Below are 71,463 nucleotides of genomic sequence, written 5' to 3' on the forward strand. Positions count from 1 at the left end.
GATCACATGAACACTCACAACTCAGCCTCAGGTAAACTGGCAAAACAAGGTCAAACAAAGTATTTTTCCGAAAATCATTGCTATTAACACCATGATCATGTGGAGCCTTAAATAATCTAAAAAAAGAGTGTTGTTTTGACTGCTTGTTTGCATGGCTTGAACTAGGGGTATCTTAATATTCCGGTATTGACAATAACTATGAATATCGACATTGTGTTTATATTACACATTGATAAACCACACAAAAAAAAGTAGTAGAGCGCACTCCCTACACAGAATTCATTAGTCAAAAAAAGAGAAAACACAGAATGTGAGGTTGCGTTTAAGGGATCAGACCTTACATCTTGAGAGGAGTGTAATAAACACAAACACAGATCAAAAAGGAAGGGTGTCAGATAAAAAGGATATACAGAAAACACGAGCTGCGTCACTAACACATGCTGATACATTAGTTGGTAGTGAAGGTAAAGGCAAATATGAGTGAAATACTAAGATTTCTTAAAAAATTGCGATCGGTATATCTCACATTGCAAGTATAATACTGTACTTCACAACATGAAAATTCTTTCGTAAATTTTTCACCCCTGCCATTGAATGTGACTTCCTTTCGAATGAATGTGACTTCCTTTCATCAGTTGAACACAAACAAACATCTTTATAACATAATGCTGTCATGTAATCTTAATTCATCTGTAATTTAATTTGTTCTCACCTGTGTCGTCATATGCACGTTTCTTCACGAGAATTGCAACAATCAAAGAGATTCAAAGATTTTTATTCCTTCACAAGATGAAATCAACTCTGGATATATTTTAAAAACACTATATTTTTGAAGCAGTGATCAACTTTTGCATCATGAAATCTGTTTGATGTCAATGGTAGCATTAACAATTTTAACATTACAAAATATGTATGATTTGACACCTCCAAACTACGTATCATAGAGAGTCTCTACTGGATCTGCAGAAATCTAGCTTTCTGGCTAAAACAGCACATTGTATAAAACTCCACAGGCAACAATTTTTAAAGCTTCAACAATTTTGTTTTAAAACCTGCTTTAAGGATTTTTAGGTGGATTTTTAGGTTTAAGGAAAACAGAGGTCAAGAAAGACTCACTTTTTTGCACAGGAAGACCATCTCATAAACACACAATTCCTCTTTTCATCTACAATGTGAATTATTCACTCATTTAATTTTTCCCAGTCAATTTATTGCATCCCCACTGATCCATCAGTCCCATTCCTCATCGTCTCGGTCAGGATTGTCCTCCCACTGCGGTTCACGAAACTGGATGTTAGCCAACATGTCCCGCATGGCCACCATCAGTCGATTCACTTCCTGGTTTAATTCCCGCCCAGCACGAGCCACTTCCTGTCCATCCTCAGTCCCCTGGAAAAAAATAATTTAGTGATATTACTGTCTACATTGACAGCTTTTCTTGGCGGATAATTCCAAATGGATGGTAACTGTGTGCTTGGACATGTGTGACATCTCACCTGCATGTTGAAGTTGGGCAGCAGTGAACGGAAGAACAGAGATAAAGTGCTTTCATTGGAGGCTCCAGCATTCTGCCTAGTAAACAGACAAACCTTAATGTCAAAAATGTATATTACAATTACAATCAAACCTCAGCAAACGTTTAATTCACCTGTTAGAAAGGTTTACAGAATCATATAACAAGAATTACGCAGGAGGAAAAAGGACAGCAAAGTATTGTTAACTATTGAACTTGACTTTGATTTTAAATTGGTCTCTGCGATTCATACATTTGTGGGTCCAGGTGGAGCAGATACAGTCAACGCAAAGTTATTCCCACAGCTCTTGAGAATATATAGTTAGGACCAAGTGTGAAATGATGACACGCATCAGAAAGCTCCCTCCAGTGTAATCCATAATGACAAATATCCATCATTTCATGTGTGATTTTGCTTCAGCACATACAGGTTATAAAGTTGTCAGTAACTTTTCGTTTCTTGGATGGAATGACTTTTTGGATGGCACCCACAGATTGCCTTTAATGAATAACCATATGAGCACAGTTTCAGCTAAACACGTTTATGGAATCACTATAAAAGTGTTAAGGTTTGGTGTCCTTTGTTGCGACAGCAGTAAATTATATTTTTGAATTATAAACCATTCATGGGGAAAAAATTACATAACTTCATATAAAATAAATACATGTTTAACAACCAAGATATAGCTCTCTTATGCTATTTATATCTTATTTTTGCCTACGTTTTTGCTATGTCACACAACAGACAGACACCTACAACATTTGACTGATACTGAAACATTAGGTGTTCTTGTAGCTCGCTCTGTAGAGCATCACAATAACAGCACAAAGGTCATACAGTATACTACACACATAAGGATTGAATGCACAGTCTTAAGGACTTAAACACTTTTTGCATGTAAATACCTTTCTGGCCTGGTGTAAGACATAATGGAGTCCAGCGGAGGGAGGGGGTCAAAACCCATTCCTGGCTGTGTGGTCACTTCCTGTAGGAGCCACACAAAAAACTGCATCACTAATAACATGATACAAAGGTGGGAGAACAAAATTGTCAAAAAAATTGTTGTATGCTGTAGAATTAAGATATCGGTCTCATTTATGGCAATTAACATGGGAAAATTTCAATTATACACATAAATTAATGTATTCCCACAGGTGCTTGAGCTTCAGCTAATTATCATTAGAGAATATATTTTCTGTTGACATGCGTCTTAAAGTCTGTCTCTCTATTCAACATAGTAAAACACTCATTTGGATTACTTGTTCACAGTATATATTAGTGGTGGGCGTAGATTTTTTTTTAAATCTAGTTTAATCTAGATTAATCTAGATTAAAATGGCTCATTTGAATTCTGACGAAGGCATTCAGAATATGTGTGCTACCCAAATAATGACTAAAAGTAAGTCTTTGAGAACGGATGTTTCAAGCCAGGTGGCGCATAAGACCAGGGGCTCATCTCCTGTTTCCAAAATGCATCGCAAACTGCTTGAGAAAGCTGTTCTACTATGATAATTGGTGATGACAATAAATTATGTTCAATAAGATGTACTTGTGTTTAGTTCCGCATTAGCTAAGGGATGCTTTGCTTTTTTCAACTAAAGCTAGACCACTACCTGCTGAGAGAAAGTTTTTTTTTAAAACCAATTTCGCATTGCACAAGGTGCAAACAACCTCAGTCTTGTCGATGTTTCCATTGGGAAGCTTCTTAAAAATAAATTTTCCCTGAATCAACCCGGCGGCTTCAAAGCTGCATCCATGTTAGCCCGTCACGTTTGATGTGGTAATTTCACAGTAACGTAATGTTGTGTTCAGACCAACGCGAATGGCGCGTCAAGCGCGGGTGATTTACATGTTAAGTCAATGCAAAGACGCGATAGACCTACTAGACGCGATAGACCTACTACTTGCGGCGCGAATCGCGCGAATGAAGCCCTGGTCATGAGATGATGAGGCGGCGCTAAGGACGCGAATGAAGCCCTGGTCATGAGATGATGAGGCGGCGCGAATGACGCGAATTGCGCGAATCACGCGAGTTGAAAAATCTCGTTCTCGCCCGGTACAGTGCAATTCAGCTAGGTATACATCCGCGTTAAAATATCAAGGTGAAAGTCATCATAGCTTGCGTAGTATAGACCCAGCTCCAAACCCAACTTTGAGAATAGATTAACGGCGACATTTTTTTTATCGCGCGATAAGGGTCTCACGTTAACGCAGCATGTTTACGCCGTTAACGGCCCACCACTAATATTCATATATAGGGTTGGGAACCGAGAGCCTGTTCTTTTCCAGAGCCGGGTCTGTCTTTTTACAATAACTGGAACCGTGAGCAATTTATACATATCGGTTCCAAAAACGGTTCTGGTCCGATGTGTGGCCAAGCACTGTGAGCAGCCTTGCGTCCCTGTTTCCCATAAAGGATGTAAACAAACAGTAACGCAGCTCTGCTTCTTTAATTACTGAATACATCGGTTTCAATGACTGTACGCACACTCCCCAGAGTAGACCGTAGCGTCTTTAACTGCCGAACACATCGGTTTCCATGACTGTACGTGTGCTGAGTGTTTACCAACCATCGTTGACTGTGCTGCTCTACACAGACTATATGGAATGTGTGTATACATGGTAACAAGTATGACAGTTAACATTTAAAAACAAAATTGTATATATTTTGTTTAAATCGCTCCCCCTTTGTTTTTGTCACAAGTGACAGCGCTGTATGTGATGCCAGGGCTAAAGTTCGTGGACAACGTGCAACAGAGTCCAATCCTAGGATTCTTGTAGTGGAAATCCCTCAGAAACCATAAGTAAAAACCTGCCTGTTTGCACGAAACACTTCAAACCGGCGTGCTTTTTTAACCTGGGACAGTACAAGCAGGATTAGCTTCAAAGTAGTTCCTCAAAAGGGATCGAGACCGACTGAACAAAACAAAACTGCCGATGTAAGTAATATTTATCAACAGTCTGAATTGACGTAAACGTACCGTATATATAGGAGGATAACGTTAGAATAGGATAACGAAGGTAGCTAAAAAAATAATCACAGGCTAAATGGAACATTCAAAGCCAGTGTTAAACTTACTGTATATATGTGCGGACGGCCACTTGGAGTTTAACTGTATGAATGTTAATAGATTATGTGCGTTAATATGTTTAGCTGCGGCAAGCACTGCGGTTAGTTTAGTTTTTAAACGTCTCTAATCATTCGTGCTTAGGCAGAAAAATCATTCACAGCTTACTAGTTATGCTGAGTGTGTAACGTTATAACTTGTCAACGACAAGCGCTTAAATCTACATTATTCTGCTGAGATCGGCAGGTGTCCGTGAAATTTTTGGCAAACATAAACACACAACGTGAGCGCTGTTTGCGGAGACGGAATTTACAGAGACGTTAAAGACGAAATTCAGGACATATAATTTAGCTAAACCATTGCCATGGCAGTACTACGCGTGTGTTGACAAGCCAGTCGGAAGGGTGGTGGGTCGCGCTGTGCTGCAACTCATTATCATTTAAAGAGACATGTCAAAAACAGCTTTGCTCACAGCAGCCCGTTTTAGTGTGAGGCAAGAAGGGTTTTGTTTACACAGCCATTGAGAGTGTTTAAGCAAAATATGTTCCAGACATTTCATGTAGACCCTAATAAATCATACCAACTTGTTGAGTGCTCATATGAGGAAGCCTTTAAGCCAGAGATTTCAGCTCACTGGAACCATCCAGGGCGTGATTTAAGAGTTCAGAGGTCCCATGTCTTACTTTGAGTGCCATTCCAGACATTTATTTCTAGCTTTGAGGTGGGAATTTCCGAAGTCCCAGTTGTCTGGAACGTAGCATAAGCAGCCCCTCTCATAGTGCGATGTTATCACTATTAATCTCCCATTCAATGACGCTTTGACTGACTGATAAAGTACCGGTTACATGCGAGAAGTGCCAGTGCGCAAAAAAAGTGAAGGTACGCTAAAGATTCAAATAGACAAGAGCCGGTACTGTATGATGAGTGTAATGGACTTTCTGGGTCGCGGATGGTGTGCTCTTCCTCTTCCTCGTGGATATTTGCTCGGTGGCTTTTGGTTGGGGTCACTGAGTGCAGCGATGACACGTCAGAGGGGATCTGGCCCTCCCGGCTGAGCCTGGTTTCTCCCGAGTTCTTTTTTTTTCCTCCATTAATCAATCATTGGAGTTTGGGTTCCTCACCACAGCAGGGCAGTGTTGGCTTGCTCACCGAGACTGCATTTATTTATTTATTAGAATGATCTTGCTTGTTCTATAAACACCATGCACTGTGCTGTGTTTAACTTTTCTGTTTTTCCTGTTTGCTCCTGTAAAGCTGCTTTGGAACAATGCACATTGTGAAAAGCACTATATATATATACTTGAATTGAATTAATGGAACATGTCGGCCCACTTCAAACACTAGTTGTGTTATAAATCGGACATCGCTCTGTATACAGTCTTTCTACAAATGGGCCGTTGCAAATGTTCTCTCTCCTCTGGCATCATGAGGGGACACACCCCCTTATGCTGGCTATGAGAGTGTTATGGTGATAAAGTGGATCAGTCCGATCCACTTAGTTTTTCCTCCTAATTACAAAGGCATGGCTAAGTGCATATACACCATTTTTCAACACACACACAATGAAGAGACATCTAGCAAATAATCACAATTCTTTTTTTAGATGTTTGTTGAAATTTTACCACAGTTTCTCGGAAATCCCTTATTGCACCTTTATCCACAATCCCTTTTTTCCCCGCTTTTCACACACTACCCCACGCCTTATCACAATCGACCACGCCCACTTTTGGAACTCTATTCAAATTGTAGGTGTTGAAAAACACTTCATAAGCAAGGGGGTTTCAAGAGACTTTAAGTCTGGTTTGCCCAATTTAGCATCAGGTGTGAGTGAATGCGGTGTGAATGAGGTGCATGTCTCACTAGAGGAAGAGTAGCTGTCGCTTCCTTGATTTCAGATATCATCACATGTCTATGGATGTTTCTGGGAGCACTCTGGTATCTCAGCTTCCTTCTATAAAAAAAACACACCAACAGATGAAAATCAAAATACATCCAGGTTCTGAAATGCACCTAACTATATACTTCTCTATCCACAGGTTCGTACATGACAGTACTGAAGAAACACACGTGACGCGGAACCAGATAGAGCGAGCATGCAATGAACAAACATGCTGTTAAAGATAGCTAAATATTGTGCCACCCCTGGTTTTGGAAGAATACAGTCGCTGCGTAACCTTCCTTCGGATTCCGATATTAGGAAAGCGGGGTTAAAGTTTATTTTTAAAGACGTTCCAGCTCATGTGGAAAAAACATGAACCATTTGTTTGTTTCATTTCTCTGAGGATTCCTTCGTGAACATGGCACAGCTCGACACTGAATTTGTGGAGAGTTTAAAATTAAAAAGCAGTGCTGTACCTTCAATATTGGATCCGATAGGAATTGTGCAGCAATCTTATGTGAGTAAAACATTTTTGTACTATGCTACACTATTGCTTTGTTAGAGATCGTTAGGGCTCATATATAATTTTTCAAAGTTTTATCCACCGTTTGCGAATAATGGAGGCCGTTTTAAAGTGCTTTGGTATTATTTCGGGAGCTGGGTGATATCCATAAGTTACCGGGAGTCTCCCATTTGTTTATTTATTATGGAAACTCTCGTGACATTTGAGACCCGCGATTGCGGTGATCTTTTGTCCGGTCCGGGATCCCTGGTCTCAAATGCTGACAGGTACGGTCATATATCATTAAACACCATACAACTATAGGCTATACAAACTATACGCAAAGCCTTGCCATCACATCCGGGAAATAAGTCAGTAATTCGAGTAAAATCATGCCGTGCGATTGTGTCACATGAAAAACTGATGTTAGGATGTCATTTATAAATCACAGGAGGTCTCCAGATTATGTTAATGCAGCGCGAAAACTGCTAAGGGTGATAAAGTGTAACCTCAAACCAAATTAAAACCGAGCGTCTGCAGAGCTGGCCTCAAAACCTGGGTAGAAAATAGCCTATTACTTATTGATTTTGACGTTTTGGGTGTAAAATCACGGGAACGTCATAAGTAGACCTCAAATAACAGTATAAAACAATGAACAAGCACACTTCATGAGACCTTTAATCAATGAATATGCGCTGTTGCACATATGCATGCCTTTCTCATAGTAACATCAAGCGTCCTGGATATACCTACCTTTTCAGGTTTGACTAATTTGTTGTTGTTTTCTGACCTGTTATTTTGTTTCTCGAATTGTTGTTGTGTTTTAAGATTTGCTATTCTGTTTTAAGATTTGATATCTTGATTTTGCCTTTAGATTTTTTTTAGTTTTGCAACTTATGGTTTGGTTTTGGACTTCTCGGACATGGTAAAAACATGTTATTAACACACAATGTTCATGGAAATAATGTAAATAAAAATAAAAAAGGTAGACTAAAGCACTTTTTTAATGAAAATGTGGCATTTTGTGTGTCTCCGGTTTCCCCAAATAAAACATTTATTCATGATTCTTTTGAAAGGATCAAACCAATGATACCAAACCAATCAAAGGCTTTGAAAAAAGGCACAACAGGACCCCTTTAAAAAAGCTATTTGCTCCCAATTGCATACAAACAATTGTATTTCAGATACAAACATATAATTCAAACTGCAGGTTTCTTCAAAGGTTAGTGTGACCTTTCATTCTATAGAGACGTAATTATCATCAGCGTGCTCACAGTACATGCCTGAGTATAATATCAGGAAGGTACAATCATGCATAAACAAAGACACAACACAGATCGTAAAATAATGCATTTCTTACTTGTTTTGGCATTCCTCCACATAAGGATCTTGTGTGTCGACTCTCTTCAACACCTTCTCCACGTTCTCCTCCAACCAAAGCATCAGTCCAGCATCTTTCCACAGACTGTGACAACGGCCCACATACAGAAACACTAACTCGGACAAAGCGGGCAGCTGCCTGAGAGGAACAGTGAATAAAAAGACAGTTCTGGCTTAATAAAACAAAATCTGTAACACAGAACCTTTCATACCCAGGAAGTAAAAACTGAAAATTACCCTAATTGGCTTTTAGGACCAAAGAACCCATGAGAGGACACGGCAGCGTCAGGCTGAACCGTGCACAAGTCCAAAAGGGGCATCAGTGCTGTGAAACGAAAAACTCAGATTTACATACGTGGTCATTATTCTTCAAACATGCTCATCACTGTATTGAACTGTAATGATGATTGATAGACAAAAGTTAAAAAAGGTTACTTAGATTTTTAGAACTGACTAACGTTAAAGCCAGATTTATACCACATCCTTACCAAACACGACGCAACATGTGATAAGCAATTTGTCTCTCCATACTGACGGACGCGACAATCAATTATAAAACGCTGACAATCAGAACAGTTTTCCTGTTTGATCATCCTATTTTTGTGACTTCATTGATGCCTCACCCGACAAAATGCTATAATTTTGGATTCTAAACATATGTTCATGGTCTCCTCATCCAGGTTTGCTGATTAACATTCATGAGGTGCAGAATTTACATTGGATGAGATTGCTGAGTGGGCGTCAGTCCTTGAGGTCAAAGAAATAGAAATCGTTTCTAAGATAGAACACTGTCGCGTCTGGTTAGGACAAAATCTCTGACTAACATGGAACAGATTCCGTTTTCCTATGTCGCGTTTGGTTAGGACACAGTGTTAGAATAGGATATTTGTGTTTCTTCGCATGGTTTCCATGTAAATACAGAAGGGACTCCTGAAAATGTATAGGGTGTCACTGCTGTAAATAACCATTAAGAACTCAAATACCAGACCGACAACTGTATTCTGGTGGGGTGTGAACATGGCTTTAGTTATTTAGCATATCAGTTGAACAACTGATGTGAAGATGATAGAGCCTAGTTAGTCAGTTTTTATAGTAATTTTGAAAAATCTAGTGACATTCAACAGACTATCAACAGCTAAAAATCAAACATTCTCCAAATTGAATTAAAGGGAGTACAGAAAAAAAAATCTTTAAACAACCATGTTCATCAACATTCCAGATGCTGTGCAACGAGATCAAACCACTGGTTAGTCCAGTCATGCGGCAAAGTCACATGAACGTTTGATGCACATCACTAAATGTGTTTCCATCACAGTTTTTGAGCATTTCCTTTAATCCGATAAAACAAATGTATCTGACTCAACGGTGCACCATTATTGTATGAACATTTCTAGAATTTATGTGCATCTTGACATTTCCATCCAGCTTTTTTAATGCAATATCCCATAAGGTGAATAAAAATAGGTTTACTGAAACATAGCTAATGATAACTTTACTATAAAATATGATGTCATCATGTCAAAATTCATTCTTAATAAGCAGCACTTAATGTGCAGGAAGGAATTAGCTGAAGCGTCACAGTTTGTGTGAAAGGGCCTTCGTTCAAAATACATCTGAACTATTTTACGACAGCTGCCACTAACAAGCTAATGAGAAACAGCACAGCGAATTTTCTATAAACCGTTTCCAGCAACACAGACATTGATGCTTTTTTAAGTCAGTTGAGAAGTATCCTGTCATGTGAATTATCCGTCATGTTATTCTCTCAGTGCCTGATGCCACAATTATTGGCGGTAACAAATAAACCCCAAAAACTCACCTCCGGGAAACATAATAAGAGCATTTTGCAGAAGTACATCAGCTTTCTGTCTCAGCTGTTGGCTCTCCTCAGGTGAAATGTCTTCCTGTTGGCTGAGGTGATAGTGGGAAAGAGCCACGGAAAAGGAAAAGTTTGGCAGCTGGGACAGATTTCGATGGACCTGAATTAACACAAACATATTAATAACTAGGTGAACAAGATTTCAATGCATTTATAATCCTCTTCAGAGGAATTATTATTATATGCCAATTATCAATAGTGGATAGATAAAATGTGGATAGAGTGTAAAAATGGCTCGAAGACGACAATTTTCAAAAATAATTCATTTGTCGTGATCAAGAAACAATGGCAGAGCTCTATATGATGCTTTCTGACAAGTAATCTTTTCATATTGAATAACAAATAGTTTATCTTCTTTGAATATTTTAATTTCTTCTTCGGCTTTTATATTTTTCTTCGGCTATTGTCTTGGTTACACAAGCAACATATAGGAGCAATAATACAATAACTAGTGGTCATTGGCTCTCGACGCGTAATTATAAACAAAACATTATGCGATTTTGAGTAAATTGAGCAAATGTGAGTAAAAAAAGGCAAATCTAAGTAGCTCAAATATTTCTAGTTGAATTAACCAAAAATATAAGTGTATTAAAAATATAGTTCGTTAATTAAATATTTTTTTTAATTAAAAAATCTTAAACTATATATGTACATTTTAGAGTAGTTCATTTTTTTTACACCTTCACATGGGTGTTTAGCCCTTTTGGGGTATTTAAGGATGGACTAGAAGAAGCCGGGCTCATTCTACAGGATTCTCTGCCATAATTGACCCGGTTTTCACTTACTTTTACATTTAGTCATTTAGCACACGCTTTTATCCAAAGCGACTTACAGGTGGGGTAGGCAGTGGAAGTGATTGGAAGAGCATAAGTACAACAAAAGCATAAGTGCAATCACAAAAGAAGACTGGTGTCATATAACCTAACACAGTATAGAGAACCATTCATTTCCCGAGTCTTTGAAAAAATCGTGTCCATGACCTTGCTTAGGTCCAATGTTCAGTCAAGATTATCACGTAATGCGAGGCATTCACAGATCAAATCTACTACACCTCCCAATCTGTTTCGAGAAAAATTGGGGCGGCACCAATCATATCAAATATTTCGGATTTTAAATCGGGGTGAAGAACGTCCTACAAGACATATGTCCGAAAATTGTCATTTGGTCAGAACAAAAGCAGATATATTACTGGATCATATCAAATGTAAATGTTTTAAAATAAATCATATTACTTCACATCTATTAATCATTATTAAATGCCCGGGGTAAGAAAAAAAGACAGATTCGAATGCTGATTGTTTATGTATTTTCTCAATAAATTATTTAGATTTAATACTTGAATAATTAAATTATAACTGATAACTTTGGGAATAGCACAAAGCCAATGAATGTATCGATTTGTTCATCCTACGTTCATAAGCACCAAAAAAATAAAACAAAAAATTAAATGAGTTGAGTAAGGATGTGTCTTTACCTCCCATTCCTCATTGAGTCGGATGAAAGTGGTGTATTCGCGACAGCGCAAACACAGAAAGTCAAAGAGTAGAAGCATACAGAGGGGGTCATTATCTGGATCCAGACTGCAAATACAATTAAAAAACAAAAAATAAACTAACAGAAAATGTGTGACAAATAAAAATTCAAACTATGATAGTAATAAGAAATATTTTGGTTACTTGTGTATCCCTAATATTCCATTTATTTGCAATTATCTACTGCAAGTACTTATTTAAGATTAAGATTCAATCTTAGATTGGATCTTTGGCATTTTTTCTTATTTATAATGCATTAGATGTGGAAGTGTGATACCTCAAGATCAGTTTGCAGTACTCCAGGGCTGTCCGAGGACAACCTCTCTTCTCCAGAAACATCACATGTTTAAAAAGAGCCAAATAAAATGCCCTGCAGATACAGACAAGAAATAGAAAAAATATGCTTTCAGATACATGCTTTTGGAAGGTTATTCAAGGATTGTACCACCATGTACAAAAACCAATGGAAATAACAGTCTAGCTACTTATTTGTCAGGGCTATCAAACAGATCGCGCTTCACAGTTTTTGTAGACATGATAACAATGCTGAGTCTGTTCTAAAACCTTGTGACCTGCCTCCAAATGCACCATTTAATGCACCCTAATGACTTCAAAAAATATAAACAGAAAATTGCAGAGGAAACAAAAAATTGTCATAACTACAAATTCATAATAAACGGTATATAAAATATGTTTATTCTACTAATACTATGTTTTTATTTTGTATCACAGGACTTTTAGTTTGGATTTGGACTAGTTCCATAGTCTTTTGTGGTCTCTTAAACTGTGTCCCAGTTCGAAGACTTTAAAGCGAGGAATCGGTCTTCAACTGAATGCATTTAATAAACTGAATGCATTTAAACATCTAGATATATATAAACATAAATACAGACGCGGTGAAGACAACCTAAATATCCAACCGAGCATCAGAATGGGAAAGAAAGAGGATTTAAAGGTCCAGTGTGAAGTTTTTTGGAGGATCTATTGACAGAAATGCAATATAATATACATCACTATGTGTTCAGAGGTATATGAAGCACTCTCATAATGAAGCCTTATATTTTTAATTACGTTAGAATGAGCTATATTTATCTACATACACCATGGGTCCCCTTAAATGGAATTCACAATGTTGTTTCTACAGTAGCCCTAAACGGACAAACTAATCTACAGAGCGCATTTCGCAAAAAAAGAAAAAACATGACAACATCTTAGTTCTGTGCAGACACCGTAGTGCTTCGAAAGGAGGGGTGGAGTGAGCTGTTGGTTGCAGCTCGCAACATCACCGCTAGATGACGCTAAAATCTCCATGTTGTTCCTTAAAGTGGCTTTGAACATTGCATTTTAGTTGCAGGGATGCAAACAGATAAGGGGTAAAAACATTGCAATGGTCAGGGATATGCTATGCACTATTTTTTATATTAGATATTTGGCTTAACATGCTCATTTGTAGTTACTTTAAGGTGTTATATATATATATATCTATCTGTATTACCTTATATCTCAAAAACTGCAAACTGCACTCTGTATACACACAGAGCTCAACTCTAATGTGTTTTTGGTTCATTCTGGTTCAGATTATTAGTATTTCATTAACAGTCAATAATAAAATAAACACAAATTACAAGCAATAGCACAAATAAATAGAATCAGGGCAGGAATTAAAGGACTGCAGGATCCCAGGACCCCTGGGATTGAATTTATGTTTGGGCCCTACTACACTTGTACAATAGAGAAAAAACCTAGCCTAGTCTAAGTTCAGGTGAGATATTTAATAGTTACATTGATGGATTGGCTCTCTCACTTGAGAGAAGATACAAACCCTGACAAAATGACAGAGCATCAAAACCAGCGATAAACAGTTTTGTCCGATCTGTGTTCTCTTATATTCTTAAACTTAATCAATAGAGGAATTCAATCAATTGATCAATTCAATCATAGGAAAAAGAACCAGTGTGGCTTTATAACCAATCAAATAAAATCAGCTCAACAAAATCCCTCTTTGGATTTACACATCCTGATTAATGCAGATCAGACGTGGCATGAATTGATTTACACAGCAATTATAACAGCATACATTATGGGGATTAATCTTTAAAATATAACTGTTTTAATGTAGAAATATTAACCGATTAATTTTTTTTATAATTGTGTACTATTTAAATAGAAACTCAAACCTCCAGCAGGTGGCGGCAAGTCACTGTATGAATGAGTCTAATTCCACATTCAGCTGATTCCTTCAAAATAATTTATTTAATTTCGCCAACACCATGGGTAGCCCAAGTAAATCTTCAAACAGGCAGATTGTTTGAGATACAAAACATGTTGCTAAGAGATGCAGTGGCTCACCTGGTTATTCCCTTTTTTCTTTGACAGAGAAAAAAAATCTTTTTACTCAGTAAATTATTTATTGAACTATTTATTAAATCAATATCGCATTCGCAACCGTGCATATGTTAAGAAAAATAGCATTCGTGACCACTCCATTACCACACGTTTATTTTAAATCCAACAAACAATATCTCATTAAATTGATTTTTTTTATAATTTTGATGCCCTTTCTGCTCGAAAGTCGGTCAAAACTCTTAAGATCGTATAACTAAGTGGAAAAATAACAGAAAAGATCATACTCTTTAGAGAAATTATGGACGAACATATGACATGCAAAAGAGACTCTAGCGCGTCTCTGTCATGTCATAAATTAAAAATAATTTGAATGCCTAAACTAGCAAGACTTAAATTTCCTGTAGCTCAGTGGTAAGAGCATTGCGTTAACAACGCGGGTTCGATCCCAGGGGATTGCAAATACCTATGTAAAATGTATAGGATAAAGCAATGTAAGTCGCTTTGGATAAAAGCATCTGCCAAATGCCTAAATGTAAATGTAAATGTAAATCAGTCTTGTATATGAGCCCAGCAGACTACAAACATGAGAATGTGGTCGAATTTGATGCTGATTTCTAGATAACAAGAGGCAAATTAACTGAAAAGCACAATGTCTTTCAAAATCTTGACCTGAAATATTGAAGTTGGTTATATGGCATGGGGCACTAGATGGTTGAATTTGCAGCACCCTTTGAATTGTGACCAGCCTTCAATTTTGCTGCTGTGACGCAACTGGTCTTGAGAAGCATCCATGGAAGGACGTAGCCCTCAAATTGAGACACAGCTATTGTTTAATGGTTCCCGATGTTTGTCAGCTCAGCCGTTTCTGGTCTGCTTGTTATCCCTGATTAGTTTGTCTATTTAAACCCCCTGTGTTTATTGTGTTGGTGGTCCAGTATTGTATCGATGTACTGATGTCCTCTATTCATGTTATTGGTCTCCCAGTTGGATTATTGTGCATTTCTTGGACTTAATTAAACATTATGCTGCATTTGGATCCAGCACTCCTTAGAGCATCATTACAGGATACCAGACTTCCCAATGGATCCAGCAGCAGCATGGTCGCCGACAATGTGTCTTCATATGCTCTTATGCTCCACGGAGAATGGCCTCACATTGCCTCCAGCCAGCATGGCCACCACGGCAGTGATCCCAAGTCCGGTGGTCCCAGGTCTATTGGTCCCGGAAGTGCCTATTACAGAGCTTGCAGAGTTGCAACCATTGTTGGTGCTACCTTTGTTGGCTACTGCCTTTTTGTGCATTTGGGCTGCTCCCTTGTTCTCCTGTTCCTCCAGAGATGGCAAAAGCCCAGAAGTCTATTCCAGAGCTTCATACCATGACAACCATGGCCACTCCTGAGTTCCCTGTGCTCCCTTGGCCTCAGCCAAGATAGTTGCTATGGACTTCCCTGTGCACTGGTTTTCATCACCACCAGCTCCTCCCCGGTTTCCAGCTCTACCATGGTTTTAGATAGTATCTACTTTTAAGTTGTGGAAAATCTTCTGATAGGTCTTAGTCACTGCTAACTCCAACACATAGAACCATTTTCTATCAGAGCCTCAACTTTTTTGTAATGGGCACATTGACTGCCAAAGAGTGTTGTCAACAAATATACTAGTTGAATGTCATGGAAAAGACTTCTTCAGCAAAACATTGTGATGAAAATGTATAAAAAGAATGATTGACATAAATGGGTGGCAGTGTCTGCTTTATAGGGTTTTACATTTATTACCAAAGAGTGTCTCTAATGTGACCTGATTGCTGCCTTATCCTATAAACTGAGGAGACTGCTTACTAGGATTAAGAACAGTCCCACTGTCCCACATCCTGCTGGGGATGAATGTAATGTGTTGTCACCTGTTTTCTGGTCTGCGATAGTCTAGTCGACAAATGCCAGACGTCAGGCTGAACACAGGGTGGAATGCACACTCAAAACAATATAAAGCCTTTTCTGCAGAAACAACCAAACAAGCAAAATATTAGTATAACTTTTTGGTCATTGCAGGAAAATAAAACGCAATCAAACAGACACTTAAACCCCCAAAGGAGGACACTTTTTTGCTTTACAACTTAAAATTTGACATTTCATTTGTAGTAATATCTTTTATTAGATACATTTTGCTATGAAAAAAGTTGCACATTTGAAAAGTGAATGATCAGCTTTGATTGGTTAGTAACATCAGATTAAAGCAAGCCGACACTCAAACCAGGGACTTCCCTGCTGTGCGGAGATAATTATGTTGACTTGAGTATTTCACTCCGTGTTGTCTCACCGATGAGGTCTCTGGCAGTCTCCTGATCATCCTGCATGTGACATACATCTGAGAGCTGCAGCAGTGAATCAATATGAAATGGGTTGAGTTGCAAGAGGACCTGAACCAACGAAGACAGAAAAGGTCACATAAAACGTTGTCAATCGTCAATATGCATCAATACAACAAAAAAGTCTGACAATTACCACAATGTTATTTGGGTCCATGGACTCCACCGCATCAAAAAACTTAAACTGGACTTGTTGGTAGTCACGATTATGCTCAAAGGTGAAATGCTGGAGTCCGTCTTTAGACTCCACTAGACTCATAGAAATACCTTGAAAAACAAAGATGTGAGAGAACGCCCCACAAGTAAGTAATGTATTTCACATTTACATAGAACTTCACCAACTCTTGAGGTTTTCGAACCATGTCTCAAAATGTCATATACCTGTAAATACATTATTTTGTTTGTATAAATTAGGAATACTTATCTCAAATGTTTCTTAAGATCTAAGTAAATATTTTGTGGTTTTTAAGGTCCTACTTTGGTTCATGGAGTGTCCAACAACAGGTTTAGGTACAAACACAGTGTAAAAACACCTCCATTTTCAAATAATAGGTTATAATTATCTTCCTTCTTGACTGACTCTAAAATGATTAGTTTGGCGATTCATCTGTCTAATCACCTCCTTTCTGTCAGCCTACTCTGATCTGATTGGTCAGATGGTCAAGTCTGCTGTGATTGGTCTACCGCGTGCAGTGTCGCAAATGGAACGTACAGTTTTACACAGCATTACACAGCATAAACAGCATACAGCATTAAACAGAGTGATGCAAATCCGAAGCCGAACTGATATAAGAATGACAGACGACTCGATCTTGTGATTCAGAGTCGACTGCTTTTTTTCCCCAAGCCAATAAGTTTGTTATTCATTCACTTTGGGCTTTACAACCTGGCAGACTGCTTACATTCACACACAGGAACATTACACACTGCATGAATTGTCATTTTAAGGACATTGTAATAGTTACTATTTAAAACAGTAAAGGCCTTAAATGTTCAAACTTATTTTTGTAAACAAAACATTATGGTGGCAACATATTGCTTCTATGGCATTTATAACTAATTTATTATCTATTCTGTCAAATTATTTTAGTAAAAAAAACTTTTGCATGACTTCGACAGAATGCTAAAGAAAAGCAGTACATAAATGTTGTTTATTCTGTGAATTTTCTTTTGACATCACATATTTATCAAAGTTACATTTGTGGAATTCTATTGTTTTGATGATTTGCCCATTATTCTTAAGTGTGAAAAAATGTATAAGGAATGCAAATTATCCTAAATTTCTAACCGGTAGTGTCCACATATAAAAAACCAGAAATGGTCATTCATGATCAGCTAAACTTCACAAATCAGCACGTGCAGATTCATCCTGTACAATATTAGGAAAATTAGACTTTTCCTTTCTGAGCATGCTACACAAGTCCTAGTCCAAGCTCTTGTTTTTTCCACACTGGACTACTGCAATGCTCTACTGGCTCTACTGGTTCGGCACCCCCATATCTTCACTCGCTAACAGACGTACAGTCAGGTCCATAAATATTGGGACATCGACACAATTCTAACATTGTTGGCTCTATACACCACCACAATAGATTTCAAATGAAACGAACAAGATGTGCTTTAACTGCAGACTATCAGCTTTAATTTGAGGGTATTTACATCAAAATCAGGTGAACGGTGTAGGAATAACAACAGTTTGCATATGTGCCTCCCACTTGTTAAGGGACCAAAAGTAATGGAACAGAATAATAATCATAAATCAAACTTTCACTTTTTAATACTTGGTTGCAAATCCTTTGCAGGCAATAACAGTCTGAAGTCTGGAACGCATAGACATCACCAGACGCTGGGTTTCATCCCTGGTGATGCTCTGCCAGGCATCTACTGCAACCGTCTTCAGTTCCTGCTTGTTCTTGGGGCATTATCCCTTCAGTTTTGTCTTCAGCAAGTGAAATGCATTGGATTCAGGTCAGGTGATTGACTTGGCCATTGCATAACAGTCCACTTCTTTCCCTTCAAAAACTTTTTGGTTGCTTTTGCAGTATGCTTTGGGACATTGTCCATCTGCACTGTGAAGCGCCGTCCAATGAGTTCTGAAGCATTTGGCTGAATATGACCAGATAATATTGCCTGAAACACTTCAGAATTCAGCGTGCTGCTTTTGTCAGCACGATGTCACATCATCAATAAAGTCACATCATCAATAAAGTCACAGTCACATCATCAATAAATACAAGAGAAGCAGTTCCACTGGCACCCATACATGCGCACGTCATGACACTACCACCTCCATGCTTCACTGATGAGGTGGTATGCTTAGGATCATGAGCAGTTCCTTTCCTTCTCCATACTCTTCTCTTCCCATCACTCTGGTACAAGTTGATCTTGGTCTCATCTGTCCATAGGATGTTGTTCCAGAACTGTGAAGGCTTTTTAGATGTCATTTGGCAAACCCTAATCTGGCCTTCCTGTTTTTGAAGCTCACCAATGGTTTACATCTTGTGGTGAACCCTCTGTATTCACTCTGGTGAAATCTTCTCTTGATTGTTGACTTTGACACACATACACCTACCTCCTGGAGAGTGTTCTTGATCTGCCCAACTGTTGTGAAGGGTGTTTTCTTCACCAGGGAAAGAATTCTTCGGGCTTCCAGCACAGTTGTTTTCCGTGGTCTTCCAGGTCTTTTGGTGTTGCTGAGCTCACCGGTACGTTCCTTCTTTTTAAGAATGTTCCAAACTGTTGTTTTGGCCACGCCTAATGTTTTTGCTATCTCTCTGATGGGTTTGTTTTGTTTTTTCAGCCTAATGATGGCTTGATTCACTGATAGTGACACCTCTTTGGATCTCATCTTGACAGTTCACAGCAACAGATTCCAAATGCAAATAGCACACTTGAAATGAACTCTGGACCTTTGATCTGCTCATTGTAATTGGGATTGGGAGGGAATAACACAAACCTGGCCATGGAACAGCTGAGAAGCCAATTGTCCCATTACTTTTGGTCCCTTAACAAGTGGGAGGCACATATGCAAACTGTTGTAATTCCTACACCGTTCAACTGATTTGGATGTAAATACCCTCAAATTAAAGCTGACAGGCTGCAGTTAAAGCACATTCCATAAAGGAAGAAAAAAAAATCACTCTTTCACGTATGTTCTCTGGATCTGTTCCACATCTGCGGAATGATCTGCCCGCTGCTACAAGATCAGCAGATTCTGTAGCAATCTATAAGAATCGGCTGAAAACACATCTCTTCCATCAGCACCTGACCCATTAATATAGACTTCTATTTCTACATCTTTTTCTATCCTTACAAAAAAGGTTCTTAGCTTCCTGTACATTAGTATATGCTATGTTAACTTCTCCACTATCGCAAGTTTGAGCAGTGACGGAGCGTTTTTAATTGGTTAAATGTACTGAATGAATACGCGAGTCAAAATGAGGTTGAATGAACTATACATCTTGTTCAAAGTCTTTGTTCAATATCCTCTGTGTTGCAATGGTCTCTTTGTATAAGCATAATGACGAACATCCAATGTTCTCCTGATGAATTTCAGAGATATGCTGTGACGCGGAGCATGGTGGACACAGGGTCATCCCAACCCTCCTTTGAAAAGATTTGTGACAGGGGTGCATAATAACAGCTTTACTTAAAAAATGCTAATTACCTAAATTCTCACAGCGGAAACCATCTAGACACACATACCCACACACAGCGAAGCACTATTAAAGCCTGAAAGTTTCTTGGAAAATCATGAAAATAGTGTCTGACCTGGTCGACTGAATCGTGGCCATGTGTCTTTAGGAACAGTCATCCAAGTGCAGCGATGAAACTGCCTCTGCCTCTGTTTCACTCTGAATATGCAAATGAACACAAAGAAAAAAGGATTTGCGGTAAAACTTTATACAGTACATTTTTTGATAGACAAAATCACTGGTTAGTTAGTTTTATTTCTTTTTATATACTTCTTCCTTCTCATTTCATCCTTCTTTTTCCTTACCAAAGCAGTGTATGGTCCTGTATTTTCACAAAATTCAAAAGGTTTGAAAAATAATTCCAATAGGTGTGGTGAAAAACAAACAAACGCATAATTATGAAAATGTTAATCTGTGGCCTTTTATAGTTTGATCTGTGTGTGGACTATCTGTTTTGGGATGTGTGGTAGCTTGACAGTTTAGGTAAAGATTACTTCTTTTGCGTCATCAATCATCTATGCCTCAGAATCTTTCTTTAAAACGGACACAAAGCACTACTAAAACACCTACCTCTGGTCTCCCAGCACAGCTCGTGCTCCAAAAAATCTCTTTAGCTCTGTCTCAGGATTGAGATTCCTTTAAAACCCAAGAGAAAAAAGACAATTATGACTTTGTATGAAATATCTGAACCTCAAATGATAACTGCAAGGTCAGACACGTTCATCTCACCTGTGTTCCACATACAGAAGAGGTCTGTGTTCAGAGACGTTGCTGTCCGTGTTCTGATGTGACAGGCCTTTGCTCTTCTCTAGTGTCTCTAATAAAGCGTCAATGTCATCTTCTGCAGCTGCGACCTCCTGGAAATCCAAACAACATATGACAAACCAAGCATATTCTTTTATATTATCTTTTCCTTGAACACACCTACTTAACCGGCACACACTCTTATGTTTATTGTTATTTTGTGCTATCTAGATGATAAAGGTGTTGCATTTTAATTCACACATGTGCATAATGCATAAATCAATGAAAAACTAACATTCAATCAATGTTACATGAGCAAAAGTGCTGAACAAATATGGAAACAGCTGGTTATTTGAACTGTATGACACCAATTTTAATGACACGTGCAGTAGCTTCAGTAAGTAAAACAGAATGCAACCATTCTTGTATTCATGATACTGAATGTAGTTATCTGTAGTATATCATTCATTCCAAAAGTTTTTTGTGACATGGTCATGGTGGCAGCCATTCACTTGCATTGGTTTTGTGTTCATACAATAGAAGACAATGGTTGCCACCACTGTATCAACATTCTTCAAAAACATTATTTTTGTGTTCTGTGGAAGAAAGAAAGTCATACAGGTTCGAAATGACAAGTGGATGAGCAAACGATGACAGAATTTTAATTTTGCGTAAACGAAGCATTTAAGCATTTTCCCATAGAAAACGCTTGTTTTCTGTGGTTTATGGCATTAAATTATAATATCAAATTCCGTCGGCACAAATAGCCTGGTGGTAGGTGTGCCGACATATAGTGCTAGTATGCTGGCAGCGACCCGAGTATGATTCCTGTCTCCTGCGGTCCTTTGCCGATCCTGCTACCTTGTCACCTCTCACCTGTTCTAATGTATCATAATAAAAGGCAAAAAGCCCATATATATATATATATATATATATATATATTCATAAATTCATAAATATATATAAATATATATATACATACATATATATTAGTGGTGGGCATAGATTAATTTTTTTAATCTAGATTAATCTAGATTAAAATGGCTCATTTGAATTCTGCCGAAGGCATTCGGAATATGTGTGCTACCCAAATAATGACTAAAAGTAAGTCTTTGAGAACGGGTTTCTCAAGCCAGGTGGCGCATTAGACCAGGGGCTCATCTCCTGTTTCCAAAATGCATCACAAACTGCTTGAGAAAGCTGTTCTACTATGATAATTGGTGATGAAAATAAATTATGTTCAATAAGATGTACTTGTGTTTACTTCCGCATTAGCTAAGAGATGCTTTGCGTTTAGGTGGTACTTGAGACTGGAAGAGCTCCTACAGTACATTTACATTTAGTCATTTAGCAGACGCTTTTATCCAAAGCGATTTACAAAGAGTGAGGGAGCAACAAGCGATATGTCATACAGGAGCCATAATACATTAGATCTCAATACAAATTTACTGGTTTCAACTTAAGCTAGACCACTACCTGTTGAGAGAAAGTGTTTTTTTTTTAAACCGATTCCACATTGCACAAGGTGCAAACAACCTTAGTCTTGTCGATGTTTCTATTGGGAAGCTTCTTAAAAATTAATATTCCCTGAAGCAAACCCGGCGGCTTCATAGCTGCATCCATGTTAGCACGTCACGTTTGATGCGGTAATTTCACAGTAACGTTATGTTGTGTTCAGACCAAACGCGAATGGCGTCTCAAGCGCGAGTGATTTATATGTTAATGCAAAGAGCCAATAGACCTACTTGCTGCGCGAATCGCGCGAATGAAGCCCTGGTTATGAGATGATGAGTCGGCTTCTGCTTCCGCGAATCACGCGAGTTGAAAAATCTCGTTCTCGCCCTGTACAGTGCAGTTAAGCTGGTATACATCCGCGCTAAAATATCAAGGTGAAAGTCATCATAGCTTGCGTAGTATAGACCCAGCTCCCAACCCAAATTTGAGAATAGATTAACGGCGACATTTTTTTTATCGCGCGATAAGAGTCTCACTGCGTTAACGGCGTCGGCCCACCACTAATATATATATATATATATATATATACATACATACATACATACATATATATATACACATATACATATACACATATACATACATACATATATATACATACATATATACATATATACATATATATATACATACATACATATATATACATACATACATATATATATATATTTACATACATACATACATATATATTTACATACATATATATTTACATACATACATACATATTTACATACATACATACATATATATATATTTACATACATACATACATATACATATATATTTACATACATACATACATATATATATATATTTACATACATACATACATATATATATATATTTACATACATACATACATACATATATATATTTACATACATACATACATATATATATTTACATACATACATACATATATATATTTACATACATACATACATATATATATATATTTACATACATACATACATATATATATATATTTACATACATACATACATATATATATATATATTTACATACATACATACATATATATATATATTTACATACATACATACATACATATATATATATATATATATATTTACATATAGATACATATATACACATATATACATATATATATATAAACATATACATATATACAGTCCAGCCCGAAATTATTCATACCCCTGGCAAATTCTGACTTAAAAAGTTACTTTTATTCAACAAGCAAGTTTTTTTTGGACCGGAAATAACACAGGCTTCTCCCAAAAGATAATAAGACGATGTACAAGAAGCATCATTGTGGAAAAAATATTTCTCAGCTTTTATTTACATTATTATTTACAAAAAGTGGCATGTCCAAAATTATTCATACCCTTTGCAAACTGTCGCAGTATATGGGATAGTCCAAAGTTCCATTCCAAATAGTCAAAGCTGTTCTAAAGCATCCTAATTACCCTGATTCATCTGGAACAGCTGTTTTAATCAACTCAACTGGTGAAAAACAGAAGCTCTCTGCTGTTGGTTTGTGGACAGTCATGGCTAAGACAAAGGAGCTCACTGAGGACCTGCGGCTGTGCATTGTGGCTGCTCACAAATCAGGAAAGGGCTATAAGACCATATCAAAATGTTTTCAAGTTCCAGTGGCTACAGTGCAAAGTATTATTAAAAAATACAAGAGGTTCCGCACTGTGAAAAATCTCGGAGTACGTGGTCGGAAGCCAAAAGTGACACCTGTGCTGGCCAGGAGGATAGTGAGAGAGGTAAAAAAAGAATCCAAGGATCACCACTAAGGCCATCCTGATGAATCTGGTGGCAACATCTCAAGGCAGAAAGTCCAACGGACACTGCACACCGCTGGGTTCTAAGGACGCAGACCAAGGAGGACACCACATCTCCAGATAAGGCACACAAAAGCCCGCTTGGCCTATGCAAATGCTCATCTGGACAAAGAAGAAGACTTCTGGTCTTCTGTTTCATGGTCCGATGAAACAAAGATTGAATTGTTTGGCCACAATGATGTAGCCTTTATTTGGCGTAAAAAAGGAGAAGCCTACAACCCTAAGAACACCATCCCCACTGTCAAACATGGTGGTGGGAATCTAATGTTTTGGGGGTGTTTTTCAGCCGGTGGACCAGGGAACCTAATCACAGTAAACGGCACCATGAAAAAGGAGCAATACATCAGAATTCTCAACAACAACATCAGGCAGTCTGCAGAGAAACTTGGCCTTGGGCACCAGTGGACATTTCAGCACGACAACGACCCAAAACATACGGCAAAAGTGGTGAAGAAATGGTTAGTAGACAAAGACATCAACGTTTTGCAGTGGCCCAGCCAGAGTCCTGACTTAAATCCAATAGAGAATCTATGGAGGGAGCTAAAGATCAGGGTGATGGCAAGGAGACCCTCAACCTGAAAGAGTTGGAGCTCATCGCTAAAGATGAATGGGCAAAAATACCAGTGGAGACATGCAAAAAGCTGGTCAGCAATTATAGGAAGCGTTTGATTGCTGTAATAGTCAATAAAGGCTTTTCTATTGATTATTGAGAAGGGTATGAATAATTTTGGACATGCCACTTTTTGTTAAAATGTAAATAAAAGCTGAGAATTTTTTTTTCCCACAATGATGCTTCTTGTACATTGTCTTATTATCTTTTGGGAGAAGCCTGTGTTATTTCCGGTCCAAAAAACTTGCTGGTTGAATAAAAGTAACTTTAAATCAGAATTTGCCAGGGGTATGAATAATTTCGGGCTGGACTGTATATATATACATACATATATATATATATATATATATATATATATATATATATATTTATGAATTTTATATATATTAATGTATGTATATACATATACATATACATATACATATATATATATATATACATTAATATATATAAAATTCAGATCAAACCTTATAAAAAAAAATTACAGGTTGCAGACCTCTACACACGCAGCGCATACGTATTAAACAAGACCTCACCACATCTCCAATTGTATGCTTGCTTCAAAATTATATCATCAAATCATTACTCAATCCCACCTTTCCATTCTCAGCTGAAGCCTTTTTCTTCTTCTTTTTCTTTTTGTTGGACTTTTCGTTCTGGACAGGAAAGTAAATCTCATTAAAACAGGCAGATTTTTTTTATGGCTTTTTCATGTTGTTCTTCAAACCTTCACATAGTCTTTCTTTAACTGGGCTCCTTCGTGTCCTCTCTCTGCAATCTCCTCATCTGATGTACATCCATCTGCATCTCCGATCTGAAAAACAGAAACAGCACAACAGCTGTCATGATGGCAGTGGGACACTCTAATCTACACAGTGGTGGAAATCAAGTGGCCAAGATTGAGGGGGGCTCTATTTCTAAACCACAGAAGCCAAAAACCCACATTTGTGGTGGACTTCCATTCAAATGGAATTTAATCAAAATATCTTCATGCTAAAACAAGGTTATGTGTCATTAAACCATTCTTTTAAACATTGGCTTATCTTTGGCCAAAAAGCATTCAACAAAGATCACCATGACATTTTTACCATGTGTTTTACCTTGTTTTTTAACGTAACGTTTAACGCATTAAACGTTACGTTTAATGGGTGGGTATTACAACAACCATGGAAATTCCATGATGCAAACCGCAATAGCATAGCTAGTAATCCTACTGTACAGAATCATGTTTCAAGTTACCAGCTCAAATATGTTACTGGTGTTGTTCTTCAGCTTGTGTGCGTCGCTTTTCATGCGCTCTTCGTCTGACAGCTCGAGCTCCTGTAACGCAGCCTGCGCGCGCTGCTCGCCCTTCAACCTTCGCAAAGCGCGACTCGACATGACAGATCCGCTGTCATCAACCGATTAGTGATCAATGTGATCAGAATTAATACACTTCTGGTCTAGAAACTCTTTCATCTACAGCGGAAATGTATGTTCCTGAATGGGCGGAGCTGTCTTTCTTCTTTGTATGTTGATGGCAGTTGGCAAACAAGCTTAATTTGTGCCTTTACCGCCCTCAATTGGATAGGAGTGTCGACTGGGAATCATGAAAAAATAATTTCTATATTCTACCTATCATGTACCTACCTTGTGTGTTGCATTTAAACACTATAATTTTTTTTTTTTTAGCTCTGCCAAATATATTTATTACTGAAAGTTCATTAATTCCTATGTGAATTAGGGAATCGATGAAGGGAATTCAAAGTAAAAAAGCCAAACTCAAAGTCTGCTTTATTGTTAATTATGCCACATGTACAGTACAAACATTTAGAGGATAGAAATGGCTTTACGCTCAGACCCATGATGCATTCAAATAACACTTACACAGAATAAAATATATATAAAAAAGATATAAATATAGATTAAATATATATATATATACATTCAGGACATACAATTCAGGCCCCCTATTTCAGGCCGGAAGTGAGTGGCAATGTTAATGAAACATAAAACATATCTGAGCGTACATGAGTTGTCTTGCAATGTTTCTGCGATTATTTGGTTAACAATTTGTTTATATATTAACTTAACCCGATCCTGTTACCCTTAAATCTGAAAACACCTCCAGGATATGATTTTTTTAACTAAAAGTTTGTTTAGAGTTTCAACAGTTTAGAGAGTTTCAGTACTTTGCATCATACATTCAGGGAACTCTTGATTCACTTAATGAATACGGAAATGCGAACATATAATGTGGGCGTTGTTTAGCATGCCTTTCACTCAAAACGTCTATTACAATTTGACTCAAAGTAAACTGTACATTTGAACAGTGTTGATTGTGTTGATGAAAATGGCTTCATGTTTTGTATCAAAATTCTTTAGTGTTTGTATTTTTGTAGTTTCAAAATATTGCAAATTACTTTGTAAGAAGTCTACGTGATGACATCATAAAAATGCAGCCTCACTGTAAAAAATGATCTGATCAAAAAGTTATGATAACTTATATATGTCATTAACTCAGACATAAAATAATGTGTTATGAAATTTCAACTCAATTGTTTGAGTTTTCAATCTTCCAATTTAGGTTCATAAGTTACTTCAATGAATCACAAATTCCAGGTGTTTGAATGAACTTGCCATTTTAAATTGAGTGGGCTACAAGTCTTTGGCGTGTTGTATTGAGTGGAGGACAGCTCTTTGCGCATGTGCGGGGGACTACAGACTAACAAATTTACGCGCCAACAAGCAAACGAACTTCAATCGGCCTGGTGCCTCATTTTTCCCGTCAGATAAGACGAGTCGTGTTGGCATGAACAAGTTCGCTATTGGTAAGTGTTTGTGTTTTGTAGATATTAAGAATGTGCATTGATGAAACCAATAACGTGGTATGTGCTGTGCTACAACTGTGATGTCATTTAAGCAAGGCACGTTTCAGCGACCGTTAACGTTAGCTAGAAAACTAGCAGTTCAGTCTTTTAGTTCAGTCAGAGACGGTTGATAAAGCGTTATCTGAAATCTACCAGCATTTATCTGAAATCTAAAGCTTTTGTAACATTAAACACTACCGTTCAAAAGTTTGGGTCAGTAAGGATTTTTATTTTATTTTTGGGGAAAGAAATAAAATAAATCAATACTTTTATTCATCAAGAATGAGTTAAAATGATCAGATTGAGTGGAGGACGGCTCTTGGCGCATGTGCGGGGGACTAACGTACCGACGAAGCCAGGCCTCGAGAAGAACAAATTTACGCGCAAGCAAACGAACTTCAATCGGCCGGGTGCCTCATTTTCCCGTTAGATAAGACGAGTCTTGTTGGCATGAACAAGTTCGCCATTGGTAAGTGTTAGTGTTTTGTAGATATTAAGAATGTGCGTTGATGAAACCAATAACTTGATTAACGTTAGCTATCATTACCTTTTGATATGTGCAACAACTGTGATGTCATTTAAGCGAGGCACGTTTCAGCGACCGTTAACGTTAGCTAGAAAACTAGCAGTTTAGTCAGAGACGGTTGATAAAGCGTTATCTGAAATCTTCCAGCATTTATCTGAAATCTAAAGCTTTTGTAACATTAAACACTACCGTTCAAAAGTTTGGTGTCAGTAAGAATTTTTATTTTATTTTTGGGGGAAAGAAATAAGATGTATCATACTTTTATTCATCAAGGATGAGTTAAACAGATCAAAAGTTACAGTAAAGACACTTATATTGTTAGTTCTATTTTATATAAATGCTGTTCTTTTGAACTTTATATTTATTACATAACATCGGTCGCGTTAGCTAGTGCTAAAGAGCAATCCAACAATTCATATATCCAATTTGTTAGTTAGACTTAATTAGAAATGTGCTCTTGTTCATTTTTGCAATTCACATCACTTGGCAGCTAAAACTTTTTTTTCTGTTTTGTGTGTTTCAGGTGTTTTATGATTTACCAGGCTCAGCTACTCATTTGATGAAGTGGACTTGTAAGTTTTGCAATTTTTCCTCATACATTGAAAAGACTATAGTGAATCATTACAAGGACAAGCATGGACGTGGAAGAACAGGTTTTAGTTGTATTTACCCGAATTGTCTTACCGTCTTTCAATCCCATGTGGAACTTTTAAAACATTTGACGGACCACAAACAAGGAACCAGTCCCATTGCTAGACTTCGTTGTGAACTTTGTACTTTTTCAGCGCCAAGCAATATCAAACATTATTTTCTTCATTTAAAGAGACATTTGATAAAAAGAGAGACTGTGAATTGCCCATTTGTGGGGTGCTGTTTTACATCTAGAGTAGCCTCAACTTTTACTGCTCACAGAAGCCGATATCATCAGCCTTCTACATTCAATAATTTCAAACCTGAACTTATTATCCATTGTCAAAGTCAAGCTTCTGTCAATGATGAACAGGATAACTTTGATTTAGAGTCACCAGATGTTTCAGTGACTGAACCTGACTCTCAGCCTACACAGAAGTCAGTTGAGCGCAGAATTGCATCCCTTTTCCTTCGACTGCAAGCCGTCCTTCATGTGTCAAAGTCTGCGATTCAAGAAATTGTGGATGATTTGTTTGATATTGGAAAATGTGCTGGACAAATAACTAGGGAGTCAATTGAGAATGTTTTGGAGAAGCATAATTGCACATCTGAGGAATGTTTGACATCCTTGACCGAATTATTTCAAAGTGCTAACCCACTTAATTTCCTTTCAAGAGAAGGATCTTTAGGCACAGACTACAAAAGACAGTTATATTACAAAAAGAACTTTAGTGTCATTGAACCTGTCGAATATCTTTTGAACAGACAAGAAAAGTTTCATACTGTTATCTATATCCCTATTCTAAAGTTACTTTCAGATCTTCTTAAAAAAGAAGAGGTACTGCAAGCACTGGGGAAAAACAAACCTGTTGAACAGTCTGGCTACTACAAGTCTTTTCTGGATGGTGACTTCTATAAATCGAATGGAATCCTCTCAGGTCAAGAACTAAGTGTAGCTATTACTTTGTATATTGATGACTTTGAAATCTGCAATCCCTTGGGCACATCAAAAAAAAAACATAAAATCTGTGGTGTGTATTGGGTTATTGGCAATTTACCCTCTAGATACAAGTCAACATTGTCGTCAATCTACCTTGCTTTACTGTGCAAGGCTGAGCATGTCAGGATTTATGGTTATGATCGTGTTTTGAAGCCACTGATTGAAGATATTAAATGTCTTGAAACAGTAGGTGTGTTTGTAGAGAAACTAGGGTGTAATGTTAAAGGCACCATCTTGTTCGTTGCTGCTGACAACTTGGCAGCACATTCCTTAGGTGGATTCCAAGAGTCTTTCAATGTTGAGAAGTTCTGTAGGTTTTGTCTAGCTAGTCGTCGAGACATACAAACGTGTGATGTTAGAACTGGGAACTTTGTTTTAAGGTCACCAGAATCATTTGATGAAGCTGTAAATGTCTTGAAGCAGACGGACCTTGCATCTGTTGATGGTGTGAAACGAGACTGCCCTCTCAACAGCCTGACAGGTTTTCACACATGCACAGGCTTTCCACCTGATTTTTTACACGATGTGCTGGAAGGGATTGTGCCTGTAGAACTAAGTCTGTGCCTTGCAGATTTGATTTCAAAGAAGTATTTCACATTAGAAGAGCTTAATAGTGAAATACAGAGCTTCCCTTTTAAATTCTCGGATAAGAGAAATTGTCCTCAGAAAATTCTTTCAACTTTTAAAAAGAGTGGAACTGTAGGTGGTAACGGCCACGAAAATTGGAGTCTTGTGCGTTTCCTTACCCTCATCATCGGCCACCGTGTTCCAGAAGGGAATCAAACATGGGAAGTAATCCTTGAGCTGAAAGACTTGGTTGAGCTCTTAGCGACTCCATATCACACTGAAGACTCGCTGTGTTATTTGCAGTCCAAAATATCGGATCATAGACAGTTGCTACTGACAGTTTTCCCGGATTACAAATTGCGCCCCAAACATCACTTTATTGAACATTATCCTTGCCTTATTCAAAGATTTGGACCCTTAATAGAGTGTTGGACAATCAGGTTTGAGGCTAAGCATTCTTTCTTTAAGAAGGTAGTGCGTGATGCCAATAACTTTAAAAATATTCTGCTTACCCTTGCCTCAAGACACCAATTTATGCTTGCATATTATCTTGAAATGCCCAGCATTTTCAAGCCTGAGATTGAGACAGCAAAAGTGACTGATGTGTGCCTGGGAGTCTTAGATGGTGGTCTTAGACTAGCAATCTTGAATAGATTCAGTGATGTTGACACAGTTGGACTGACCCCTAATGTCTTCTTAAATGGAACGCAGTATTCAAAGGGAATGATACTTTCTGTTGGAAGTACAAGTGGACTACCCAACTTCGGAAGGATTTTGGAAATATGCATTGTGCTGGATGGTCATGTTTGTTTCTTCGTTGAACCTTTTTCAACTTACTATGTGGAGCATTTGAGGAGTTACCATCTTGTGAAGAAAAGTCCTGCTGAGTGTCTCTTGGTGAAACCAGAGGATCTCAATGACTACATGCCACTTGTGTCATACCTTGTCCAGGGTCGCCTGTTAACCACTCCTAGAACATTCTTGCTGAATTAAGGCTGCTGTAAGTTTGTGTATTTCTACCCTGATCCAAAAGAATTAACCCTCTTGAAGTGTTTTCCAAATCGTTTCTGTAGTAACAATTTGTTTGTATGTATACAATGAATTAATCCTTTTTTCTTCTCCAATTTCAGGCCGAAGTGATCCACGATGCTGCTGCGAGTTGTCCTCTCTGATATGGATATCAGGCGCCTTTCCATCGAAATCACCCCCCCTAGTGTTGATGCACTGTGCCAGGTGTTGCGTGCAAACCTTGGCCTGAGAGGTGGATTTATTTTACAATTTGAGGACCCTGCGTTCAAGGATCAGCTGACCAATTTGACCGACATCCGAGACCTTCCTGAGGAGAGAGCAACATTGAAAGTGTTGTTCACAGCTGATGCAGCTTGCTCGGATTCCACATTGGATTCAGCCAGCCTTCCATCTCTCAGTAGTGGGGAATCTGACTCCCAGCACTGGCCTGAGCCCTTCCCGATTCCAGAGTTCTCGCATGATGTTGAACTCACGCTGCAAGAAGCAAATGGAAGATATGCAAAAGATGGATCTGTGCTGGCGATTCCTAAAGGTATGAAAACTGATATCCTGGACACACTTGCAGACAGCATGTCAAAGATTAGTCCTTATCCTGAGAGGCAACACTATGAGAATGTTGCGAAAGCGCTTGTGGAGAAGCATCCCAGTCTAAAAGAGCCAGGGTCTGGAAAGGGTTGGTACGGCTGGTTCCACAGCCTGAAGTTTAAGCTCGGAAACTATCGACAGAAGTTAAGTGCAGCTGGATGCCCAGAGGTGAGGGTCAACAAAAGAAAAGGAGAAGAAGCCAAGGGACCACGTATGAAGAAGTCAAAGAAGGGCGAGGTCCACTTCTGTCCAGATCCCCCTGAAGGACTAAGTGATGAAGACATGGAAGAAAAGCGGATGTTGATGGAGGTACATCATACACACACATGCACATACACATCATACCTGTCTAATATTACTGCATACATACCTGCCTATGTTATACTAACTACCTACACTTTGCTTTTGTGTCTGTGAAGCCTACTATTTTGTCTTATGTGTCCTTTGCGCTTGTGCAATCCAATTCAGGTGGAAGTGCTCAAAAAAGACCCAGATCACCAGCAGATAGATGAGCTGATGTCTGCCACGTTCTCCAAGCGCAGAAAGGAGATCGTAGGGGATCAACCTCTCATTGGGGATGTCATAGCTAGATGGCCGGCCATGTTCTGTGAGAGACAGGTATAACAATAGACAACACTCAGCCTATGATTAAAGAGACTTTGGTATTACTGAGTGGATGAAAGCCTTTGACAACAGACAACCTTAGCTTACTAAATTATGACTCTATGCTTTGAAAATCTTTTCTCTAATTTCTTAACCTTTTTGTCTTCTCAGGTTCGGACAGAGTTCAAAAGAGTCGTAAGCATAGACCTTCTCGAGTCGTTCCTCGATGGACTTGACGACCTGGCACCACGACTGCTGGAAGTGTACGAAGCTGCGACCAAGTCGGCAAAGATGCCTGCACTGAAAGCCATTTTGGACTGTCTGAAGAAAGATGTGAGTAGACGAGCTGAGAATTGTAAAATTGGGCACCAGATGAATCCGTGTATCATTCGTTCTTTTCATATTCAATTGAGATTCCAAAATCGGAAAATTAAAAAACGGTTTGTTATTTCGTTATTCGTTTATAAATGTGATACCAAAAAACAAATAACGGGTCATTTTTCGTACTTTTGATTTAATGCTCAGATCAAAAATGGGAAATGAAACAAAGGGGACACGACAGATTTTGATTTTGAGATTGAATTTGTTCGATTTGGGTAAGCCGGAAGTTATCTTCGTGTGTGTATGTGTTGCAGTTAAAAGAAGCCTGAAAACCCTCAATCTTGCAGTGATTGACTAAGTAATTTTTTTTGTAATTTCGTATCGACACCATGGCCGCACTGGAATCATATGCTGATTTAATTAAAGACTTATTTGAAACTGTCAGGACACATAAAGAGATTTCCACTACGCTGCAGAAGATGGGTATCCAGCGAAGTTCTGAAATGAGACGAGGCTGAATCCAGCTTCTTATTCGCAGTTTCTTATTCACGCTTAGCTTCTTAGGGACCATCTCGCGTTTCTCTTCTTTTACGTTTTTAAAATAAAAACTTTTTTGTGTGTGTGTTTCTGTGTGCGCGCGCGTGTGTGTGTGTCTGTTGGCGTGTTTTTTTTTTTTTTTTTAATTTCGTATCGACACCATGGCCGCACTGGAATCATATGCTGATTTAATTAAAGACTTATTTGAAACTGTCAGGACACATAAAGAGATTTCCACTACGCTGCAGAAGATGGGTATCCAGCGAAGTTCTGAAATGAGACGAGGCTGAATCCAGCTTCTTATTCGCAGTTTCTTATTCACGCTTAGCTTCTTAGGGACCATCTCGCGTTTCTCTTCTTTTACGTTTTTAAAATAAAAACTTTTTTGTGTGTGTGTTTCTGTGTGCGCGCGCGTGTGTGTGTGTCTGTTGGCGTGTGTCTGTGCCTGCCTGCGTGCGTGTGTGAGAGAGAGTGCACAGAGGATGGGCTACTGCTCGCTGTCTAAGTCATGACCTGCTGAATGCCCCTTGAGATGACCGTGAACTTCACGTGGAACCTCCATCACCCACTCCCCTTAACATTCTCTATATTACTTTGATCGAACAGTTTTTTTAGGCAGCCTATGTCCACCATGAATATTAATCGAATCCAAAAGTACCTACATGTTTGAAAGTGCAATATTCTGGTGCAGAACATGCAGTACGGTTTATGCATGAGTAATTTACGTGTATATTTGTAAAAAAAACATAGTATACACCGTTTTGTTATACTTTGCATATCTATAATTAACTGTTTTTATTCTATATATTTATTTTTTCTATTTCCTTTGTTTGTCTATACTGTATTTTTTCATTCTGAGCTCCTGAAACCACAACACGTTGCTTGTCTTTGTGTGCACAATTTGAAAATAAAGCTTATTCTATTTTTTTACTGATCCATTGTTCTTATACAATTTATTATACTCTTGTTGGTCTTAGCCAGTGCATTATACACACATTATATTACTGCTATGTAGTTACATGTATATATATTTAAGTAAACTTTGACACAGAACTGTGTTTTTGTACAAGTATGTCTTTGATGGTGCGTTAAAAGTTCCACCGCTAGGTTACACCTTGTCTTGATGTCTACCGTCATGCAAGAAAACAGTTTTACTGTAGCATTTTTGGGTTATTGGACAATTTGGGGTGCCATATCTCGAGTTCTTTGAGGGTGCGTTAGACGTTCTACATTGGAGTTATACCCAGTATTCATGACTAACATCTAGCCAAAAAGCAGATATTTTTATTGTAGCATTTTGTAGCAGAACTTCGCTGGATACCCATCTTCTGCAGCGTAGTTGACATCTCTTTATGTGTCTTGACAGTTTCAAATAAGTCTTTAATTAAATCAGCATATGATTCCAGTACGGCCATGGTGTCGATACGAAATTACAAAAACAATTACTTAGTCAATCACTGCAAGATTGAGGATTTTCAGGCTTCTTTTAACTTTTTGCAAATGCGGCAAACTTCCAAGTGCAACACATACACACGAAGATAACTTCCGGTTTACCCAAATCGAACAAATTAAATCTCAAAATCAAAATCTGTCGTGTCCCCTTTATTTCATTTCCTATTTTTGATCTGAGCATTAAATCAAAAGTACGAAAAATGACCCGTTATTTGTTTTTTGGTATCACATTTATAAACGAATAACGAAATAACAAACCGTTTTTTAATTTTCCGATTTTGGAATCTCAATTGAATATGAAAAGAACGAATGATACACGGATTCTTAGTCAATCACTGCAAGATTGAGGGTTTTCAGGCTTCTTTTAACTGCAACACATACACACACGAAGATAACTTCCGGCTTACCCAAATCGAACAAATTCAATCTCAAAATCAAAATCTGTCGTGTCCCCTTTGTTTCATTTCCCATTTTTGATCTGAGCATTAAATCAAAAGTACGAAAAATGACCCGTTATTTGTTTTTTGGTATCACATTTATAAACGAATAACGAAATAACAAACCGTTTTTTAATTTTCAGATTTTGGAATCTCAATTGAATATGAAAAGAACGAATGATACACGGATTCAGATGTTTGCAATAAAATCTCAACACTGCTTATTTTTGTCTTGTAGGACACAAACGACAGGAGAAGGATTGCTGCTCTGCTGGGTCTGCCACACTATCTAAGAGAAGAGCCATCAGACATCATCAGGATGTGTGACGTAAGACCTTTTTCTGTCATGCATAACAGCCTATAAATGAACGTACCCACCCACATATACACTTGTGCGCACACACACACACACACACAGACAACCTTTAACAAAGAGATTGCATTAGATACACTCATGGGTGTTGATAAAGTCCTGTGGCAGCAAAATGGTGATGATGCAAGGAGAAGTGAGGGGCAGAATAGTGATGGGGAGGACGAGGGTTGGGTGGAATAGTGGTGATGGGAGGAGGGAGGGGTAGAGCAATGTTGGGGGAGGAGAAAGGAGGGGTAGAATAGTGATGGGGAGAGGACCCAGTGCAACATACACTTTCCCAGATCTGAGAGGACACTGAAGTTTTCACCCTTGCAGTAACGTTCCAATATTGCACCTACAAACATGCACACTCACAACTGAAAGCCCAAGAAGACTATTTTATTAGCCTGAAAACAAGGTTTATGATCACTGAGACTTAAATAGCTTTGCAGAGCATGTACATCTTGACCCAAACATTCACACTATTTTTTTTTTTCTGCTTTTCAAGGCCCATGGTGAGACTCTGGCTGCAGCCATGGAGGGGATGCAACTTGGCCTGTTGATAGGCCATGAAGGTGACAACCAGGATGCCTTTCCACGTGAGGTCTTCAATGTGGCAGTTGTGGTTGAGGAGACTGTTGTGCTTCACAACTTCAAGGATGTGCCATCCAGCTTTGCCATGCTTTTGGGGATCATCTACTGCGTTAACCTTGAGTATCCACGAGCCATGAAGTATTCCTTTGAGTTCCTTCAGAGGGTAGTGATGAAGATCAAACCAGATCAAGCCTCTGCCAGAGTCCACGGCATCCGAAACAAGCTCCTGAGATATAATTTGTAAACCATGCCCCACCTGAGAATAGGATTGGAATTCATTTTTTTCTGTTGACATGCGTTCCAAATTTGAAGGCAAAAGCACTTAAGCAAACAGGAGAGGAGCCCTGATTTTTTTTTTGTTGGACTGAAAACATTTAATTCTGAATATTGTTCAAATAATGGGGTCAAAAGTATACTGTATTCAAGTTTCAAATATTTGTAAACAACCAGCTGCAGTCTGAAGTTTTAGATTTGTTTGTGTTTGGGGTTCAGCACAGCTTTTGGTATAAGTTAGCTTGATCTGTGAGATTAATGTTTTTAAGGTTTTTTAAATGTTTACATTTAAAACCTGTTCAATATTTCAGTGTTGTAAGGAAAAAAGCTAATGCTTTTAAAAGAATTTATTTTCTTTTGGTTTAATATGAATAGTGTTCAGTACAGCTTTGGGTGACCTAATGGGCATATGACAAGCAGAGGGGTGTGCACGTGCATATAGAAGGTGAGATGTTTACTGCAGTAATCATCAGTCAACTTAACCTCATTAGGTCACACAACAATAACAATGATAAACAACTTAGATGACAGGCAGTGATTTTATTTTTTTTGGAGGTGCTGAATATAGATATCTATACTGCTGTATGTGTCTATTGGTCTATCTAGCCTAGATTCAGCATGACCAACTTCTTGGTTGACAACAGGCACTGCAGACAACTGCAGGAAACACTTCCCATCATCCACCTTCTATACACACACTGAGAAATACTTGTGGAGTCTGCTTGGGATACCCCCTCATAGTGTAAGCTCACACGAAACCCTTCTATTTATCTTAGCCTAATTATGTGACCCACACCCAACTGAAGTTTGGTATTGATTACAATTTTGAGATGATTTCATGATTGAAGTGTTTATGTATAGCTTGTATTGGCTTAACATTGGTTTTAATAAAAAAAAACTTTTGTACTCAAATTTGTGTTTTTAGAATTAATTGTTAAGTTAAAACAAGACGTTCTTTTAGATCATCTTAACTTGATACCCTAATTCAAAGACATTACTTAATTTAAATGACTAAGTTGAACCCACTAATGGGGATAAGTGAACAGAATGCTCATTAATGAGTTCACTTTATTTTGAACTTGCATAGCAAAGTTGAAACAACAATAATGGTATAGTCATGTTGACTCACAGAAGGCAATTCACAGTTTAACAACACTTAAAATAATGAGTTAAAACAATTCATTAATCCATTTTGTTTTTACTTGAAATTTTGAGGCAGCTGCTTAACTTATGATTTTAAGTAGAACCAAGTAGATATTTTTTACAGTGCTGATTGGTGCCTACTCGGAAGTTTGCCCGGACCTGGGTTGAAACCAGCAAGATTTCCATCTAACTATTGCAAATATTGCTTTAATTGATTTACTTTGTGTTAAGTTTTGGTCCTTGTGTTAGTAGCCAAGGCTTAATGTATTATACTGAGCAACAGCCCCATGTTAGCTTGCTACTTTCAGCATATGTTGTGTTCGTCGGTTGTGCATGAAAAAGATATTAAATGCATTTCAGTGTCAAAACTGCATTCTTATGCAACTACATTAGTGTAGTGGTGTAAACTTGCTTGGAGCAGCAGCATTTACTGTGACCCGTTCTGAGACACAGATGCATACGACCCCACGTGAAAGAACATAGCAGACCTGCTCACGGCAGTGTGTGTATTGTTAACATGTTTCTTGTAACACCGATTTTTCAAAATCGAAATTATAATATTTTTGTATATAGATAAAAGCTCGCAGTCCATACATGTCATTAGAGTTATGCTCCTTGGATCATCAGGATTGATGCTGGTTCTAGTCATATTGTATTGAGAGAGAGATGGTGGTCTAGTGGGTTAAACCACTGAACTGGCAATCAAAAGGTTGCTGGTATGATCCCAGCAGCCACCACCAGTGTGTCCTTGAGCAAGACACTTTGCTCCAGGGGGATTGTCCTTGTAATACGTGCACTGTAAGTCGCTTTGGATAAAAGCGTCTGCCAAATGCCTAAATGTAAATGTATTGCTTTGGATCATCTTTTTATGCTCTATTGCAACAAATTTGCCAAGTTATGCTGTTTTGTTCCCCATGGTATGTGTGATTTCACATGCAAGGGAAGATTTATAACAAAAATAACATTGTATTTAAAGCAAAACTACTCGACTAAAGCAAATTAAAACTAATTTCAGCTCCGGGTCAAAATGGGTCACTAGAAAATGGTGGAAAGGTATTTAACTTTCATTTCCAATGACTATATTATAATGAATATAAACTCCTTTTAGGAATAGATGAGGAATTGATTGTTGATTGCTTGGTCAATTTCAATAACATTGAATCCATAAAATCCTTTTGCATCCGCAATAAATGTTGAAAAAATGTAAAATTTCAACATATCACAATTATTTTGAGTGTTTGAATTAGTTGGGTTCATGAATTTCATTAAATGTAATTTTCTTTTATTGTTTGAAATGGTGTTTAATAAAAAGGTAGCAATTGAGGATGTTTTACACATGTAAATTTTCGATTGTTTGCTTCTATAATATTAACTGTAATCAAATAATATCTGCTTCAAATAAAGTTATACATTTTTTGTGACTGTTGAAAACTGTGAGGTGTGTAAAAGCACTGTGACAAAGTAAACCCAAAACCTCAAAGACGCACTTAGACAGAAACACTCCTCATACAAACCTCAACAATGTTGACAACGATTGATTCTACGCAAAAAATCAAATAGGTGCCATCAGTTGTCTTCCTATGAATGATGTTTGCCATTGAGTCAGTGTGGCTGATGCACAGAAGGCCCTTTGTACAACAAGTAACTAAATAATGATACAATTACAAGTCATTTTCAAACTGTAAAACATTCAACTTTACATAACTTTAAAACTAACTTTCATCTGGGAGATCACAGCCACGCATATGTGAATATTTGATCTGCTAGATGCATATGCCACTTAAAGTCATGCAATAAAAAGCAGTTTTTTGCTATCAAACATTGTTTACTTAATCCACAGAATCAGTGTAGCTGTGAAGGTATAGGTCAAATAGGCCAATTGATGGAGGGTTTGTAAAGAAATTTCATGCTCCCTCCCTTGTAAAAGTATTTTGTAGTATTTTTAGAATACAGAAGTTTATTTTGATACATGGTGTGGCTGCTGTATTTTGTAGTTTATTTTGATACATTTAAAAGTAAGGTATTTGGTATTTTAAAATACATTTTGATGTATTTTTGCCCAGTCCTGACTGTAGCTATATCTCCATCCTGCTGCAATACCCTCCAACACATAGTGAAAGCAACTGAGAAGATTGTTAGTGTCTCTCTGACGTAATTTTGTTTGCTTGTTATCTCCAGGGAGCAGATGTGTACCGGATGTAAAGTTTGGGCCACAAAAGCGTGCATGCACAGGAACGTTTGTTGCTTTGCTATTTCAGACTTACTAATATACATTTTGGTATGATTATTACCCAGTGGGCATTTGATGTTAAATAGACATCAAATTGACGTCAAACATCGGCATCAAAGAATTGGTCAAAAATGCAAATCAAATCGATGTCAAAATTTGACATCAAATTGACATCAAATTTTGACGTTAATTTGATTAGCAATTTCTTTTACATTTTTTAACAAATTGATGTCCTATTCTAGACCAATAAATAATGAAACAACAGTACTTAATGTAAGACATGTTTTATTAAATACAATCAGCTACAATTCCAGAAATTTAAAATGTTCTTAAACCACTAATAAATATAAAATCCTCCTTGAATTACATTTAAATTAAATATTAACATTTAAATTAATATATAAATATTAAGTGATCTGGAAAAAGCCATCACATGACAAAATTGTACATATTACAGGTTTTGATATTATATGAAAGCTCTCAAGCCCTTTCCATTTGTTAAAAACATTTACATTTACGTGTAGTTATTTAGCAGATGCTTTTATCCAAAGCGACTTACAGTGCACTTATTACAGGGACAATCCCCCTTGAGCAACACACTGGTGGTGGCTACTAGGATAGAACCAGCAACCTTTTGATTTACCAGTTCAGTGGTTTAACCCACTAGACCACCCACTCCATAAAAACAATTTGTAAATTAAATAAAAACAGTTTTGGAAAGGGCTTAATAGCTTTCATATGATACTAAAACCAGTATTTTTTATTTCACCATGTGATGGGTTTTCCCAGATCATATCCCAAATGAACAAAAATAATTTTGATAAACAATTGGCTTAAGGCCTACTTATTCAGAATCTGAACACACATCAATCGCCGATTTCCCCTTTTGTCGTCCCATACCCCCACATCTATCGGGAGCAGACCGGAGATTTTTTAGCTGTATTTTTTTATTTCAGCCTCTGATAATGAAGGTTTGGACTGCTGTAGTGCACCTAAATGAAGATGAAACCACAATTAGCACACCTTTTAAGACATTAAAATATACCTAACATTTTTCAGCAACCATCACTTGTACATAGAAGTTAATGCAAGTTGCTGCTCTTAAATGTTTATTAACACTAAGATGTTCCCAGGTTTAAATAAGTATCTGTTAAATTTAGAAATGTGCACTACTTGCAAATATTTAAGAGTTGTTAAATGTTTTAAATGTGTCAGTTTACTAAGACAAGATTGTAATTGAAGCATTACATGTTTAATTTACTTAAAATGTAGCATATGTTGATAGACACTACATCCTCTAATCATACAAGAAAAGTAATGTAGTACCTCTTATAACACGACATAGCCGTGTTTTCCAAAGGCCTTCTTCAGCCCTGAGCCATCCATTTTCATTGTTGACATCAATTTGTTTGTAAGAATTCTGAAAAAAAAGACAACCATATCAGTATTCAATGATTGTTAAGATTGTTGAACAATACAACTAAGTGACCAGAACAGCTGAGAAGTTTTCCTTTGAGCACAGTAACACAAATGGTCATTGAACCAGCTTTTGGTACCTTTAGTAGTGTGGGCTGGTCCTGCTTGACACAGTGGACCTTCTACCAGGACATTTTAGAACACTTCATCAGTGTGTATCAAATTATGAATTATAATTATGGGTATGTTTCGCTTTGTCGCATAGCATCGGTAAAGAGATTCAAATGAGGGCATTTTTATTTTATCCGAATATTAATTGCAAAACTAACATTACTCACTGACATTTCTAAATCGTTAACTCAACGTTACACGCTTAATGGATCGCACATTAACATTACCTCAGAAATCTTCACGGTACTTCTGGCGGGATATTTCAATTCACCAGATTCTAATATATCGCCAAGTCATATATTTCATCAAAACACAATCTTCTAGGTTTTCAAAGTTACCCAATATAACGTATTTTTTATTCCATGAGATGTTTATTACTCACCTGATAAAAAGCGACAACCTTCTCCAATTCTTCGACCGCATAGCAAACACTGGCCTCTACGCAAGACGTGATGACGTACGTTTCAACGGTCAACGTAGTAAATCCTCCAAATATTTTTATAAATTTTATATTTTTACGTGTATGTATAAAATAATATGTTATACTACATTTGCATCAAATTTCACACAAAAAATAAATTAATTGTTGTAGTCCATTCACTAACTTCAGCTGCTGAGAAACCCGGAAATGTGAAATAGGCCATGGCGCCGTCTACAGGTGGTATTAAGAAATACATAAGACAGATAATAAATGGGCATTGTAGGCCCAACATTTTTCATAATAAAATTAATGATTAATTAATGATTATTAATAAAAATTAAGGAAAAATAAAAATTTATAAAAAATAATAAAAAAGTTATAAGAGTTTTTTGACTAAAATGAACATGATGTTGTAATACTGTAAAAATGGTACATACATTATAAGGTATTACAATATTATGAGTATTTTCAATTACAGCAATGTTTTTCTAATTTTACAGTAATATAATATCACTATAAATAACAAAAATAAGGATACATAATACTTTATGTGGGGTTACAGCAAAAATGCTGCTTTTGTTTTTAATATTTTAAATTGTAATTACATCTGAATGTATTATTGGCAAATCAGTATATTTTCTTGTAAAATTTAACAATCACTGTTTCCTTTTATTTCAGCATGAGTATTTACATACTTTTAAAAAAAGTGTTTTTTACCACAGAAGTTACAGCAGTCCACTTTCATGTACAAATCCAACAACTGCTTCAAAAGATGTGACAAATAGATGCATTTTGAGGGGCCAGTTAGAAGAAAAATGCTATTTCAACTGGATTTACATTGATGTCAATATGATGTCAATACAACATCAAATGAATGCCTATAATGCAACGTTGATTTGACGTCATTTCAATGTCAAACATATTGGGCTATACTTACATTAACCAATTTCAGTATGGGATAAACCTCATATTTTCACCTCATTAAAAACCTTGAAGAATTTAATGTATGATTTGAATTTGAAATGATGTGGTGCACCATCTTGATCAAATATTGTCTGAAATTTGACATCAAATTGACATCGAGGTGCCCGCTGGGTACTTGTGTTTCTATATTGTTGATGATAAAACTATATCTGGTTTTGGGGAAAACCAAGGTGTAAATGATGATATCATCATTGTAGCACTAATATAAAGCTTTTTATTTCCTCTCAGTGAAAGGTTAGGCAGTTAACTTTATTCTGACACGCCCATTATTTTTAAGAGTTTCTCCTTACTCTGCAGGTTAGGAGCTACTTTCAGCCTTAAGATGTTTTGTGAATACGGGCCCAAATATTTAGAACAATTTATCCTGAAGAACAATGGTGTTCCAGCATACTCACTTGTTTCTTTGTGTAATATGAACTTCCTTGTTCCTTGTTGAGCAACAAAGGGAATCTGAAAGTATGAAGATCTGTTTCTCAACAGCCTGTTACAGTCATCTGTTATTAGTTCCTTTTTAATTAAAAATATCGACATTTAGGAAGATTTTCCTCATTTTGAAATATGAACTGAAATCACAATGTTTAACAAAAGAATGACAAAAAACACAACAATTATGAATTATTTATATTGGGAAAAATCAAATTATATACATGACAAGTGACTATAGCACCTCCAATTACATATAGTTTATTCCATGTACAAAAATATAGGCCTATATGTTACCTTGATGCAAATACATAATCTTTCAAGGAAAGTGTTTTCTTCCCTAAACTCATAATATCACAATTATATCAGAAAATTGCCCTGTTTAAACAGAGATATGTTTAAACTGAACATTAAGATGAAAGTGTTAAAAAACATTTTTTGTAGAATGTGTGTAGGTAAAAATGACATGAAAGTATCTACTGTAATGTCTACTTCATATACACAAAGCAGATTAAATAATCAGTAAATTATTTTGTCAATCCCGTCCCTCCATGTCTCTTTTCTGGAGCATTTAAACAATATAAAACCATAAAGGCCAGCTATAGTTACAAGCCGTTTGGAGTTTGTAACTAAACCCTATTCACACTCATTAGAGTAATTATTCACTGACAGTCACGGTCATGGGATTGTCATATGCAGCGGTCTCTAGGTGATCTGCTTTTTTCCGGCGGAGTTCTGGAGGAGGTCGTGGCGGAGGGTTCTGGGGAGGTTCTTTGATACTCTCCCCAATTCGCTTTGACATCTCCTTTCGATGCAGTATGGGCTCCCAGTTCTCCCCGTGAATAGCTGCCTGTGAAACAAAATTAAAAAGCAAATGATTATTCAAAGCCTAAAGGCAAAGTGAATGTAGTCTGATCCCCAATAAAGCAATGTGGACACATGACCCAGTTAGTTGTAAACAGTTTGACTAGTGTCTAACTAAGTGATATACTGCTCTATTTAATACTGTGCTTTGGATAGTAATTCTACAGTAAATCTATTAGATCACTGTTTGTGTAAAACGTTCGGCAGTATAAGTATTGAGGAATGAAGATAAGCTGATATTTATTCATACTCAGATTGTTATCCTCATAGTAGGCTTTTATTTTACGTGAAAGAGTAGTGTAACTATTCTGTTAAGCGACTACTTTTGTGTTTAATTTTGTCCATCTCCTTTTGTGTTTAATGTTTTGGCTATAGTCATTGTTTCCATGTACAGCTGCTTTGTAACCATGTAAATTGTCAAAAGTCGCTATATAAATAAATTTTAGTTGAGTGTCGCATGGAATAAATTAAGTTATAAGGGGTTGGAACAACATGAGGGCGAGTAAATGTGCATTCACTTTTGGTTTCCATATAGGAAAAAAAGAGATCTCTTTAATGGAGAGCAAACGTTAACTTTTGCTTAAGTCTAATTTTTGTCTCAGATGTTTCTTCCAAGTAAAAGTCTAAGTAGAATTAAAAGTCTAAGTATAACAAAAAATGATCAACTCTAAAATTACTACAATCTACCTTAATTTAACACTCTCATACTCTTTGTGTATTTGAATAATTGTCCAAAACTTTGTCTGAAAAAAAAAGATGATACTTGAAAGAAATAGCCTACAACAAATAAGAACTCCTTCAAAGCTCCTGAGCTGAAAGGGCAACAACTGGGCAATAACAGTTTCCTCTACAAAACTACTCCTTCAGTGTTGTCATTGAAAACTGCAGAAGTGAAAAAGTGAAGAGGGGGATTTTACAGAAGGAAGTAATTGCAAAAAGAACCTTTTACATTCAGCCATTTTGCTTCAACCACTGATTTATATGGGAGTTTATACAGACTTACGGAAAGGTAGATTAAACTAGCGATCCCAAGACAAACACATCCCAGGACTGTGGCTAACATGAAACCTCCAGGAACACACAACCTAGAAGACAGCACACACACATAACAGCCACAATAACGGTCATGCGTGCAAAGAGATAAGGACAAATACGACAACACAAGCATGGAATACATTTGATGTACATGTTACTTACGCAGCGTGTAGCAAAGCTCTGACGTAATAGTTGCTGGTCAGGGGCCCAAAAGCCTTTACACACACCGTGAAGCAGTACTGACCCCTGAAAGGGAAACAAAAACCCTTCGCATGAGACACAGCGTGCTTTTTGTAGCATCATTTAATAGGTGTCAAAATCAGCGAGCCATGCTTCCTGTAAATGAGCACAGAACACTCACGTCCTCTCAACACTGGTGCCTTTGCTCCGTTTACTGCGGGGATATTCCAGCAAACACACAAACAGACCTGCAGCACTGTCACCGTTAAGGATACACACATACGACATTTACATAGAACTTTCTATTGACACTGTATCTTTTGACACACTAGTCACAAATATGAGGAAATGACATGAAAATCTGGGTTTGCAAAAGAACACGTCAAAAAATCATTCATTCAACTTTCTGAGAAATTAGAGTTTAAAAGGATACATGCCAAATGCTGCAAATTGCCAATCTCTGAACTGACCAGCCACTCCAACTATTCCTCCAGTCAGATAAACTGATAAAGAGACACATCAATTTATTTACAAAAATCCTGCAACCTGTCAATGTCAAAAAAATCCATTAAAAAACTAAAATCAGCTTTCTATGCTTATTATCTTCCTTTAGGGATACAGCATTATTACAATATAAGGATTATTATCATTTTAAAATTTGATTTGATTCTTTGTAAGGCGCAATTTAAGCAGCTGCAGTCAAAACAATTATTTGGCAAAACACAAGGCATAGGCTCATAATGAAAATTTTAGGGGAAAAAATAAAAACCTTTGTCAACATGAGCATGAAACTTCTACAGTGTTTATTCATATTAGTTAATGCTAAATTCAACATGCACTAAATGTTGTATCCTTAACAATATTTCTAATTTTCAGTTCACGTTAACTAACAGAACATTCACGTAAAGTATTAATAGAAGACAGATTTATCTACACGTAATTATCCATTTACAACAAAATAAACCGTGAAATAGCATGTACTGTAATATACTTTAAGTTACAGTATATCACTGTATGTATTTTCGGCAATTTTTGTCAGGCAAGTAACATTCAGTAATAGTGCTCGAAAAATGCGTTTGAGATAAAAAGGAAACAAAACTGATAACGAGAAGTACTGGAGTTCTTACTAAGACCAGCAGCCAGAGCCTGTTCGTTGGCCCACATCGCCCATTCAATCTTCCCCATGATGACAGACACAGACAACAAAACACCCGAAAGCTCACATTTACTTTAACATATCAAACAAGTAACTTTCTTAAGGAAAGACAGTCGGGGCGTGACAAGCAAGTCACAAACCCAACCTCTCACTCCGTCACTTCCGATTGTACTTTGCGCTCTTATCAAGCAGCGGTGTAAATGTAAATTCATACAAAAAAGAAATCACACCGACTGGGTTGGCCGGGGCCAAATTCTTCTGGTTCACGTGATACTTTCCCAGCCAATCATACTCGTAACCCGGTGAGGCATGAAGTAGATTCTTGTACGTTATATCTCATTTATATTATTGAAATGATTCAGTGATCAGACGGGAGACTAAACAACAATTTTACCATTTTCAAATTTCCTACACATGACAAACAAATTATTATGCACTTGAACTAAGAAGATTGCAAAAACAACAGAAATCACTCATTTCATTCTTAAAAATAATAATTTTAATAACTAAAATGTACATGTTTTTACACAATTTAATAAATGTATGTCCTTTAAAAATATGCAACTATTGCAAATTGCGATAATATTGTGGTTGATCTCTCAGGCATTCTTCTTGGGCAGCCCACCAGCATCCAGCAAATGAAGATTTGGATCGTCCACCGTACAAGGTCCAGGACCAGCCTTAAAACATATTACACAGAACCTCATAATACATTTAGGAAAACCACAGCTGCGTACGAAAGCTCTAAAATGCTTCCTTTGGAGCCTCCGTTCATAGGCAGGAAGGCACTTCATGTCTCCGGAGATACTTTCCTCTGATTGCTCCTTTATTGAGTTTCATGAACCACAACCTCATGCGTGTGCATGAAGAAGGTGATTGGTCAACAAATGACGGCCAAAAAAATCAGTTGGGGCACAATTTTGTAAGCATTTAAGCTTAATTTTCACTTTTAATAATTTGATTGCATTTCAAAAAATGTAAAATTCAACAACATTTCAATTATGCCGCCTAAGCATTCTGACACAACCCACGTATCCAACACTACATTGAAAAAGTCACAGTGACAAATACTGTGTGTTGTCCTTTGCAGTTTATGACTATCTAAAAACTGCAATTATCACGACTGCTGTAAATGAAAAATATGGGTAATAATATACAGTATCTCACAGAAGTGAGTACACCCCTCACATTTTTGTAAACATGTTAATATCAGAGCCGGATTTAAAACACATTTGGCCCCGGGGCAATAACAAACACAACAGCCTCCTTCATTTTATTGGACCCCACGGTGTCTTCTGCAGTGTCTATTTCTTTTTATTGCAATTATTATTATTCTAATTCATTTTCTAATTATTTAAATTTTCTACCCTTTTAATTTAGTTTCATATTTATTTATTATATTTACTTTTCAGTATAATTATGTATCATATTTACTTTTTTATCAGTATAATTGAGGTTGTTCGAATGGTTTCACTAGATGTTAAATAAGCCTCTGGTGTCCCTAGAGTGTGTTTGTGAAGTTTTATCTAAAAAAACACCACAGATCTTTTAATATACGATGTGCTACATGCCCACTTTTGCATGTGAGGAGATACGCGCTGTTTTGGGTTTGTGTCTCTTTAAATGATCTGCTAATCTCCGCCCCCTTCTCCGCCCCCTTCAGCGACAAAACATTAAAGTTTGTTCACATAAAGCGAACGAGAAACAAGGTCTCGTGTTTGAACACCAAACACATTGTGTTCGTAAGTTCGTAAGCTTTGCTACTTTTGACGTGGTGTTGGAACTTCACACATGTGAAAACAACAATGGCGGCGAGTTGGGTGGACACGTTCAGAACAAGGGCCGGAAATATTATAGTAAGAACGCCTACTTACGTCAGTAAGAGCACGATTTCTGAAGGGCTCGTTTTCTCAAAGGCTTGCAGAGATAGGTTCACATAAAAAATGTTAATGATTTGTCTTTTTTCACGTTTTCTGAGTTGGCAGATTCAAAAGAGACCCGGTTTTAGCATTTAAACATGGAAAAAGTCTGTTTTTCATGAAATGGCTAAGTCGTTCTTGTCCCACTGATGACCGCAAACAGAATTAATAAAATTTAACGTAGGCAAGGAGCGTTCTTCACTCCATCGCATTTGTTACTGATCAGATGACCTGTCTTATATTTTGCTTCACTATTACTGTCGTTTTCATCTAAAGGGGCAAAGTAAACATTCATAAAACCCTTATTTCTAACTTGTTTTTTATAGAACAATAACCTACCACTGCTGCTAACTCACCTTCAACATTTAAAGCACGTTGATCTGTGACGGTGGGTGATGCTAAAGGTGTTTGCCGCTGCACCCTGGAATGTCCATGGGCATTTTGTCTCAGAGGGAACTGAAGTAGTTGGTTAGTTTTGGAATTTCAGCTGTAAAATAAACTTCACGGTATTCACCTCTACTTTATTTCTTCTTTTTGCCCATACCAACAAGCCAAACCTAATTCTCGACATACGAAAGCATAACTCAAAGAGGCGTTTTCTGACGTAATGGAGCAAACTGTAGAGTGATTTTGATTGGACCGTGAATTATATCAGTCAGGAACATTTTTCAATAGTTTCTTATTATTTTATAGTCAACCACCTATATGAATTGTCAATCAATGATGTGAGGACAGCTCCCATCTCCTCCAGCCAATCAACGGCCCCCTCCTTCCGCGGGCCCGGGGCTTCAGCCCTTATGTTAATCCGGCCCTTTGTTATTATACCTTTTCATGTGACAACACTGAAATTACACTATGCTGCAATGTAAAGTAGTGAGTGTACAGTTTGTATATCAGTGTAAATTTGCTGTCTCCTCACAAAAACTCAACAAACAGCCATTAATGTCTAAACCATTGGCAACAAATGTAAGGTCACCCCAAAGTGAAAATGTCCAAATTGGGGCAATTTAGCCATTTCCCCTCCCCGGTGTCATGCGATTCATTATTGTTACAAGGTCTCATGTGTGAATGGGGAGCAGTTGTGTTAAATGTGGTGTAATCGCTCTCACGCTCTCATTCCGGTCACTGGAAGTTCAACATGGCACCTCCTGGCAAAGAACTCTCTGACGATCTGAAAAAAATTATTGTTGCTCTACATAAAGATGGTCTAGGCTAGGAGAAGATTGGCAAGACACTGAAAATGAGCAGTGCCGTGGTGGATAATACAACTGTTTAACAGGACAGGTTCCACTCAGAAATGGCCTCGCTATGGTCGACCAAAGAAGTTGAGTGCATCTGCTCAGCATCATATCCAGAGGTTATCTTTGAGAAAAAGACGTACGAGTAATGCCAGCATTGCTGCAGAGGTTGAGGTTTGACTGCATCAAATTAGTCTGCATGGGTGTCCTCCCAGAAGGAAGTCTCTTCTAAAGATAATGCACAAGAAAGCCCGCAAACAGTTTGCTGAAGTCAAGCAGATTAAGGACATGAATTACTGGAGCCATGTCCTGTGGTCTGATGAGACCAACATAAACTTATTTGGTTCAGATAGTGTCTAGCATGTGTGGCAGCAACCAGGTGAGGAGTACAAAGACAAGTTTGTCTTGCCTACTGTCAAGCATGGTGGTGGGAGTGTCATGATCTGGTGCTGCATGAGTGCTGGCGGCACTGGGAAGCTACAGTTCATTGAGGGAACCATGAATGCCAACATGTACTGTGACATACTGAAGCAGAGCATGATCCCCTCCCTTCGGAGACCGGGCCACATGGCAGTACTCCAACATGATAACGACCCCAAAGGAAGCTGAGGGTAAAGCCGATGGACAGGCCAAGCATGTATCCAGACCTAAACCCTTCTGAGCATCTGTGGGGCATCCTCAAACAGAAGGTGGAGGAGCGCAAGGTCTCTAACATCCACCAGCTTCGTGATGAAGTGGAAGAGGACTCCAGTGGCAACCTATGAAGCTCTGGTGAACTCCATGCCCAAGAGGGTTAAGGCAGTGCTGGAAAATAATGGTGGCCACACAAAATATTGACACTTTGGGCCCAATTTTGGACATTTTCCATGTGTGTTGAGTTGTTTTGATTGGACAGCAAATTTACACTGTTATATCAGCAGAACACTCACTACTTTACACTGTAGAAAAGTGTCATTTCTTCAGTGTTGTCACATTAAAAGATATAATAAAATATTTACTAAAATGTGAGGGGTGTACTCACTTCTGTGAGATACTGTAGCTTAGCTTAAAGATACATACCTTAGTGCTGATTATATAGTGAATGCCCTTGGGTGTGGGCTCCATCTTAATCTCTCTCTTCAGCTCCTCAGAGAGTGGAGTTAAATTCACAGGAAGCCCCCTTAGAAACCTGTGAAATAAAATAATACATTCATATGATCAACAGCTCTGAACTCGGAGTACTAAATGGAGAGTGTAATATTTGTAACTTACTCTCCTCCATTGACTTCTGGGGGGAAAAAATGGAGTACCACCTTTAGAAACTCGGGCAAGTGCTCTTGTAGGGTATATATCACAGCGTTAGGACCAGCATCAAAAGTATAGGCCACCTAAAAAAAGAACAAAAACATTTATCAGCTTATATTGAAATACACGTAGTACAGTGTTAATACAGGCTTATCCCAAGGTATTAATTCATATCGTTTTTTTGAGGCTACATAAAATAGCCTCAACAATAAGAGGTCTTTACCTTTGGTGTGTTGAAGAAGTTCATTTTTTTTTTTAATAAACGTATTTCTTATAATATGAGAGCTTAATTTACGCTACATTTGCTCATTTAGATCCTCAACTTCCACTTGTACTGTTGTTTTGTTAAACTCACCTCTAGAACCCGATCTTCATTTTCAAGTTAATGACTTCTATTTCCTAACCATGTCTCGAACTGAAAATACTGCTTTATTTTATCGACCCTACTAGAAGTAGCCTCCTATTAAAGTGCACCTGTTAGTATTTCAAATACGTTTTTCTCAGTATTCACAGGTTTCCCTTATCATACTATACAGTATTATACTTAGACAATAATCAACTAATAAGATGCCCATCATTTGAAGAATATGATCTGTCCATTGTAACTCAGGACTATAGCTTAAAGAGCTTTTATGTTGGTTTCAGCGTTAGGTGATTCATCATGAGGACTGCAATGATTTTGTTTTTTCAAATGGTCATTAATAAAGAGTGTGTAAATAGACTTGTTTCACAATATTTATGAAGACATGTGCTCACTCTGGTCTCTCCGTAGTGCTGGTTATAACGGTGCACAAGGCTGATGATCTTGCGGGAGATGTCGTTCAGGTAGAATATTGGCGGATATGTGTCCAGACAGGTGGCATGAAACTGGTTACTGTCTTTCATGGTCAGGTCCCCAAACACTGCAAAGTTTCGCTGACGTATAGCCCCGATCATCTGCTCCATACGACCAGGCACCACAACGTCTGCCCGGCACTGGGGAAGGCAGTATGACGGTTACATGTATGCTTGTCATATATTTAAGAGTATATGAAATTGTCCTCACTTGTAATCCACTGCTATGAAAAGAACAACTTGCAACTCAGTAAGGAACACACAGAAATGAAAACACATTTGTACCTTAAGAAGGTGACTCGTCTCCACGCTAGTGTGCATACCAGACGTGCTCCCTACAGACTTCTGCTCAGCGCTCACCTGGGAAGAAAGATTTCTACATCAGATACACAAAGCATACAGTAAAACTACTAGGAGTGATGCATGTGATGAGGACATTGTTGACTCTCTCATCATAATCTGAATTCAAGTGTTCATAGAGGTTGCACAAAGTGACAGCACATGTAAACAGCGATATTCCTTGGTTACAACCACTTGTGATCGATTCACCTAACATGGATGTTTATAGCAGGTGTAAAGAGGGCTTGCGTTCTTCACAAAATCTGAGGTTCAATTCCAAACTCACCACTAGAATCAATACTCTGACCTCTGGCCAATACGACTCCGGTTCCACTTGTTCAGCGATACTATCTTTCCCGTCCGAACGCTCACCCAATTTCCACTGGACAAATCCACCGTACAGACTCCTGCATGCACTGCCAGAGCCCTGCCGCGCCACCACAGATAGCTCGCCCTCAACCCCAAACAACTGCGACAGCGCGTACACTGCAACACACAGGAGCAGGACATCTCGAGTCAATGCTCCAGGACAGGACACACAGCGCAAAACATATTACTTTATTTTAAAGGTCCAGTGTGTCATTCTTGGGGGGATCTATTGACGGAAATGCAATATAAAAAACATCACTTTGTGTTCTGAGGTGTATAAAGACCTCACTTATTGAAACAATATTTTTCTTACCTTAGAATGATCTATTTCTATCTTTATGCCCTAAAGTTTCGGACAAACTGCTCTACAGAACACGTTTCCTATATATGGTATTTCATAAAGGGAGGGAGGAGTGAGCTGTTGGTTGGAATTCAATGCTTGATGCCGCTAAAAAAAATGACACAATGGTCCTTTAATCACATGTTTAATACTTGAGTGAATACAAATACAGCTTTGGTTACGTAAAAGCATGATTTTTTTATTATTTAAAAGTAATGTATTCTGAATGGAATAAGCACAGTGCATGTTCATGGTGAAATGTCCAGTTAAAAAAGCTCTGCTCAACAAGAAGTGACTCGTGGCACATTTTACTAACCAAGACAGGCATAGCCAGACGCAGAGGAGGCTAGGCCAGCAGCGGTGGGAAAGTTATTCTCGGAGCAGATATGGACCTTATAGGACACGCTGGTGACCTCTGAAGTGGGATTGTCAGTATTCCGCCTCTTGCGAGCTAACCGTCGAACTTTTGAATTAAAACATGAAGACATAAATTACATCTTTTGATATATATCGAAAGAAATGTTTAATGCTCTGACAGCCAGGTACATACTCTCTCGCAGACATGACTGCAGTCTGGGGTGGCTAACATCCTCCTCTTTGCCATTAAGCCATATGCGGTCTTCCCGGAAACTTCTGCTGCATGCAATTGTTGTGGTTGTTTTGAGCTACGAAAGAGTCAGAAAATAGCATTTAAGCAACCTCACAATGTCTAAAGTGCTATCCTGGAGCACTTCACATGTACAGAGACAGATGCTCAAAGAGTTAATGTGAGGAATATTATTTACTTGGTCCTGATGCAGAGTAACACTGAGTGATGAATTGATTGGCAGAATAAGATCTTCATCACGTTTCCCCCCTGATTTAATGTATAATGTCTTAAGTAACCAAACAAATCTGCGCACGTACATACACACATTTAAGAGGACATTCTAAATAAAAAACGACACATTTAGGACAAATACATCAACACAGTTTGAAGGCTGCAGCAATAATAATTAAAATAACAACAATAAAAGTAAACTTTGTTTCCGTTTATCATAATATCATTTACAGGACAAGTGTACTCACAATATTTAATGACCGCGATGTTTACAGGTGCCGTGCAAGTGACCCTGGTGATGGTTTGGTGATCGTTATCCGACATTTGTTGTTTTTATAGAAAAGCCGATTTACAAAAGCATACAATTACTTTAATTATGTGTTAAACCCTGAACGCACGAAACACTACCGACAATGTGAGAATGTGTCAAACTCACAGAGAGCTAGATCTACCAGTAGCCTCGGTTTGGATTGGTCTATCCCAAATGGGAGGACCAGTTCTTGACCAATCAGAGCGATCGCTGTTCTAGTCTTTTACAAGACAAACCAATGAATGAGGTCGGACCATGGTCTGACGAATAAAAAGCCCGATCATTCGCGCATGCTCAGTATGTCTAACAAAGACTGTAGACATCAACGGGACATCGCAGTACGAATGGGGAAAAGTGCAGCTGTAGTCCCGCTTTCGAGGGAAAAAAAATTCGTCTACTTCGAGTAGGCTACTCTGGGTTGAGGCTATAATCCCAAACAAGATTGAGTAGACAAAATGATCATTTGACTTTAGATTCATAATATCTCAGTTATCATGTCTTCACCTCAATAATGTTAAATCACATGCACTTCCAACACTGATATATTGGATGGGCATACATCTGATGGATATGATGTTCATTTACAATGTGTGAAGTGCTGCACAATGATCTTCTGGACATCTTACAAATAAAAGTGAGCAAAGAAGATTTTTTTGGACTTTTGCGTCTTTGTATGGATAGGACAGTGGAGAGTGATACGGGAAATTATGGGATGAGAGAGAGGGAATTGGAAGCCGGGAAAGGACCACGAACCGACTTTCGAGTCGCCGGAAGTGCTGTTGCACAATATGTCGTCGCACAGTTCACTGGACCATTTGGCGACAAGTGTAAAGAAGACATTTTGGTCATATAATGTTTCATTGAGTTTGGCCAGAAATGATTCGATGATTTTACAACATTTTAACTAGTTGGTGGCGTCAGCACGCGGTGCAGGGGTGCCTAAAACGCCTTAGCAGCATGTGGCCATTGTACTTTCACACCGGCAGCGTCATGCACCTTGCACCGCTGTGCCTGGCACCACTGTACAACAAAGCAATTTTGCATTCCGTTATTTAAATACACCAATCAGCAAAATATCTCCCAGAACTTAATCAAAGCACTTTTTAAGTAGATTGCATAACTTTGCTTTGATATATCTGCCTGTGTCATGCACTTTTAGATGTAGGCTACGTAGTACAAAAGTTATAAATAAAAAGCCATCGTGCTCTGAAGGATACTAAGTCACTAAGGGTTAACTGCTCTTTGATTGTCCCCTGGTGACTCACTGCAGTAGGCCTACTGGTCATTAACCCGCCCTCACCATTTATACAAAGGGACAGGAGCCGAAGTAAAGATGTTTTCTTAAAGTTTAGTCAGTTTTTATCACGTTGATGTAAGTTCAGGTGTTCGTTTTTGAAAAGTTTGGTTTTAGTTAGTTAAACGATTGCAATAAAAAAGGGGTATAAGTTATGACATGATTTGTTTAGGAGGGGCAGGACCTTGATACCAGGGTTCCACTTCGTGCTCACTACGGTGCAGACTCTTGTTACACTGACGATTCCTTTTGCACATGCCCAGGCTCCAAACTGGCGTCTTATGTAAACATATCAAAACCCATCGTTGGATTTTTAACGCTCAATTCGTTCAATGGAAGGGAGCAGCGTCTCGCTGTCCATCTGTTTTACAGTATGGGTGTTTTAAATGCTTTGATAACCTGAATCATTTTGCGAAGCAATTGATTCAAAGCTTTGAAAAGCTCTGTTTCACCCTTCACTATTGAAATGCAGGCTTGGAATGATGCAGCCTCTGAATTAGGACAGAGCTATGGATTAATGGGGATGGAAGGAGAAAACAGTGTTGTGGTGCCTTAGGAGCAAAACTCTGTGCAACGTGAGTGTGACATTCTGGCAGGAAACTTCACTTCTTAATGAATGATACGATTTTGAATGTTAATGATTTTGAAGGAATCCTCAGAGATGCCATTCTGGTGGATACAGTTACTAAGATTGAACCATCACAACATGGCTTTATGAGGAGATAAAAAATAGATCAACGGACACTGCTCTGATTTAAGTTTTGCAGCACTGGCATGAAGCTCTTAACGGTTCCCCCAAAATGGACAAACACATTTTTTATTTCACTCAAGCTTTTGATACTATTGATCATTGACGACTGCTACATTCCTTAGCTGACTAGCATTTTAGACGGCCACTTTGGCATATTGTGAGGAGTTACTTGGATAACAGAAAGCAAAAGGTGAAGTGGGCCTTCTGTGTGTCCAATTCTTTTCCAGTTCTAGCATGTGTTCCTCAGGGGGGACTTATATCCCCTCTGCTTTTTGTCATCTGTATAAACAGTATGGATTCACATCTGGCTCCCCCTGTAATTCCTGTGAAATACACTGATGATCTGACAATCACTGAGTTTCTAATTGGATTGGCTTTGGATTCTGTATGGGGACAGAAATGCATTTCGGCGCTGAATGGAGCGAAGACTGTTGACATGGTAAGTGCCAGAAGACAGGATAACATTTCCTCCCCTCCTCTTCTGTTTATTCTGCAATTAGTAGTTTCAACCTTTAAATAGCTTGGACTCAAATATCCTCTGAATTGTATTGGGACGCCCATATTATGTACATATTTTCGAAGGTGTGCCCCAGAATTTACTATCTTTGTGCCGCAAACAAAGGAAGTCTTCCTTTTACAATGTTTTAGTGCAGATATATTTGACTTGTATACGGCCAGTTCTTCAGTATGCAAGCCCAGTATGGGGTGGACTAGGTAAAGGTCTCTCTGAGGAGTTATGAAGCTACCCTACATACTGTAGCAAAGTTCAATAAAAGGAAGGAAGGAGGCGGGAACCGGAAGACACTTAAACAAAGTTTTAATATAAATAATAACAGCCGGCGAACAAAACAAAAACACGGAAGTTAAACACAAGAACATAAATACAAATACAAACATGTTCGGGCCCGGTCCTCTCTCTTCGAGGGTACGGTCGCTCGTTCTCTTACATGCTCCCGATCTCCTACGTGATTAGAGACCGGTGTGCGCACAGCTGGCGCTCATTAACAATTACTCACCACGGTCTCGCCACGCCTACTCCACTACACATACTTTTACTAAAATACTCAGGGACAGTTCATCAACGCTGCATTCTCTGTTCTCTTCAGCAGCACAAGACATTTGCTGTATCCAGGAGTAAAACTAAACGACATGAAGTCTCCTTTTTTCCCAGTGCTCTAAAACTGTTGTATAAATAACTAACAAGTATCCGATTGTAGAATGTTTCTCCCGTGTATATTTGTATTTATATTTAATCCGTTTTGGATATTAGTATTAATCCTTGTTTATATTAGTAAATGTTAGTTTTGGAGCATGCATATGTTTGACTCATTTCAGGGTCTTGTGTCACAGAAGACAAAATATAGTGTATTGAAAGTATGCTTCTCTATTGATTCCTGTCAACAACTGAAAGAATTAACACAAAAAGAGTGTTGTACCTTAGTCAAATTTATGTTAAAAGCGAAATCTATGATTTCAAATGAAATATGTGTGGAAAAAATTTCAAATATTCAGGTATACGTCAATAAATGTGCATATATTGTGAATTTCATTTCAAACAACTTACAACATAGCATGTAAGGCAAAGCACAATGTTTCGCAAAATATCAAACTACAATTTTGTTGAATGCTTTTATTGTATTTAAACCGTTGCACACGTCTCCTCAAAAAGGACACAAAAGAAGATGTCTGATTATTTAAGTCCTCAGTGTGCTCAAAAGTCACTAAAATGTAGCGTTACTACAGTCAGGTGTGTTTGAGGCAAAGGGAAATAAAGAAAATTGCTAAACTTTTTAGAAATTTAAGAAAAAGTTTTTAAATAAAGAGTTTCTACACAGCCACAGATCAAAGTTTTTTTGTCCGAGATTGTGTTTTGATCCTGGGTTGGTCAGTTGAAATTGTGCCCTGGTCAATATTAATACCAGAGTTTTTGCCCCATATGTAAAGAAATCTCAGTTGACTCTGACACCTTCCTGTCAATCGTCATCCTCTTCATCCGAGTCCATTACTCGCCGTCGATTAAACTAGGAACAAAACCCATCATTTTCAATTTGTGTACTCCAGCATTTTGCAATATAAAATCACCATAGATTGGTAGAGCTTTGTTATTTACTGTCTAAAAGATTTCAATAGAAACTTACCTTTACAGTTGTTTTCTTTTCTGTCTGCTGACTAACTTTTTCAAGGATCTCTATCAAACCAGCCTCTGTGATCTAAACATACAACACTCATATAACCCAGATTTACAATCACATAGTCTTCAAACATATCATCATCATCTTTTTACCTTTCCTCCAAGCTGTCCAAAGCGAGCCATCTGTATCAGGTAATTTTCCACTGCTTTTGCTTTATCTGGTTTTACAAGTGCTAAATTACTCACTAAAGAAAAAAGACAAAATATTACTGCAGTACAAAAAAAGCAAAGTGACTACTAAGCATACTGTTGAAGTTAAAGGTGCCTCAAATATCCTGTTGTGTCCTCAAAGAACCGTAAACTGTATTTTAATCTCATTTTTTTCCTCATAATAGTGTTATTGATGGAACCATCTAAAGTCTTGGTAGATTTTCCAGGAACTAATAAGATTCTTGAATGACTCCAGAACTTCAGAACTGAAATGGGGTTTTCTTTTCACCTACACTGGAACCTCAAAGTGCTTTGCTGGTTATTAAAGGAACTCAAATTCTAAAACATGGTTGTGTAAGATCTGTGAGCTAGTGTTCATTTTGTCAGCTTTTTTTATGCAAGTCTTAATTTTGGTCCCTCGACGAATACACTTTTAGTTTTTATTTTATTTAGTCATCCTTGTCCTGTTTTTGTTTAGTCATGTTAAGTCGACTTAATAGCGATGCATTCTCGTTTTGTTTTAGACAATACAAACTTTAGCCCTATTTGCACGGGATTAGTATTATCTGGCGACCTCATGTGATTTATAAATGACCTCCCAACATCTGTATTTCATGTGGCGCATTCGCACGGGAGGATTTTACTCAAATTTACTGACTTATTTCCCAGAGGTGATGGGAAGACTTAAAGTTTGTATAGCCTATATTTGAATGGTGTTTAATGATATATAACCGTACCTGTCAGCATTTGAGACCAGTGATCCCGTACCGGACAAAAGATCATCGTGATTGCGGTCTCAATTGTTACGAGAGTTTCCATGAGAAATAAACAAACTAGAGACTCCCGGTAACTTATGGATATCACCCAGCACCCGAAATAGCATTTGAGACCCGTGATCTTCTGCCCGGTTCGCGATCACGGGTCTCAAATGCTGATATGATAAATAAATAAACGGGAGACTCCAGGCCAAAACAACAGTTTTGGCAAATGTTGGATAAAACATTGAAATATGATTTATGAGCCTGCCAAATCACAGAGATGCCGATTCTCATGGGACTAGTATTATCCCAGGACCTCTGTGTTCGTCAAAATATGGTAGGTCATTTGTGGGAGAATTTTTACTTTACAAACTACAGACATAACCGATTCGCACGCGATTAAGATAACAGACAATCTCTGCAATTATTACAGATGACCAGAGGTCCCTAGGTAATACTAATCCCGTGCGAATAGGGCTTTAGTCACATTTTTCATAATGCTGTATAAAGGTTCAAATTATAAAAAAAAAAGTTATTTTGCTAATTATAGATCACAGTGATTGTTGTCGTTTGAGAAATGCATTTCATTATAAGTATCTATTTACCAATAAGCACAGATCAATAGAATATGAAATCATGTGCAGTTTATTTAACTTCATCTAAGAAGTATTTCCACAGAGGTCTGATAAGTGCATAAAGTAGGCCTATTCATAGACATCCAACCTCTCCCTTAAGTTCTCCCACAAATTACTATTGTTTTCCTGATGGCCGCAAAATATGGATAATTCCCGGAAACAACGCAACTGACCGTGAAGGAGAACCATCAGAATGTGGTCTCGAATGGACACAGAAGACTGCATGAAACTGCTGTAATTGCTTTAATGCATAAATTCATAATTCAATAATTCATAAATTATTTTTATATAGCACCATTTTAATTTTTACACTTTTACACTGCATTACTGAAAAATGCTTTGCCTATATAGACATACCATCGTACGGAAAGTATTCAGACCCCCTTAAAATTTTCACTCTTTGTAATATTGCAGCCATTTGCTAAAATCATTTAAGTTCATTTTTTCCTCAATGTACACACAACACACCATATTGACAGAAAACACAGAATTGTTGACATTTTTGAAGATTTATTAAAAAAGAAAAACTGAAATATCACATGGTCCTAAGTATTCAGACCCTCTGCTGTGACACTCATATATTTAACTCTGCTGTCCATTTCTTCTGATCATCCTTGAGATGGTTCTACACCTTCATTTGAGTCCAGCTGTGTTTGATTATACTGATTGGACTTGTTTAGGAAAGCCACACACCTGTCTATATAAGACCTTACAGTTCACAGTGCATGTCAGAGCAAATGAGAATCATGAGGTCAAAGGAACTGCCTGAAGAGCTCAGAGACAGAATTGTGGCAAGGCACAGATCTGGCCAAGGTTACAAAAACATTTCTGCTGCACTTAAGGTTCCTAAGAGCACAGTGGCCTCCATAATCCTTAACGTCTGGGATGACCAGAACCCTTCCTAGAGCTGGCCGTCCGGCCAAACTGAGCTTTTGGGGGAGAAGGGCCTTGGTGAGAGAGGTAAAGAAGAACCCAAAGATCACTGTGGCTGAGCTCCAGAGATGCATTCGGGAGATGGGAGAAAGTTGTATAAAGTCAACCATCACTGCAGCCCTCCACCAGTCGGGGCTTTATGGCAGAGTGGCCCGACGGAAGCCTCTCCTCATTGCAAGACACATGAAATTCCGCATGGAGTTAGCTAAAAAACACCTAAAGGACTCCAAGATGGTGACAAATAAGATTCTCTGGTCTGATGAGACCAAGATAGAACCTTTTGGCCTTAATTCTAAGCGGTATGTGTGGGGAAAACCAGGCACTGCTCATCACCTGTCCAATACAGTCCCAACAGTGAAGCATGGTGGTGGCAGCATCATGCTGTGGTGGTGTTTTATAGCTGCAGGGACAGGACGACTGGTTGCAATCGAGGGAAAGATGAATACGGCCAAGGACAGGGATATCCTGTGCTCAGGATCTCAGACTGGGCCGAAGTTTTCCCTTCCAACAAGACAATGACCCTAAACACACAGCTAAAATAACGAAGGAGTGGCTTCACAACAACTCTGTGACTGTTCTTGAATGGCCCAGCCAGTGGCCTGACTTAAACCCAATTGAGCATCTCTGGAGAGACCTAAAAATGGCTGTCCACCAACGTTTACCATCCAACCTAACAGAACTGGTGAGGATCTGCAAGGAGGAATTTCAGAGGATGCCCAAATTCAGGTGTGAAAAACTTGTTGCATCTTTCCCAAAAAGACTCATGGCTATATGAAATCAAAAGGGTGCTTCTACTAAATACTGAGCAAAGGGTCTGAATACTAAAGACCATGTGATATTTCTTTTTTTCTTTTTTAATAAATCTGCAAAAATGTCAACAATTCTGTGTTCTTCTGTCAATATGGGGTGCTGTGTGTACATTAATGAGGAAAATAATGAACTTAAATGATTTTAGCAAATTGCTGCAATATAACAAAAAGTGAAAAATTTAAGGGGGTGTGAATACTTTCCTTACCCACTGTATGTACAACAATTAAATGTAAGTAGGTCTACCTAACAGTTGCATTCAAGACGAAAACTGAATGATCTATGAAAATAAAACACTGTATAAAATAAATATGCAATGACTCTTAATAAAGTTACAAAAACTGTTTAATATGTGACACACATGTATTAGGTTACTGTCAGTTTAAGGCAAATCATTTTTTGTTGGGGATATACATCAAAAACCCAACCGACTGTGCTTACGTGAACATATTGTGTTTTTGACATAACAGGGTGTGTATTTGACTGTATAAGAACATATACAAGACGCGAAAAAGAACTTCATGATAATTAGTAGGCTAACTGAGATGTCTGGAACGGAGATAACATTATATGCTACGCGATGTACAGACGCATCGCAGCATGTAGAATATACTTTACACTGTAAAACAATCTAGAGCTCTCTCAGCAAAAGTATAAAGAGCCAAATTTGTAATAAATCACTCACAGTGTCTCAGTTTAAATGATCACAAAAGTGCTAGTAGAGCAATTCATCTTGTTCTTCTATGTTGCCGGTTCTGAGTCAGTTCTGTGGCATACTGCCACAAAACAAGCAAAATTTGGGTAATGAACCAATTGAAATCTAACATGTACTGGTAAATTTCCAGAACCGGTTTACCACGCAACCCTACAGCAGGTGGCTATATACAGTATATAGATCCTCTATTTGTAATCACGGAATGGCCTATTTTAGTCTATGTGTATAGATAACGTTGCTTATATACATATCCTTTATTCTACTATGATGTTAAATTATTAAATCTGATTGGTGGACAAACATTGTATGGGAATGCATTAACTTTCAGTAAATGCACACCTATGAAGGTGTTCCAGGTCTGCCGACCACATTACAGTTCCACATCACTTCGCCAAGTTTAAATAACCGAAAGATTACAGTGTGGACCACAGGCCATCACCACAAACAGCACCATGCTCTTGATCTGACATTTATAATGTCAAACTTTACTGTTAATGGAAACGCGTGTGCAGTTACATTTCGAAGCAATAAACAAAGAATTTCAGAAACAATAAAGAAATACATATACTGAAATCAAATAAATCAAATAACTAAATAGAAAATTTGATCGGAGAAATTAATAAACACTGATAGATAATAATAAATAATATTATTATCACTGGCTTTTCTGTCACATTACTGCAAAAACGCACGCATGCTCACACACTCACACAACATAGCAGTGGCTCAAGCCTCCGAGTCTGTTTGCTCTAACGGAGGCTTGAAATGAGATGTGCAAAAAATAGCATTTTAAATACAATAACATGACAAACATTAAAATTAAATTTGAACATTTGAACAGTGTCCTGTGGTGTGTGGTAACTAGGGGTGTAACGATACACTCAGGTCCCGATTTGGTACATATCTTGATGTAGGGCTAATGATACGATATACAAAATAAAAAAAAAATATAAGATTTAAAAAACTAACAACACATTTTGGGGGGGACTGCGGTCTCTATATTTTGTGATGTGGCTGTGGACGATTCTAAATCCATTCATAAATGTTAAAAATCTATGAATAGATGTATTAAAAACGTGATGTTATCGGGACAAAAAGGTGGAAGTCTGTCGTGGGTACGGACAGTTTAGAGAGTAGACACCTCACATGTTGCTACTGGCATTAATTTGGAAGAATGTCAGTAACCAAACAGATATCATCCCCTATTTACTGCCATAATAGGGAAAATAAATACTATAGGAGTCAATGAGGGCTAAGATCTGTTACTGACATTATTCCAAATGTCTTTCTTTGTGTTCAGCAGAACAAAGAATTTTATACAGGTTTGGAACAATCTGAGGGTGAATAAATGATGACAGAATTTTCATTTTCAGGTGAACTAACCCCTCAAGTGCTAAGATCCTTTGTTATCGGGAAATGCAGCCCATATGGAATGTGTGTGTTTGATTGTTTTAAAACACATTTAGAAGACTAATTTGATGTAACAACGTGCGAAAATTGCAAAGCAGTCTGAATACTTTTCCATTATAATTAAAAGTGCAGTATTGTTAACACTGATCCTCAAAAAGGTCCAGAATTCCACAAATATTTCAAACTAAAAGCAGATGTTGGCTTATTACTTTTAACCAATCAAGCTACACATGTTGCTAAAATACTTAGGTTTGGGGTGAAGGTTAGAGTTTATAATGCATTTTTGTACAGTATTCAGCCCCATTTTGAGGATCTAAAAAAATTGTTAAAACTCTCCCACTCTGTCTCTATTTTACAGATCAATGTAATAATGTGAGAAACCAAACGACACTTTTTGTAGAAAGTGTTAACAGATAAAAATGTGTTGATGCCATTAAAATATAAAAAAAACATAGGGTTGTCTAAATAATGTGTGCTTGTACTTACACCTGGCACGGGCAGACTGATCCAAGACTTGAGCCAGTATAGAGTTTCTCATTTCAGTCTCTCTGTGAAAATTCACAATAATTATAATATAATACGATAACTACAAATTATATGAAGGGATTGTGCCAAATTTTTGGCATAAATATTTTTCCTACCTTTGCTTGGACTCTTGCTGTCCCTGCTGGTCATTGGAAGGGTCCTAAAATGAGGGTTAATAAAAATATTTAAAGTAGTACTTAAAATCACTTTACAGTTTTTCTCGATTGCTAACACACACTTCATGAAACAATTCACCATTTTCTGACAACTATAAACACATTCTCAGAACAATACACCAACTTGTACAAACCTCACACACAAATTCAGAAAAGGTGTAACGATACTGTATGTATCATTACACTCTACTATATGAAAGAAATTTCACTATTCTGTATCCAGTAAACTGTAGCACGTGTACACAATAAAATCTGTGATTGTCAAGTTTACAAATGTGCATTTGAATTTGGCCAAAGGTGCAGAGGATGCCATATGTAAGTTGCATCCTATTGACAAATCTTCACTGTTTTGTTTCCTTTATCTTCGTCACTTTGGATAAAAGCATCTGCTAAATGCCTGAATTAAAATGTGATTTGTGCACTTGTGTACTGTATTGTGTTGCATAACCAGTTCATATTGTTCTTTGGTTTTTTTACTTTACTTTTCTTGTCTTGTACAGTTAGCTCATCTTCATCTACTTTAATGTTTTATTTTTTCCTAAAGCTCATTCTTGCATTTTACACTCTATCTGTACTCTTTTATGTTTTATATTCTAATAAACACCAAATTGTCAAATTACTCTTGAATCCCAATAAGAGATTTTCGTAACAGTGTTTTTAATTGACCTCACCAGTGTCTCAGATTATGTTGTAGTGTGGGTGTTTTTGTGGTCTTGTGTGTCATCTCTGCGGGAAAGGTTTGCTTTTCAGCAAGTTTGAATGGTTATGAGAAGAGAGCTTCATTTTGAACTGAAAATTGGATGTTTGGGGAATTGGGCGAGATGTTATGGATTTGTGTTTAAATTTTTTGAGAATACGAGGCATAATTTCGAGAAATGTGTTTAAGCAACCGAGAAAAAAAAAACTGTCAAATAATATAATTTTATAAATGTAGTTTTGACTAAACTAGTAACAGTTACCTAATAAGAGTAGGGTTACTATACGGTGAAAAAAACAAAATAAATAATTGTTTCTGGAAGACATTGACAAAACAACTTCACATGGACAAGTAAAATAGCAGCAAATTGGTTTATAAAGCTGTGGACGTGTCTGAAAATCAGAACTATGGAGCTATTCTCTAGAATCCGTTAGCTATATGGCTAAAATCAGCTGTTGGCTAACATGCACCTCAGTACAGTACATAAACGATAGAAATATATTAACTTCCATATATGCCTTTGATTGATTTGAGGGCAGTTCAGACAACAATTCCAGTAACTTAGTGTCAAAATATTTCATTTTCACTGGGCCTGACATGTGCTCTTAATTATTTTACTGGTTGAAAAGAAAGCAATTATCCTGGTATTTCTCTTACCCCATGTTTCGTCTGGAGTTCGGCCATACGTTGCCGTCTAATAGCTTCCAATTCTTCATCAGCCATCAACTTTAAATAGAAAGCGAGATTTAAAAGAGAAATAAAACTCAATACTAGCTCAGTGTACGTGCGTTTCTCTGCTCTAGTCTGGCGAGGCGAGATACAAGCGCCACTGCCGAGAGCAGGACAGACCGTGTTAATCTACACCAGAGCGATCGAGCAATCAATTGTCTTCTATTTATGATAATTGCGATAAGCGCAGTTTCACAACAACCCCATTTTACAGTATTTTCAATACTTATCATAACACGCATATTAAACACTACAGTATTATGACTAAAACTACATTAATGCAACTGTTAATGGGTTTGTCGGATGTATTACCCAGCTTATTTTATATATGAGTTTTTTTTTTTACAATTTATCATTACGTTTTTTCAACATAGATAATAGCATTGTTTATTTAGTTTAACTTTACAAAATTTGTAGAAAGAGAACAGAAATTTGTTCAATTATCTATATCAAGTCCACAATTCCTTTCAACAATCATTTTTCATGTCTGATTATTGAGCTTCAAAGAAAACAGAGACGGGAAGTTTTGTAGACTGTAAAATGGTAAAATCGGTTGGAAAACGTCCTTGTGCTTTATCTTCAGAAAAACACCCAGCGCCCTAGTTCCCGTTTTTTTAGGACATTTTGCCCTGACCAATGTGGCGAACTTACTGACTCATCGCAGCATTGGGCCATAGCGCTCAATGCGGTAGGGCACGCCCCACATACTGCCACATCCTCGCGCAAATGCAGCCCAACTATCGCGAGGTGTGAAGTTGCTAAGAGACTGTTGTTGTTGGGGTAGCGTCATTTGAAGCTACAAGCTTTCTAATGTTTGCACGTAAGCTTTAAATGTAATCACGAACAATGGTAAGTAATTATGTGTCAGAAAAATTGCATAATGTGGTAATATGTTGTTGTTAAAATGTCTGTTAATTTCCTGGCAGCAATGATTGACTCTACTTGTTGTTCCAGCAAGAGCACGCTTCATGTAGTGCTGTTTAAGTCAAATAAATGTTTCTGTGACTAAAAGACGTTAAAGTATTTCTGCATCAAACAAAATACAAGTAAAAAACTCAGGGATAAGCTCAGGCGTTATTCCGCACAGGCTATGTTAACTTTAATGGAACACAGCTATTTTATTTATAAAGAACAATCTATTGTTTTAACGGACAACGACCCCCACAAATGTTTGCATTTACTACAACTATGTGTTTAATATTGCAGCCACCAAAAAGAAAAGCAACGACCAAGTCATCAAAGGAAAAAAACCCTACAGTAGTGGATGGCGTGTCAACAGAGGAGATGTCCAAAGAGCAGGTATGATGTTATTTTTTGATTTTAGACAAATAAATATCGTAACGCATATCGAATATCACATTATTTAGCATGCTATCGCATACCGCATTTTCACTAAATATCGCACAGCCCTAGAAGCAAGCATGTTTAACAGCGTAAAGAAATCAAATGCATGACATAGCATGTTGCCCGATCTTTAAGCATCATCCCTACGTGCAAACGCAAGGCATAATGGGTTTTTTCGCGCACTGTGGGAAAGGTGGATAAGAAAAATGTTTTAAAATGTAGGTGCGAGCGTGGCACAACCTAACATCGGTTTAAATTTAACATGGACCTTTTGCATTGTAACACAGGGTCGAGTGAGGGTCTTCTTTTGTAAAAATATGATTTCAACTCAAGTTTTTTTTCATGATTGACCCAGAGCCAAAACGGGTCAGGTTGTGCCCCGCTTCCCCTACTCTGCAAACTTTAATTGTATACACTATCATTAACAATCAAACACAGTTGACCTGTGCTGACCGGCATCATTCCTTCTTTTCTTCATTTCATCTCTCCATCATTAAAAATAACATCATAAAATATTTAGTTGGAGGAGCACATTGTCCGTCTGCGAGAGGAGCTCGACAGAGAACGAGAGGAGCGCAACTATTTTCAACTGGAGAGAGACAAAATCCACACATTTTGGGAAATAACCAAACAACATTTGGAAGAGAATAAGTGTGAGCTGAGGAACAGAGATCGTGAGATGGAGGAGACTGAAGAGCGTCACCAAGTAGAGATTAAGGTCTTGTGAAGTCAGCGGTTTAATTTCCCTTCAAGAAAATGAGTTTAGGACTCGCTGTCTGAACCTAATCGTGTGTGATATGTTTGTGACGTGTGTTGTTGTTTCTTAGGTATATAAACAGAAAGTGAAGCACCTTCTCTATGAACAGCAGAACAGCCTGTCAGAGCTGAAAGCTGAAGGTGTTGTCAGTACCAAACTGCTGCAGAAGGAGCATACTGACCTCGAGACACAACTGCACAAGGATCTGCGCAGTTTAAAAGTGGAACTGAAGGAGCAGGAGCTTTCCAGTGAAAATGTGCTCAAAAGCCTTCAACTGGTATGCAAATATTTGGAATACACTTTACTATACAGTACAGTAATAGTTATAGCAGTACTTCTGATTTACATCTATCTGTCTACCAACAGAAACATGATGAAGAAACAACTGATCTGAGAAATGATTTTGCCAGACAAGTACGAGGTAAGATCTTTTATTTTTCTTCTATTCTAGACACGGTTCTTTTTTCTGTAAACAGCAATTGTTAAGAAAGCGCTGACTAATTAAAACACCAATCAGTAGAACATAAGGATTTCAGACACCTATGGTAAAAGTAAAATAAAAAATTAAAGCTCAAGCATGTAATTTTTTTAGAAGATCTATTGACAAAAATGCAATAAAATATAGGTGTATGAAGACCTAACATAATGAAGCGTTATGTTTTTTTACATAACAATGAAAATGTTTAAAATGAGCTATTTTTATCTACATATCACACCATGGAACCTGGACCTTTAAAAATTGTATCCAGAAGAGAAAAACAAACAGGTTTGCTAAAAATAGCTAAACACTCTGTGTTTGTATATATCAACAAAAGGTGAAATTTGTCTACTCACCCTCATGTCATTCAAAACCTTTTCCAAAGATTCATATGGGTAGTTGTCAAAATGAACAATGAAGGTACACCTCTTTTACGCTATTTATAAATATTGTGGCGAGCAAAGCACAAAACAACTCAGGTTTGTGTCAAAAACCCCCGGAGGGCAGTTTATTAAAAGTGCAGTTGGGGAAAAATGGTGCAGATAATCCCTCTGGGGTTTCCGGGTGCAATCTTAGTGCCAAAGTGCGGGAATGTGGTGTATGTTCCTCTGCCGGTCGTCTTGTCCTCTGAGCCTGTTTCAAAAGACAAATATAGATCACAAGCATTCATAAAGTTAGCAAGTGGTAAGGAAGTCTATCGTCTCGTTCCTTTCTCCCGTCTTTATAGTGCTGGCAACGAGCTACAGGTGTTGACGACCGGTGGCTGTGAGCCCGTGATTGTGCGTTTCCCTGGCGACGCTGATTAGGCTCTATATGCCTCGTCACAATATTAATAATATAAAATAAGGCCCAGAGTGTAATTTTTGGGAGGATAATTTACATATTGCAATGTCTTCAAAGCTGTATAAAGACCTTACATAACGAAGCAATATATTTATTCCCCTTACAATCAGCTATTTCTATCTACATACAGCGTGGGTCACTTGCATGAAGTTCGCCATGTTTTGTCAGCTTCTGTAGTCAGGGGTGGATTAAGGTGATACTTCACCCAAAAATGAAAATTCTGTCATCATTTATTCACATTCGAATTGTTCCTGTCACGAAATGGATTGTCAGAACCCAGGCGCAGGCAGGAATGGGTTCACAAAAATGTTTATTTAAAATACAAACCCAGAAACAAAACCCACGATGGGGAAAAACGCAGTAAAATAATATTGACTTATAAAAGAAACATTTCCCACGAGGGGGAATAAACTGAGGAGTCAAAATAAGTCTACATCTTCAAGAAAAAGCAAACTCAGCAGGAACTAGGTTTAGAGAAAGTAACACTGCGAAATAACAACAACAATCCAACAAGGAACAGAGAAACTAAAGGGATTTAAATGGGTAACAACTAAAGAGGGAATAATTACAAAAGGGAGGTGACCGGCACCTGACAGAGATTAAACCACAAGGGCATGATTACGGGAGACAGAAGGACGGGGCTGAGAGACATGACAGGAGGTAACGAATTATGAAATTATGACAGAAAAATTATGACAGAATTTTCATTTTTGGGTGAAGTATCCCTTTAAGCTGGTCAGGGGGCCTTTCAAGTGCCTTTCACGCTTGCAGTTTAGTTCGGAACGGGGCACGGTTTGCCTTTTCTGTTTTCACTGTCATCCTTGCAGGCAAGGACATCCGGGAGCGGATATTAAAATGAAAGCGCCAGCATGAGTTTCAAGGCACCAGCGTTCACTGCACACTTTATTTCAAAAGACATATACCTGTTCATAGCAAATCTTAATACACTAAGAATGCCTGGAGGTCCCCAAACCCTCTTGACAGAAGCGAGTGCCAACAAGAGTACCGTCTTCATAGTTTGATGAGGAAGACTGGGGCTCAAAAGGGGCCGTACCAAGGCCCTGCAAGACCACATTAAGGTCCCAAGAGGGTACAGAGCGCATTCGAGGTGGATTCACCCTTCTCGAGCCCATAAGGAACCTGGTGACCAGGTAATGTTGGCTGGGAGACTTACCTTCCACGAGATCGTGATGAGCAGCAATAGTGGAACGTGGATGGGGAGAGGTTACTCTCAAGTCTCTCCTTTAGAAAGGCCCATGCTGACCCGATCGGGCAATTCCGTGTGTTCTCCCCACGGGAAGAAAACCAGGACGAGAACAGGCGCCACTTATAAGCGTATAAACGCCTAGTGGCGGGGACTCCAGCCAGCAGGACAGTCTCTCTGGCCGCCGGCAGTAAGCCACTCAAGGTATCCTCATCCCGTCCAGGGGCAAGGCATGGAGCTTCCAGAGGCCTGGCTTGGGGTATCACACCGTGCCCTTCCCCCGTGACAAAAGGTCCTTCGTCAGGGGAATTAGCCAGGGGGAACTGTTGTCAGAGCCACCAGGTCTGAGAAATAAGTCTGGTTGCAGTACTTGGTGTCCCTCTTCCCTGACCTTGCACAGGACCTGCTAGGACTCACTGGGGGGGGAAGGCTTGTACTTCTGCTTGTCCCAAGGCCAGCAGTGTGCTAAGGCATCCGTGCCGAGGGGTCCACCTACGCCTGGCTGAACCGCTCCCATACTGTATAAGCCGGACTGCGCAGGGATGGAGTCGCCATTCTCTGCAGAGATTTCTCTGACGAGAGAGCGCATCGGTTGTCTGGTTCAGGTCGCCCTGGATGAAGGTGGGTCGCCTGCTGATTCCAGATGAGGAGGCGACAGGCAAGTAGGGACATCTGCCGTGAGCATATGACGCCTTGGATTGATGTACACCCCGGCAGTCGTCCTGTCCGACTGAACCAGCACGTGTTTATCCTGCACGAGGGGTTGGAACCCATCTTGGAACCCATCTTGGAACCACGAACCAATCGTGGTGACGAAATGAGCCCAAGTTGCGCTTCTGCGTCAACATCCTGAATGGCAGCTAGTGTAGGTGCTTGTTCAAGAGGCGGAGATCCAGAATCGGGCGCAGACCCCCACGTTTTCTGGGTACTATGCAGTACGGGCTGTAAAACCTGAGAGACAACTCTCTTATAGAG

General features: G+C 38.0%; 6 protein-coding genes and 1 long non-coding RNA gene across 12 annotated transcripts in view; 2 read left to right on the forward strand and 5 right to left on the reverse strand.

Annotated features, from left to right (window-relative positions):
* Positions 1-759: 759 nt before the first annotated feature.
* tcf25 (transcription factor 25 (basic helix-loop-helix)) lies at positions 760-26,353 on the reverse strand. The gene is made up of 18 exons (XM_056766184.1): positions 26,100-26,353; positions 25,588-25,674; positions 25,457-25,516; positions 20,886-21,013; positions 20,727-20,792; positions 20,233-20,315; positions 16,598-16,728; positions 16,413-16,512; positions 15,997-16,090; positions 12,032-12,124; positions 11,697-11,802; positions 10,163-10,322; positions 8,581-8,668; positions 8,324-8,482; positions 6,443-6,533; positions 2,420-2,499; positions 1,497-1,572; positions 760-1,389 (listed from the first exon to the last, which is right to left on the reverse strand). Exons 1-18 carry the CDS (start codon positions 26,238-26,240, stop codon positions 1,231-1,233), a joined length of 1,902 nt encoding a protein of 633 aa, XP_056622162.1. The 5' UTR covers positions 26,241-26,353; the 3' UTR covers positions 760-1,230.
* A 961-nt stretch (positions 26,354-27,314) lies between these two features.
* On the forward strand, positions 27,315-37,387 carry LOC130435163 (uncharacterized). 4 transcript variants are annotated; one of them, XM_056765532.1, is made up of 7 exons: positions 27,315-27,670; positions 28,759-31,432; positions 31,563-32,355; positions 32,515-32,664; positions 32,821-32,982; positions 35,635-35,724; positions 36,257-37,387. In XM_056765532.1, exons 3-7 carry the CDS (start codon positions 31,579-31,581, stop codon positions 36,584-36,586), a joined length of 1,509 nt encoding a protein of 502 aa, XP_056621510.1. In that variant the 5' UTR covers positions 27,315-27,670; positions 28,759-31,432; positions 31,563-31,578; the 3' UTR covers positions 36,587-37,387. The 4 variants fall into 4 exon arrangements, with proteins under 4 accessions (XP_056621510.1, XP_056621511.1, XP_056621509.1 ...); XM_056765533.1 differs by having other exon boundaries at positions 28,759-28,807; XM_056765531.1 differs by lacking the exons at positions 31,563-32,355; positions 32,515-32,664; positions 32,821-32,982; positions 35,635-35,724; positions 36,257-37,387 and having other exon boundaries at positions 27,315-28,178; positions 28,759-31,427.
* Positions 37,388-40,307: 2,920 nt separating this feature from the next.
* On the reverse strand, positions 40,308-42,261 carry LOC130435692 (uncharacterized). Its single transcript, XR_008908840.1, has 3 exons — positions 41,958-42,261; positions 41,315-41,408; positions 40,308-40,980 (listed from the first exon to the last, which is right to left on the reverse strand). It is a non-coding gene; the product is annotated as an uncharacterized LOC130435692 (long non-coding RNA).
* A 1,325-nt stretch (positions 42,262-43,586) lies between these two features.
* On the reverse strand, positions 43,587-46,809 carry LOC130435711 (cytochrome b-245 light chain). The gene is made up of 6 exons (XM_056766495.1): positions 46,610-46,809; positions 45,916-45,985; positions 45,664-45,738; positions 45,465-45,548; positions 45,271-45,352; positions 43,587-44,253 (listed from the first exon to the last, which is right to left on the reverse strand). Exons 1-6 carry the CDS (start codon positions 46,665-46,667, stop codon positions 44,062-44,064), a joined length of 561 nt encoding a protein of 186 aa, XP_056622473.1. The 5' UTR covers positions 46,668-46,809; the 3' UTR covers positions 43,587-44,061.
* Positions 46,810-47,114: 305 nt separating this feature from the next.
* mvda (mevalonate (diphospho) decarboxylase a) lies at positions 47,115-54,271 on the reverse strand. The gene is made up of 10 exons (XM_056766494.1): positions 54,030-54,271; positions 53,747-53,817; positions 53,512-53,626; positions 53,278-53,424; positions 52,539-52,738; positions 52,199-52,273; positions 51,836-52,054; positions 51,047-51,162; positions 50,855-50,963; positions 47,115-47,318 (listed from the first exon to the last, which is right to left on the reverse strand). The coding sequence occupies exons 1-10, from the start codon at positions 54,103-54,105 to the stop codon at positions 47,238-47,240; spliced, it is 1,209 nt and encodes a 402-aa protein (XP_056622472.1). The 5' UTR covers positions 54,106-54,271; the 3' UTR covers positions 47,115-47,237.
* Positions 54,272-56,936: 2,665 nt separating this feature from the next.
* pdcd5 (programmed cell death 5) lies at positions 56,937-66,590 on the reverse strand. The gene is made up of 7 exons (XM_056765964.1): positions 66,514-66,590; positions 65,791-65,859; positions 64,377-64,420; positions 64,222-64,283; positions 58,421-58,512; positions 58,275-58,346; positions 56,937-58,157 (listed from the first exon to the last, which is right to left on the reverse strand). Exons 1-7 carry the CDS (start codon positions 66,535-66,537, stop codon positions 58,110-58,112), a joined length of 411 nt encoding a protein of 136 aa, XP_056621942.1. The 5' UTR covers positions 66,538-66,590; the 3' UTR covers positions 56,937-58,109.
* The window catches only part of gas8 (growth arrest-specific 8), a 12,556-nt gene continuing 7,679 nt past the window's right edge, over positions 66,587-71,463 (forward strand). Inside the window, exons 1-5 of one of the 3 annotated variants that reach the window (XM_056765963.1) lie at positions 66,587-66,711; positions 67,069-67,161; positions 67,727-67,924; positions 68,034-68,240; positions 68,330-68,384. In XM_056765963.1, the coding sequence (XP_056621941.1) occupies positions 66,709-66,711; positions 67,069-67,161; positions 67,727-67,924; positions 68,034-68,240; positions 68,330-68,384 (556 nt within the window). In that variant the 5' untranslated portion in view covers positions 66,587-66,708. Of the gene's footprint in view, positions 66,712-66,813; positions 66,909-67,068; positions 67,162-67,726; positions 67,925-68,033; positions 68,241-68,329; positions 68,385-71,463 lie in introns of those variants that run through there. The other 2 variants (XM_056765961.1, XM_056765962.1) reach the window with 2 other exon arrangements.

This window comes from Triplophysa dalaica, chromosome 14 (assembly GCF_015846415.1).
Source record: "Triplophysa dalaica isolate WHDGS20190420 chromosome 14, ASM1584641v1, whole genome shotgun sequence".
Classification (NCBI taxonomy): Eukaryota; Metazoa; Chordata; class Actinopteri; order Cypriniformes; family Nemacheilidae; genus Triplophysa; species Triplophysa dalaica.

Coding starts and splice junctions, on each gene's coding strand:
- LOC130435711 (XM_056766495.1), bottom strand. CDS start 46,667: ATGGGGAAGATTGAATGGGCGATGTGGGCCAACGAACAGGCTCTGGCT. Junction 45,549..45,663: donor GGCACCAGTGTTGAGAGGAC/GTGAGTGTTCTG, acceptor TTTCCCTTTCAG/GGGTCAGTACTGCTTCACGG. Junction 45,353..45,464: donor AGAGCTTTGCTACACGCTGC/GTAAGTAACATG, acceptor GCTGTCTTCTAG/GTTGTGTGTTCCTGGAGGTT.
- pdcd5 (XM_056765964.1), bottom strand. CDS start 66,537: ATGGCCCAATGCTGCGATGAGTCA. Junction 64,421..65,790: donor AACTCCAGACGAAACATGGG/GTAAGAGAAATA, acceptor CCCTCATTTTAG/GACCCTTCCAATGACCAGCA. Junction 64,284..64,376: donor CAGCAAGAGTCCAAGCAAAG/GTAGGAAAAATA, acceptor GAATTTTCACAG/AGAGACTGAAATGAGAAACT.
- LOC130435163 (XM_056765531.1), top strand. CDS start 28,795: ATGAAGTGGACTTGTAAGTTTTGCAATTTTTCCTCATACATTGAAAAG.
- tcf25 (XM_056766184.1), bottom strand. CDS start 26,240: ATGTCGAGTCGCGCTTTGCGAAGGTTGAAGGGCGAGCAGCGCGCGCAG. Junction 8,669..10,162: donor TCTTATTATGTTTCCCGGAG/GTGAGTTTTTGG, acceptor TTCGTTTCACAG/CACTGATGCCCCTTTTGGAC. Junction 1,390..1,496: donor TGCCCAACTTCAACATGCAG/GTGAGATGTCAC, acceptor ATTTTTTTCCAG/GGGACTGAGGATGGACAGGA.
- mvda (XM_056766494.1), bottom strand. CDS start 54,105: ATGTCGGATAACGATCACCAAACCATCACCAGGGTCACTTGCACGGCA. Junction 53,627..53,746: donor TTACTCTGCATCAGGACCAA/GTAAATAATATT, acceptor ACTCTTTCGTAG/CTCAAAACAACCACAACAAT. Junction 52,274..52,538: donor TCAGAGTATTGATTCTAGTG/GTGAGTTTGGAA, acceptor CTTTCTTCCCAG/GTGAGCGCTGAGCAGAAGTC.